This window comes from Lolium perenne, chromosome 1, assembly GCF_019359855.2.
Source record: "Lolium perenne isolate Kyuss_39 chromosome 1, Kyuss_2.0, whole genome shotgun sequence".
Lineage (NCBI taxonomy): Eukaryota > Viridiplantae > Streptophyta > Magnoliopsida > Poales > Poaceae > Lolium > Lolium perenne.
This window is the reverse complement of record NC_067244.2, coordinates 84,138,682-84,210,239: the sequence shown is the minus strand read 5'-3', so window position 1 is coordinate 84,210,239 and position 71,558 is coordinate 84,138,682. Positions and strand designations below refer to the sequence as shown.

The 71,558-nt window shown below is 44.7% G+C and overlaps 3 protein-coding genes and 2 long non-coding RNA genes across 19 annotated transcripts; 3 read left to right on the top strand and 2 right to left on the bottom strand.

The window, feature by feature from the left end:
• Positions 1-15,884: 15,884 nt before the first annotated feature.
• LOC127303824 (uncharacterized) lies at positions 15,885-19,467 on the top strand. 11 transcript variants are annotated; one of them, XR_011756002.1, is made up of 8 exons: positions 15,885-15,903; positions 17,110-17,247; positions 17,348-17,482; positions 17,651-17,805; positions 17,918-18,336; positions 18,421-18,511; positions 19,206-19,273; positions 19,385-19,467. It is a non-coding gene; the product is annotated as an uncharacterized lncRNA (long non-coding RNA). The 11 variants fall into 11 exon arrangements; XR_011755991.1 differs by lacking the exon at positions 15,885-15,903 and adding an exon at positions 18,607-18,745 and having other exon boundaries at positions 15,958-17,247; XR_011755999.1 differs by lacking the exon at positions 15,885-15,903 and adding an exon at positions 18,607-18,711 and having other exon boundaries at positions 15,959-17,247; positions 17,918-18,271.
• Positions 19,468-19,507: 40 nt separating this feature from the next.
• LOC139838584 (uncharacterized) lies at positions 19,508-21,799 on the top strand. The gene is made up of 2 exons (XR_011755984.1): positions 19,508-20,906; positions 21,382-21,799. It is a non-coding gene; the product is annotated as an uncharacterized lncRNA (long non-coding RNA).
• A 15,260-nt stretch (positions 21,800-37,059) lies between these two features.
• Positions 37,060-42,823, top strand: LOC127303806 (cullin-1). 5 transcript variants are annotated; one of them, XM_051334518.2, is made up of 18 exons: positions 37,060-37,378; positions 37,484-37,559; positions 38,450-38,635; positions 38,732-38,779; positions 38,876-39,079; positions 39,165-39,242; positions 39,358-39,447; positions 39,536-39,616; positions 39,696-39,758; positions 40,468-40,503; positions 40,587-40,673; positions 40,828-40,977; positions 41,053-41,108; positions 41,200-41,482; positions 41,665-41,808; positions 41,897-42,115; positions 42,196-42,363; positions 42,463-42,823. In XM_051334518.2, the coding sequence occupies exons 1-18, from the start codon at positions 37,248-37,250 to the stop codon at positions 42,562-42,564; spliced, it is 2,202 nt and encodes a 733-aa protein (XP_051190478.1). In that variant the 5' UTR covers positions 37,060-37,247; the 3' UTR covers positions 42,565-42,823. The 5 variants fall into 5 exon arrangements, with proteins under 5 accessions (XP_051190478.1, XP_051190473.1, XP_051190467.1 ...); XM_051334513.2 differs by having other exon boundaries at positions 37,061-37,378; positions 37,481-37,559; positions 42,463-42,822; XM_051334507.2 differs by having other exon boundaries at positions 37,062-37,378; positions 37,456-37,555; positions 42,463-42,822.
• Positions 42,824-48,809: 5,986 nt separating this feature from the next.
• On the bottom strand, positions 48,810-51,496 carry LOC127303800 (WAT1-related protein At1g44800). Its single transcript, XM_051334503.2, has 7 exons — positions 51,227-51,496; positions 50,352-50,414; positions 50,146-50,262; positions 49,808-50,051; positions 49,487-49,645; positions 49,237-49,388; positions 48,810-49,149 (listed from the first exon to the last, which is right to left on the bottom strand). Exons 1-7 carry the CDS (start codon positions 51,415-51,417, stop codon positions 48,978-48,980), a joined length of 1,098 nt encoding a protein of 365 aa, XP_051190463.1. The 5' UTR covers positions 51,418-51,496; the 3' UTR covers positions 48,810-48,977.
• Positions 51,497-69,034: 17,538 nt separating this feature from the next.
• On the bottom strand, positions 69,035-69,718 carry LOC127333661 (uncharacterized mitochondrial protein AtMg00810-like). The gene has a single exon (XM_051360053.1). It carries the CDS (start codon positions 69,716-69,718, stop codon positions 69,035-69,037), a length of 684 nt encoding a protein of 227 aa, XP_051216013.1.
• Positions 69,719-71,558: the final 1,840 nt, after the last annotated feature.

Below are 71,558 nucleotides of genomic sequence, written 5' to 3'. Positions count from 1 at the left end.
TATGCATACTTTATGTCATATTTATGCATTTTCCGGCACTAACCTATTAACGAGATGCCGAAGAGCCAGCTTGTCGTTTTCTGCTGTTTTTGGTTTCAGAAATCCTAGTAAGGAAATATTCTCGGAATTGGACGAAATCAACGCCCAGGGGCCTATTTTGCCACGAAGCTTCCAGAAGACCGAGGGAGAGACGAAGTGGGGCCACGGGGCGCCGCCACACTAGGGCGGCGCGGCCCTAGCGTGTGGGGCCCCCGTGATGCCTCCTGACCTGCACTTCCGCCTACAAATAGTCTTCGTCGCCAAACCCCCAGTACCGAGAGCCACGATACGGAAAACCTTCCAGAGACGCCGCCGCCGCCAATCCCTTCTCGGGGGATTCAGGAGATCGCCTCCGGCACCCTACCGGAGAGGGGAATCATCTCCCGGAGGACTCTTCACCGCCATGGTCGCCTCCGGAGTGATGAGTGAGTAGTTCACCCCTGGACTATGGGTCCATAGCAGTAGCTAGATGGTCGTCTTCTCCTAATTGTGCTTCATTGTCGGGTCTTGTGAGCTGCCTAACATGATCAAGATCATCTATCTGTAATGCTATATGTTGTGTTTATTGGGATCCGATGGATAGAGAATACTATGCTATGTTGATTATCAATCTATTATCTATGTGTTGTTTATGATCTTGCATGCTCTCCGTTATTAGTAGAGGCTCTGGCCAAGTTTTTACTCTTAAATCCAAGAGGGAGTATTTATGCTCGATAGTGGGTTCATGCCTCCATTAAATCTGGGACAGTGACAGAAAGTTCTAAGGTTGTGGATGTGTTGTTGCCACTAGGGATAAAACATTGATGCTATGTCCGAGGATGTAGTTATTGATTACATTACGCACCATACTTAATGCAATTGTCTGTTGTTTTCAACTTAATACTTGAAGGGGTTCGGATGATAACCTGAAGGTGGACTTTTTAGGCATAGATGCATGCTGGATAGAGGTCTATGTACTTTGTCGTAATGCCCAATTAAATCTCACGATATTCATCATATCATGTATGTGCATTGTCATGCCCTCTCTATTTGTCAATTGCCCAACTGTAATTTGTTCACCCAACATGCTATTTATCTTATGGGAGAGACACCTCTAGTGAACTGTGGACCCCGGTCCATTCTTTTACATCGAATACAATCTACTGCAATACTCGTTCTACTGTTTTCTGCAAACAATCATCATCCACACTATACATCTAATCCTTTGTTACAGCAAGCCGGTGAGATTGACAACCTCACTGTTTCGTTGGGGCAAAGTACTTTGGTTGTGTTGTGCAGGTTCCACGTTGGCGCCGGAATCCCTGGTGTTGCGCCGCACTACATATCGCCGCCATCAACCTTCAACGTGCTTCTTGACTCCTACTGGTTCGATAAACCTTGGTTTCTAGCTGAGGGAAACTTACTGCTGTACGCATCACACCTTCCACTTGGGGTTCCCAACGGTCGCGTGCTATACGCGTGTCACTGGTGCATTTGTTAGTCCAAATGGTACAACCAAGTATTCATGGTGTCCATACCTTGACACAAACGCTGTTTTTGGCACATCCTCCTTCTTGATCTTGATTTGATGGTATCCTGATCTTAAATCTATCTTCGATAAAACTCCAGCTCCTTGAACTTGATCAAAAAGGTCTTGTATCCTAGGTAAAGGGTACTTGTTCTTGATAGTTGCATTGTTCAGGTTCCTGTAATCTCCACACATTCTCTTTCCACCATCTCTTTTATCCACAAAAATGACTGGTGTACCCCATGGTGACACACTTTCTTGAATAAATCCCTTCTATTCCAATTCATTTATCTGAGCCTTCAGTTCCACTAACTCCTTTGGTCACATCTTATATGGTGGTTGAGCTATTGGTGCTGTGCCTGGAATCAGATCGATGGTGAACTCTATCTCTCTATCGGGTGGCATGCCCGGTAGTTCCTTAGGAAATACATCTGGAAACTCATTTACTACAGGGATATCTTCAATCCTCACCTCCTTCAAACTATTGAGTTCCAATCCTGTCTCCAACTCACTGTATTTGTCTCCTTGGAAAACTATTCGGCCTCCAATAGAGTTGTGAAGTGATACTGTTTTGTCTCCACAGTTGATCACCGCTCCATTCTCTGTCAAACAGTCCATTCCTAGGATGACGGATATATCCTTCATAGGAATAATGAATAGGTCCGCGAAATACACATATTCACATATGGTTATGACTTGTGCTTCTTTCACGTGGGTTACTAAGATCGTTCCCCCCCCCCCCCGCAGATAGAACAGTTATAGGGGTTTCTAACTTAGAACATCTAAGCCCGAATTTTTCCACAAATTCCAATGCAAGAAATGATGTGGTTGCTCCAGTATCAAATAAGACTTTGCCAGGATGAGTAAGAATGCTTAGCGTACCTAAGACTGTTTGATCCGACTCTTCCGCTTGCTGCAAAGATGTGCAATTCAGCTTTCCATAAGGCTTTCCCCTCTTGTTGTTGTTGTTGTTGTTGTTGTTGTTGTTGTTGTTGTTGTTGTTGTTGTTGTTGTTGTTGTTGTTGTGGTTGTTGTTGTTGTTGTTGTTGCGGTTGTTGTTGTTGTTGTTACTTCCACCTCGTCCTCCTGAGCTTTGTCCGCTCCAAGACGCCTTGTTTGGACACTCCGGCTTGATGTGTCCATCCTTCCCACAACCATAGCAGATGATTCTGGGTTTCTGACAATCCTTCTGCAAATGACCTCTCTGGCCACAATTGTTGCAAATGATCTGATTGATTGGGTTCTGACTCTGACCTCCCCGGTTGTATTGATTACCAGTAGTAGGTCAAAATCAGGGTTTGAAACTCCGATCAGGTGTTGGTTTGCTAATTGGGTACTTCCTTGGCTCGATACGAGCCCTCTTCCTCCTATCCTCCTGGACTTGCCTGTAGTCATCCTCGAAAGTGATTGCCGAGTCAATCAGTTCCTTCAGCAGTCCGTGCCAACCTCAGTTGCATCTTCATGTTTGGATTCATGCCTTTCATCAACCGCTTCTTTCTCTTTTCCTCCGTATCAACATCCTCAGGTGCATACCTTGACAACCTGTTGAAATCCCGAACATACTGCATAATGGGTGCAGTGTTCTGACGTAGTTCGTCAAACTCCCTCTTCTTCAGCTCCACCACGCTCTCCGGAACATGGGCATCCCGGAACTTCTTCTTGAACTCCTCCCAGGTGAACACCTTATCTGGAGGGTGTACTGCTACAAGATTCTCCCACCATGACGCTGCTGGTCCTGACAACAGATAAGTAGTATATCGAATCTTCTCCTCATCGTTGCATCCAACGGTCCTCAGCTTCCGTTCCGTATCCATGAGCCAATCTTCAGCGTCCATTGGTTCTGGAGCTGATGTAAAAGGTAGTGGTCTTGCATTTTGGAAGTCTGATAGGGTTACTCCCTTGCCTTCATTACCCTTATCATTAATGACGTGGGTAAAGAAGTCTTGCATGTTCTTGCTTTGACTTTCCTGGTACCTCCTCCTATCTTCCTCCATTGCTCTCATATACTGTTGGAAGTCTGGGTGCATCATTGGGTTCGGTGGTGGTGGTGCATTCTCCGCTCTAGCTACTGCATCTGCCTCCTCTTTTTCTCTCGCCTCCCGCTCTCTTCGAGCATCTTCGGGTTCTACTAATGCCATGTTCCCCCTAGTCCTGTAACAAAGAGCGATTACTCATAATTACACCATGCAAATGTTTTCTGAGCTCAACTCATTGCCCAGAACTAGTCACACAATGAAATCAAGAAGCAAATACAAAACAAACATTTATTATGCATATACTTTGTATATTACATAACACACACACTTATATTACATGTGGTGTATATAAACCACTTATTTGGCTTAAAGCCCAAGCCAACGGAATTTAAAAATACGTTCTATTACAATACCACCTAGATTACTTTATTCTTCCTTGGAGCTCTACTCCTCGTCATCATAACTCGCCTCCGCGTACATCCCTGGGGTCCATCCGGTACAGCGATTTGTCTTCCGAACACCGTCCGGAATGAAGGTCCTTCCAGTAGGTATGTAATCTGAATCGGACGAAGTGCCGAGACAGAGATCTGTCATGCCAAAGTAGCTGGATAAAGGCTCATATGTATCCCCAGTGGGATACAGCTCACCTTCTTCTGCCATCCATGGAGGATTCCTACTCACTTGACCTCTCATCTTCTTCTTCTTCTTCTTCTTCTTCTTCTTCTTCTTCTTCTTCTTCTTTTTCTTAGTTCCAGAACTCTCACCTACAACGTACTGGGATGTTTTGGGTAATCCTATCTCCAGATCTAAAGAAATGGAGTTGGTGTCTTTCTCTTCCTGCCCAAAGCTTTGGTTAACGTCTTGGCTAACCGCGCCTCCTTCATCCTCTGTATCACAAGTGATGGGTTCTCCTTCATCCCCAAATGGTTCCCCGAAACGCCAACCAGTCGAATTCTCGATTGGTGACTCCGAGCAGTTTAGGTTTCTGGAATCATCTCCCCCATATCCAGACTCATACGATGCTGACACATGCGGATAGTGTGGGACAAAGTTGGGTGTGAGTGGATCTTTCTGGGACAACTGGTCACTCAAATCTACATAGCTGTCTAGGCTAAAGGAAGGTGTAGTGTGTGGTGGTTGTGCCCTCATATCACGCATCCGAGTTTGGACTTTATCAGGGTCCGTGAACTCAGTTAGCATGTGCTCAATCTCACCCCTCATCTTCATGTGTAAAAGGTACATCGTGGTCAATAAAGACTTACAGCTATCCATGTGCTGTGCTGCAGCTTCAGGGCTTCTGTGTGCTAACACCAGATGATTCAGAGTGGGATCCTCATCTTCCTCGGCATGAGGTATATGAGAATACTCTGAACATAGCAGCTCTACTGACTTGTGCTGCCTTATCTCTAGGATTGCCTTGAATAGGGCCATGTGATAGGCTGTGGTGATGGTTTTGGCTTCTCCGTATGGCATTATATGACTCATCAGCAGTTTTGTCGGTAGTTGGACCGATACTCTGCACTTGGCTAGGATTTCCCCATCGTAATAGATATACTTGATAACAGGTATCCGTGGGTCACAATGGAGTTCCTTCAGCATCCCACGCAGGAGATCTGTGATTTGTCCATCATAATCACCAAGCCATCCCTCAACCTTCCTCAAAGTCCTCTTAGGAAAAGTGTTCGCCATTATGGCTATATACAAAAGGAGAATATTAGTAGTGATGATGCATCATAATAGCTATAATAAAGAATTATCGCACTAAAATATATGGTTTTACTATTCTCATGTGAATAATCACCATATTTCTAGAGAATCCTTTACTATTTCCACTTGACTCCTACAGGTTTCTTCCCTATACTAGGTTTTTCCAACCTAAGGTCGCAACATTTGCTCTGATACCAGCTGCGGTGACCCAGCATACCACTTCATGTTGTAGTATACAAGTCGTTGATATGATCTTTGTGAAGGGACTTCTTCACAATTGCCATATCCCTCAGAGTGGTACAACAGAAACATTGCAGGTCATAACACTCCATATATTATTACAAACATTGTCTTAACAAGTTGGTATTCTCACAGGTCCTATGAGAACACCCTAAGATACTACTTAAGTATGATTACAACTCATAACCATATATAAAAGAGAGCTCAACAACTTATTTAGGTAAGTTCTACGTTGCTCGGCTCTATGATGCTAGGGTATATTACTACTCCTCCACCTCCGTGTCATCGGATCCGTAGACTATCCCATAGTCTACTCCTTCAACTCCGCCGGTAAGATCAGGTTCCTCGTAGACCAGCTCGTAGCTTCCTTCTGGTGCTCCATCGTTGATGGCCTCCACTTCCGGATCACAGTCTAGCAAGGGTGTCGAAAGAAAGTGAGTACAGAGGTACTCAGCAAGTTCTAAAAGAGTAAAAGGTGTTTGATGCACTAGCTACGACCATTGATCAGGAAATCGCAGGTCAATGCATGTTTTGAAATCATTTCTTCAAAAGGTTGCTTTTATTATGAAAACTATGCCCGTCAGTCTTCACAGGTTGACCAGAACTTCGTGGAGTTCCTTTCCGGCCGCGTTTGCAGTTCCCTTCCCGGAACAAGGAGTGACAGCCACAATTTGATACACTCTGCAGAGGTGCGTTACTTTTCCCACAAGAGATCCCACCCTTTTTGCCATCCGCAGGGACTTGCCCCCGTTCACACTTCCTTTGGTGTGAGGCCAGGTATAAAGATCCAAGCCCACACCGCCTTCTCCGCGACCCTGCAAACCCACCCTTTTGTCCACCCGTACACCCCCAGTAGACTTCTCCCGATAATACGGCTTTACTCACGGTGTACTTTGGACAATCCATCATAGACCGTAGAGCTCAACATCACAAATGGATGGGGATTTAAAAGGCTATCCCAACCTACGACAGTGCCTCCAACACCCTGCAGCTCTACCAGTCCGTTGGCGTGCAGGAGGGAAAAGATACGGCTGGCTTCCCTAGAGCCATTATAGATCTCATGGTTAACGCGGTTTGTACGGCGCTAGAATCACTGGACGGCATTGGTAATTAATCCTAGGTTAATATAACCCATGCAATGGAACCTCCACCATATCAACACATACCATGGTTCCATTGCCAGCCACATAGTCATATTCATAGTTGGAAAGTAACATTTTATTTGCGATGCATGAATGATAAGTATATAGCTTTGCATTAAAGTAATAGAAAATACTCAAGTTGACATGAGCAAGGGTGAACTTGCCTGTGGACTGCGAGATAGTGCAGTTCAATGCAGTTGATGGAACCTGGACCTCGGGTTCTATAAGAAGCATCATTGTCCGGTAAGGACAATGTTATAAAATCCAAATAATGCAATCATGAATGTATTATTTTATGTGGAATCCCTTTACCCCAATGAGTTATTACAATTTAGGGTTGAGTTAAGATTTATGCCTTTGGCAGTAATTTGCAATGGCTTTAATGTGTAAACCACTTTGATTCTCATAAAGTAAAATGATTCAAAGTAAAACTACTTTACCTTGGTGATTCATTATTCATTCCAAAAATGAGTTGAAATAATAGAGTTGCCTTTATATTTTTGGAATAAAAATGAATAGAATATTTTCCTTTGGAAAATACCTTTCTCAAATAGAAATGACTTGGAATAATAGAATTTCATTTTGAAATGTTTGAAAGTAAGTATTTGAACTTATTTGTGATTTTTCCTTGATTTTTAAATACAAGGAAATAATAGTTTGAAATTCCAAGTTATTATTTTAAATTCATCAAATTCACAAATTTGAATTTGTTTCTTAAATTCTATTTTATATTTTATTCTTGTTAAGAATAATTTTTCATTCACAAATCCAATTTTTAATGGATTTTTAGAGTTGTATTTTATTTACTAAAAATTGGTGAAATTCGGGTCTTTTTCTTAATTGTGAAATGACCAGAATACCCCTTGGCCCCTATTGGGCCAGCCCACTAACTAAGGCCCATGGGACAGCCCACTAAGGCGTGTCCCATAACGGGTCGGTGGCGCCGAAACGGCCCACCTCACTCACTCACTCGTCTCTCGCACTCGTTCGCCCTAACCCTAACCTCTGGTGACACGCGAGGCGATGGCGTCGCCACCATGGACGCCGCCGTGCTCTGGCCATCTCCTTGCTTCCCTGACCTTCGCCACCTACCTAATCTGGACCGCCGCGAGACGATCTATCGATCTGTCCGCGTGGTTTTTCCGATTACTTCCTCTCCTGGCGAATCGCCTCCTCTCTGGATCTACTGGAGAATCGCCACGGGCGATTGGGTGATCTCCGACGAGCTCTCGTCCTCGCCGTCGACGTGTGCGCCCCTGAGACCGACCTGGCGCGGGTGCTGCTCGCAGTACCTATGCCGTCGTCTCCGTGCCGTGCTGCTGTGGTGGTGTTCGTGTTCGTCGGCGTAACGCCGGCGACTTCCCTGGGTTTTGCAGCTGCTATGGCCGCGCGAGCACTGCCTCGCCATGCCATAGCCTCTGCCACCAGGCGCGTGTAAGTTGTTCTGCTCCTTCTCCTTCTCCTCTCCATGCCTGTCCTCCTCCCAAGCTACTGTGCTTCTTCTTCCTCTTGTTCTACTGCTCTCTGATGATCCTGTGATCATACAGAGCCTTGCTATTGTGTAATGTCCCAGGTTTAGAGACGATCGAGGGGTAGATTTTAGAAAGGGATGTGCATTGCATAGTAAATTCTGGGGAAATTTCGCGCTTTTAAACAAAAACCGCCTCGAAGGGGGACAAGTTTCTCTCTCGACACCTTACAGGGTTAGGGTTTCGAGAGTGCGACAAACTTGTTTCTTACTTCACTAGTTTAGGGTTTTGAGATGAGAGAGGAGGGTTTACTTGATTGTATTCCAAATGATATGACATGGTTGAATTCAAACCAAGGTTGAATTTGAATTTCAAATTTAAACATCATATGAATATCTCATAATTCAAAATTGAGGTAATTCATTAAACAAATATTAATAATCAAGAAAATAAACATTACATTTATTTAGGAAAGCTCATTAAGGAAAATTTGAGCTTTATTGATCATCACACACATTACAATGTCATTACAATATTCATAAGTGAAATAAAAGAATAATACAACACATTACAAGAATTGAATAAATAGAAAATAGTAAATGAAAATTACAAAGATATTGTAAATGGCTAAACTAGATAAGAAAATCTTCATGATTTTCTTGGACATCACTTGATTGAACTTCTTGATCATTTCCTGAAACCTGCATAGGAAGACAACAAAGACAAAAAAATAAGGATTATGCCAAGTGGTAAAACCACTTGGCAGGTTAGCAAATATGATCAAATTGAGAGGATAACTCAAACACTGCCGGGGTGTCAAGCCAAAGGACCAAGTCCCAACCTATGAAGCACACAGGCAGCTCACAGGGATAGCTGCATGCCTCACAGCACACACAGACCAGGGGAGAGTCACCAAAGTGACCAGACACAAGCTGTCGACCAGGGAGAGTACAGCAGCACCATATATAACATTTTCAGTGCTCAAACCCTAGCCATTTGCTCATCCATCGACAGCAGCAGTGGTAAGAACACCAAGAACAGCCAAGAACACCAAGAACAGATGAACAGCTAGAGCTGTTTCATCTATTCCCAATCACCAGAAAATAAACCAAGCTTCACAAGCTCACCAGGAGGAGCAGGGCAAGCAACTCAACCATCAGATCAACACTGAAGAAAATCCTCTACACCAACACTCTATTTCTAGGAGCTGGAGTGAGGTATACCACTCAACATGAACAAACCAGATGGTTTGTTCATAAATAAGCATATGCATCAAACACACAGAAGCAAAAGGGTGTGAGTACCCTGTTTGTGTCATCATCTGGCTACTAAGCCATATGGTGCAAGCAAGAGTAGAGAGGCCACTGGTTAAGCATCTAAAGGGAACAACAGCCATGTAAATTAATGCATAACTGAATGAATCCAGCTGCAGTTGAAGACACAGATAGCCTGGCCACATACTCAACACCTATAGCTATTGATTCCATCAGACTGATAGACAATATATGTCTATTTAAGTTTGTCAACAGCAAAGAGCCACTGGAAGTCCAAATCTGGATCAACCAGTAAGCATCCAGTAATCACAGCAAGCCAACAAGATGTGGGAGCTTCCTGAACAGTCAAAAATGGCTGTTGAGGCAACCTCTACCACTTAAGCAATCAAACCATAAAACCAGCACATACATCATTACCCAGAAGGGTTCAAGTGAATCTAGGGTTCCCAATATATGATTGGCATCCCTCTAGCTTAGTTAGATTCATTCATATGATCATCACTGCAGAGCAGTTCACATCATTTATCTACTTAATGAATCAAAGCTACACAGATAAATGAAACAGAGAAGTAAGCTATGCATCAGGCCATGCAGATGATCCAATGGATCATTGCAGATAGTAGCAGGGGCTTGAGCAAATACCAAGGAGTACAAACACAAGCCACTGTGTTACACTGACATCAGGAGAGCATCAGCTAGACCCCAGAATGAAACAGCAGCCATTCACTGTGCAACCGATGATCATAAGATCATCAGGACTTGATCAAGCATGCTAGAACCAAGCCTAGCATCAACACTTTAACCATATAAATTAAATGGCTACAGAATAGGAACAATGGCATAGCAGACAATAAAAAATATGACAAATAATTGTATGCAGTAGCTTATCATCAAGAGAGGGTATTGTCTAGACCAAAAGCATGCTCAATGGAGCATGTCTATGAATTATAGCACATCAAGAGCACCCGGGTGCACTTTGGTTCTTGCAAATTTGCAAGAGTTGCACACCGTAATCAAGCGAGTAGTATATATGAACACATTTGATGTCGTGCAAGCATAGAACCAAGAGCAAAGGCACAGGAAGAACTCTAGCAAGTAAAGCAAGCTTTCACGGGCATACAGCTTAGCAATCTTGCGCAGAGCACACACATAGCGCAGCGGCATCGCATAACGAGAGCAGGCAAACATGGCGCTGCGGATGAACACAGCGGGGCTTGCGTAGGCAAGCACACTACAGCAGCAGTTCTAGAGGTGGAAGAAGGTCGAGGCACGGGAGGAGCAGGAAAGGAGGCGCACTTACCCGGAGACGAGGAGAACAGCGCAGCCATGGCGGCCACGGCGGCACACGCCGGAGCGCGGCGGCGCCAGGCCAAGCCAGGCCATGGCAGCACCATAGCACCACGGCCTGGCACAGCAACACCGCAGCATCAGGGGCGCCGGCAGGCGGCACATCGCCATGAATCCATGCGGCCAGGGTTGCAGGCGAGTTGGGGCCGCATGGTAGCGTGGATGAAATCCAGATCGACGCGGACCACCGTGTCCGCCGTCGAAAGGCGGATCAGATCCACCTGATCTCGCCGGTGGCGGCGGCCTGAGTTGGCCGGAGAAATTCCGAGAAGGGGGCGGCGACGAGGAAATCGCCAGAGAGGCGAAGGGGATTAGGGTTAGGTCGAGCGGCGCGGGGAGAGGAAGTGAGCGACCGACCGCTCGGGTCGGTTGGACCCGAGCTGGTCTAGCCCAAACCTCTGGGCTCCACTGACAGGTGGGCCCAGGGGCAATATAGACATTTCACAATTTCATTTAAAACAAGAAAACTTGGAAATTTAATAGAAAATTGATAAGAGCTCTAAAAAAATAATTAAAAATATGAAAATTAATCAGCATAAAATTCTCTATAATAATAAAATACAAAAGAGAGTTTTTGAAGACAATTAAAAATAAGTCTTTACTTGAGGATTTAAATAATCATTTAAATCACCCATAAAATTTTTCAATAATAAAATAAGTCCATTAATGAAATGGGACTTCAAAAACACCTTGACAAAATTTCAAGGTTGTATTTTACTTTAATTCATGTACCCCCAAATTGTTCTTAGTATTAACCTCTTACATGAAATATTAACGACATCGGAAGGGGGGAACAAACCCTAAAAATGGAATCATGCATAATTGCTTCTTTAACCATTGCCCTTATCGGACAATGATGCTATTTTTCAGAACAAGAGGACAAGGGTCAGTCCATACCTACCAACTGCAGAACTTTGCAGTGTTCAGGCAAGTTTATCACTTGCTCATGTCATTTGAGTATTTCTATCAAATTACTTGCAAAGTATTATGGTTATCACTATTGCATAAAAAAATCAAAACCACTACTTTCATAACTATGAATATGACTATGTGGTGGGCAATGGAACCATGGATTGTGTTGATATGGTGGAGGTTCCATTGCAAGGGTTTATATCCATCTAGGATTAAACAACAAATGTCGCCAGTGATTCTTGTGCCGTAATACCCGTGTTAACCATAAGATCTGGAGTGGGACGGAGTAGTCAAAAGTGTTTCCACCTCTCGTACATCAACGGATGCACTTACCGTAGACACTTGACCCAGGTTGGGCAAGCGGTGGGGTGGGGATCCCATTCTAATTCCCCACGGTAAGTGGTCTATGATGGGTTGCAGCTACCGGCGAAGGAGTTTGGTTAACGAGTCCCAAACTGTTGTCGTGGTCGGGGTCCACCCTGAAATTACGGGAATAATGGGACCGACGTGGACCCAGGGTCGGCGCATGCAACAAAGGGTGGGTGTTCGAGGTAGCGGAGGAACATGATTGGCTAGACCTTATACCGGGCCTCACACCTAAGGAAGTGTGGACGGGAAAGCTGCCCGGTTGGCACCAAGGTTAAGATCTCTTATGGGTAAAGCAACACACCTCTGCAGAGCGTAAGAACTGTGACCTGTCACTCCCTGTTCCGGGATTGAGAAACTGCGAACGCGGCCGGAAAGGAGCTCCATGAAGTTCTAGTAAACCGGTGAAGGCTGACGGACATAGCTCTTTGAAATAAAAGCAATCTATTGAAGAAATGTTTATCAAAACTTGCATTGGTATTAGACTTTCTGGTCTAATATCGTAGCTAGTGCATTAAACACCTCTTATCTATAATGAACTTGTTGAGTACGCTCGTACTCATACCACTCTTAAACCCCATGCTTAGATTGTCTGAACCGTCTGGAGGAGGAGGACTACGACAGCAATGATGGAGCCGAGATCATCAGCTACGAGGAACCAGACCTCTCAGGAGGTGTTGAAGGCGTAGACTACATCATAGTCTATGGATCCGGGGAGGCTTCCGGAGGAGAACAAGCCTAAGGATATCAGGAGGAGTAGTAGTAGCCGAGCAGCACAAACTCTTACTACAGAGCTCTCGATTAAATAAATGCTTAGTTTAATGAGACAATGGTATTGTAAGTTAAGTGGGGTTCACCTCGAACCCAGGAGTTATCCTCTTAGGACCCAAGAGGAGCTCCGAGACGACTTGTGTATGATGATTGTAATAATATGTGAATGAGTTATGGACCTTGCTATGTTCTGTTGTACTACTCTGAGGGATGTAATATTTGCGGAATGGTACTTCGCGAATGTTATATCAACGACTGGCATACTACAACATGCAGTGGTATGCAGGGTCACCACATATTGCTGCCTAAGCTACCTGTGCTTCCATTATCTGCAAGCTTTGGCCAATTTACCAATTTCTGGTACTGGCCAGTGTTGCCTTGCTTGCTGTACATGCCATGTGTTGCTTTCCTATTGCTCCTATCATGCTCTGATCTTGCTATGCTATGCTATACTTGCTTATAAGCTTGCTATGCCATGCTGTTCATGCTTATGGGCTTGCTTGTGCTTACTGGCAATTTACACTTGCTTGTCTAGGTGTACTGCTATGCATCTGTGACACTTGTGAATGCCAGTGATGCCTGTGAGGTGCTTCTGTGTCTCCTGTGTAATCCAATGATCCATTGGATCAACCATTTCTTGTTGGCTAGCTTATCTGTGTGGCTTGACTTGATTCAATTGATCCATTTGATCAATTAAAGGTCAGTGGCTTGGTTGCTGATTAATTTCTGTGGCTAAGTGAATCATTTCCTTGTTGATGCTGATGCTCAAGCATGACTATGCTACTGTATGTATGTGTTGTTGCTTTCCCTAGCTCACTGGACTTGATCCAGTGGCTATGATACAGTGACTTGTGCTGTGTTGCCTCACAGTGTGCTACTGTCAATAAATAGCATGGATTTGTGATGTATTCATGCTTGAATAAATTAGTTCATGATGAACTGCTTATGCAGTGATGATTAAGTTACTTGCTTGTGTATGAATTTGCTGTTCATGATTATTTGACAAGCAAATGAATCTGAATCCATCTCTGGATAATGATGCTTTGTATTTGGCTTTACTTTGAATGGTGCTAAGTGTGATGTGACCTCAGTATCCTTGATACTGATTGGTTGCTCACATGGTTGGCTGGATTTTGTTGGCTACTCATCTTTGCTTGCATATTTGGGGATCATACTAAATATGAATGCCAATATGCTTGCCTGTGAAGAAATCTAGGGTTTACTGATGGTTATATGCTTAGGATTTTATGTATAGTCTTTATTAGCTGCTAATCATTGCAATACATCTACTGGTGCTATCTGTGCATAAGATCTTGCTAGTGTGTGCATCTGTGCATGATTGCTAGCTTCTGTGCACAAGATCTGTATCTGGATGATTTCTATTTTAGTGGCTTCTAGACTGGCAGTAATCCTTGGTGAAAACCAAGTGATGATTTTCCCCTTTGAGCATCTGCTCAATCCCATGACTGTGTCATGCATGATTTATGGATTAGATCCATGGGATCTTCTCCAGGAACTAGGTATACCTTGTTCCAGCTCCTAGAGTGAAATATTTTGTTGTTGCAGACTTGTGGTTTGTGTCACAGCCCTTCACCTCCAGGTCTTGGTTGATCTTCTTAGGTCACCATGATTTCTGGTGGCTGAGTGGTTGTGTGTGTTGGTTCTGTTCTTGAGCAAGAACTGGATGAACTATGCTGCTCTAGCTTCACCCTTACCTGGTGAATCCTTATTTGGTCGACTGGTTACTGTTTCTAGGGTTTGTGCTCCATTTATATGAGCCCTACTTCTGTTCTTGCCATGACACACAAGCCTGGCTTGCTTTGGTGACTAAGCTCATGCATTGCCTTGCTGTGGCTTGCCCAGCACACATGAGCTGTGTGCTCTCATATGCTGAAACTTGAGCCCTCTGGTGGTGCTCAGGTTTGGTCTCCTTGCTCTTATCTTGTGCTGTCCAGGCTTTGGACAAGCACAAGTGTGCAGTGACAGTGTGCCTCTGTCCAAACTGAATTCTGTCATACCTTCACTCTGTCCAAACTGAATTTCTGCCTAACACTTAACATTCTGGCTAGCACTTGTTATTTTGTTTTGCAGGTTTTGAAGTTGAATATGACCATGAAGATATTCAAGTCATTTAGTCTAGGTTTTAGTTTAGGACAATATTGTAATCTTCCTTTTTCATTTCTGTTTATTATTCATCAATTCTTGTATCAAGAATATTGTAAAGACAATGTAATCTGTGTTGATTATCAATAAAGCTAAAGTTTTTCTTATGAGCTTTTGATTTATGTAATGTTTATATTCTTGATTACATATTGTATTTAATATTCAATTTGAAATTCAAAGTCATTTGAATTCATAAGTTGTATTTGGATTGTGAATTCAATTTCCATAGTGCTTATTGCTTATTGTTCAATGTATTATAACTTGTCAAATGAAATCATTCCCCAAATCAACAAGATACAAAAGAGATCATGTCGAAATTTCCCAAGCTCACATTGCCTAACCCTAAGTGCAAAATGAGAGAGAACCTCGATCCCTCTTAGGTTTAGTTGCAATAAGCACGAAAATTTCCCCCGTTTTGCGATGAAATGCATATCCCATTTCTAAATCTACCCTTCGTTGTTCCTATGTTCTGGGTTATTACACTCAGCTCCTCCCCGGGTGCAAGCTCGGGCTACCAAGGAGAGCATCTCCGATGTGGCATGTGAGGATGTGTCGACAACGGATGTCTAAGACATTCTGGAGAGTGACCCCGCCGTGGAGAGGTGCTTCGTGGTAGTTTTCCCTCCGAGATGGTTCCGACCATCGGCTCGCCGGCGACACCTTCGATTCTCACCCTGTCGCTGACTCCTGGCTCTCACATAGGAGGACGAGACCCGTCACCTCTCGCCCATGCTCGTGTTCTTGGGCCAGTCGTTGCGGAGCTGAATTGTTATGGTTTCAATGCCTTTTGCTGCATTTGCTTGTTTACACATGCAAGTTACCTTTGGTCCAAAGCAAGAGTGTGGAGATTGATTGGTCAATTTCTTCTATAAATGTCCCTAGACTACCCGGCCATGCAAGGGCTCTGAAAGGGGCAAATCCATCGTGTCCCTCCATTTCACTAGCACAGTAACTTTTCAATCCCGCTTTTCACCTCAACCGTCGGATATGGTAAGTTTTTTATCACCTTTTGCTTGTTCTGTCGAGTCCATGACAGACGGGACCTTATACGTGCGGGGGCCGCCGGTCATAGGCAGCCACACAGGCTCGTTCATGTAACCCTTCTCGTCTGGAGCAGTGAAAACCTAGACGGAGCCAGTCTCTCCTCCCGACCTCCTCCAATCCCCACCTCCTCTTCCGTCCTCCAATCATCCCTCTCCATCCTCCTCCCCCAACCCGTGCCGCCGCCTCTACTCCGACCTCGACGAGCGGCGAGCAGGCGGAGCCGTAGGGGACGACCACGGTGGCGTGCGAGAGGAGGCGCCGCAGCAACGCATCCTGGAGGGGGCCCGGCCGTGTGGAGGTTGCCCAGCGGTGCAGGGCTCGAGATCTCCTTCTCCGGAGGCGGCGAATCGTCCACTGCTGCCCGGGGCTCGAGATCTCCGTCGGCGGCGGGGATGGTGACCGGATGCGAGAAGAGCCCCTTCTGGTGCTACCGGACCTGCAACGGTGGTGGCAGAGTAGGGAAACAAATTATTCCCGCATGTCCCGGGCCGTGAAGAGGAGACGGGAGGAGGCGCGTGGGAGGATACACTGCAGGACCGCGTCTCGGAGGAGGGCGATGGGGCTAGACAGGACGGCCGCGATGGACGGCGAGAGGAGGAAGTTGGCGGCGCGCCGGTGGAGTCGGCAACGCGGAGGGCGGCGGCGCGTCGCCACAGCCGGCTGCTGCGTTTCGGCGGCGGATGCAACCAGGCGTGCCCAGGATCGTCTAGGATTCGCCCCACCCGCGCGAGACATCCATTCCTCCCCTTGCTGCGCGGCTCAGGAATTCGCCTCCGCCCAGTCGCTCGCCTCCAATGGTGCGCTCGTGGTGGTCCGTCTCCACCGGTTCTTGGAGGAGATGATCGTTCTTTCCTCCTCACCCTTCTCCTTGTGGGTAAGCCCCAATCCCTCCCCTCTCTCTGAGATTCACGAATCTGGAGGAGGTCACCAGGATGTGCTTCTCGGCGAGGAGACCTCCGGGAGTGGCCAGGAGGGTCTAGCGGCGTCCGGCATACGTGCCTCGTCGGCGCCAACGCGGCCACTGCAGCTCACGTGGAGCAGCGGGAGGGTCTTGCTGCCAGGAGCTCAATCTCGCCCTCCTCTATTTGAACAACGCCTACTCCACATCCAGGCCTCTCTTTCAGGTTCACTCTTTATCTCCCTCTTCTGCAGCTCTGTACAGAGGAACGTAGTTGTGGAAAAAGCACTACCACTTGGTGTCACAACCGTCAGCAAAATTTGGATTCATGAAAATGACTCTTGGAGAAGGGTTTGTGCTAGATTTTTATCCATTGATGTAGTCTCAGCATTGTAAGTGCAGAAATAAATCCTGGTGAACACAAATCTGATTTGAGTTCATTGCAAGGTTTTCAGTTTTTAGATAATTGTTGTTTTGCTTACATGTCTGCAGGGAAGATGCAGAGGAAATCCTGAGGGCAGTAGAATACATCTCCAAACATGATAAAATGATCTTGATTCGGCTGATGTGGTGCGGTGGTGGCGTGGGACACATGTTGTGAATGCTTTCCTAATCTTGATTTCAAAGGTAGAACATGCACCAGCTTATTCCTTGGTTTCTGCTTCATTTGCTTTTTGTTTCTTAGTGGTACTGAATGTAACTCATTTGTGCATCGTCTCATCTCAAGTTATAGTCACAGACATCAAGCATTTGGGACTGACTGAAATAACACTGGAGCATCTTGTGCTTTCCCAGGCTCCCAGCAGGCCCTTTCCATTGAGAATGACCACATTCACGACATGTTCAGTCACAGGATGGCAGCTTGCAGGAGGAACTCTCAAATGTCCGGGGCTCCACAATATTCTCCCCGCAGCAGCACTCATGCGGTGGCTCAAGTGATGCCCATACCGGTCAGTGGCATATTCACCTCCATCTTTCGCTTTATGTCTTGCTTGATTTGGTTGCATTGCAAGATTACTGTGTGGAGGTAGCAGCAATAGGTATTGTTGTTTGGGCTTTCAGGTTGATCGTTGGAGGTCATTGAAAGATTTATTATGTGGAGGCTTCTCAATTGCTTGGCTACAAGAGCATAATTATAACATCGTTTGACTTGCCATATTTTAATATATGCATCGCTTTATCTCTCTTTTTGGTGGTTGTAATCTATCTGTTCTCTGTCCAGGGTATTTTCTCTGTAGAGATCTCTTTAATCTGGAGTGCTAGAAAGTAGCCTGCCGCAACTAAATATGGTTCCAGGTTAAACTTGGTTCCAGGTTGCTCCTTCGCCCCTCTCATCTATAACTTCATTTTGAGCAATTTCTGACCCCATTTAACTGGTCAGGACCACTTGATCAGGACTGGTCTGGGAATCAATGCGTGGGTACCAATTAATACATCCTCGTGATGAAATATTTATTAGCCTATAAGAACACCACCTCATAGTTAATTCTCTCTGTTACTTTTGTATTAGTTTGTTTTCCTGAAGTTGAATTTTGACCAACTCTATCTTGTCTATGATGATCCAGTTGCCTGAGTTCAGGCTAAATCTCCCGATTCTTTGGTGAAGTCAACATCAATGTATCATTCTCTACGAAATTCGATTATAGTAGCTCAATGGTTGGTATAATTCTTTAATCTTGCATTTACTTGAGCTTCATGAGACAAGCTGAATCATATACATGGGTTCATTTTTCAAACTATTGGTCTGACAGAAAATGGAAAGGGAAAGGAAAAAATACCATTGGCTTATCGAATGAAGTAGCGCTGACTTTGTGTGATAGGACTCTACAAACTTTGACTTTGCTTGATAAATGATGGCAAGTTCTTAATCATCTGGCTACTAGCACTGAAGTATGTTATCTGTGTGCACTGTGTACTGTGAAACATATACTGCATTTTGACCAGATTTACCATATTCACATAAAACAACTACAATATTCGATTTTAGATCCTCTGATTGGGCACCTTGTACCAATCTGCCACTTGAAATGAATATTAGCATGCATTTTACTATATGATTATGTTTGTTAGAAGGTGTGATATGTTGTTTTTTCCTTTCCAGCTTTCTGCCCTTGAATGTGTAAGCATTCATTTCCTACAAAAAAAGCTGCTGCTCCTCAATCATCTAAATCATGATTATGCGGCTACTTCTGTGTGGTTTATAATTGCTCATGTCTATTTTACCTTCTCCAGTTCACTATCCTCATGTATAAGTAATACTCCTAAGTAAATTTGATTTGACTTGGGTAATGTTTGATCTCTTCTCAGTAGTATCCGACTCATTAGGTCTTGTTTCGTCACCATCTTCCAGGAATTTATGGGAACAATGGTTATCTGATGGAATCGTGCAATTATGGCCTTAGGCCAATGCGAGCTGCTGTAAGATATTAAAATCTTTGTTCATAATTTTTTAAAGCAGTGTGCTTGGCAACCCTGCCGTCCAAAGATTCGACTTTTAATTCCGAATTGATGTTTCTTTTATGCGTGAAGGTTGGAGGAAAGAAGAGAAGAAATAATTATCAAGAAGATCAAGGTAACTTTTCGCGGAGGGGTGCCATTCCGAATATTGGTGTCTTTGCACTCGGTGAGTTTCTTCCCCTTCCTCCTCTTCTCTTCTCTCTGTTTACAGATTGCTAGAATGTTTCATCTTGACGTGACGTGACGTGTTAGATACTTATTTTGTTCTTTGCTTAATTGTCACTGCTTGATGGTCAAGGACATCGAAAGTAGAAAAGTGACACAAGTGAAATGGAAAGCACATGCTAGATAATTATAGGTAGAAACACCGTGCCTGCCAACTCTTTTTTAGCTTAACTGATATGCTATTATGGGACGTTAGGTCAGTTTAGTCAAATCTGCTCCCATATGCTAACCTCAATCAAATGCTCCTCCCTGCACTTGTGCTGCAGTCGCGCACTCTGCATCTCTTCCTCATCAACCTATTTACCTCTTTCAGCTTTTAGCTCTGCAAAGTAGACGTGCACTTAAAAATTGGCAGTACTACCCACCGTCTCCTCTCTTTATTCCTTAAATACTTTTTTGGGTTTAAAACTTCTTCTATCCAATGATGGTAAAACTTTGAAAACCCATAGATTAAAGTGATAAGTGAATTAACTTGTGATGATAAAAATAAAGATATTACTAGCCATATGTATGTTAATTATTGTTTCAAACATATGAAAGTCTATTTAAAATTCCAAGCAGGTAGTTCTAGATACTTTCTTAAGAAAACTATGATCGTTTGATTCATGGATAGCTTAGTTAGCAGTATGATGTAAGCAGTGTGCTTCTTTGCTTCAGCTTTAGAAATTAGCTCTGAATAATTGCGTATATGTGTGATTTTAATGTATTGCTATTCTTTTTCCTGGTACCTGCCTGTAGTTTCGGTTATTTGATTTACTATCATTGTTTGGACAACTTGTCATTTCCCCATGCTTTGCTCCTCAACCTTCCATTTTTTTATGTTCAGAGCAAATAAATGATTATTACCTTCAAAATGATGTTTGCCCCACTCAGACCACATTATTTATAAGAATTCAAAATATTTACAAGAATAATTTACCCGTCCTCTGTTTCCTAATATAAGACGTTTTGGCAGGCTTATTTAGCATTCCAAAACATCTTATATTAAGGAACGGAGGTTGGGGTTGCATTTATGATGTATACATATTCTCTGATCACAGTGATTGTTGTTAGCCATACATATATATCCTCATTAAGACATGTGAAACAGGACAGATAAGAAAATAAAGTCCACCTTTACGTGAAAAATATCAAAGCTGGATCCACTGGATTCATCTATCTCAGATTTGACTTTCTGTGGAAAATTATAGAGGACACTATCCATGATATTCTACCTATACAACCGTAAAATCAATGGATTGCCATCCTTTCAATAAAAAGTCTGAAGATATTGTATTATGTTTCAGGTAACAAGAGCAAAGGCTGCTGCTCATTGTTGGGTTCCAGGACTAGGAAGGAGCACTGAAGCTTATACGTTTTAAAGGATCAGGTTTGTGTTTCCATGACCCCCGACTGCCGAAACTCATTTGAGATTAGAAGTTACCATTGTGTTCGAACCACTCTATATTATGTTGAAAACTTGATATAGCAGGCCCACAAAAGTTTACTAGGTGGAAGTTGTAGATTGACACATCAGAAAGCACCATGCAGAGTGTGCAAGGTCCTCCATTCTAATGGGAAATTTGACATTGCTAGAACCAACGATATTCTGAATTTGAGTGTTCTAGAAAACTTCAATAGTAAGTCTCAAAAGAATAAAATTGGTTAAATTAAAGGTACAGTTGAAAATTAGGTAAACCTGACAAAACAAAATATAAATGTGGGTCTATCTGGAATTATACTATCATATAGGAAATAATATTACTGTGTTAGCCTTCGGCTAAGATGAAAAAAAATGGTGCTACCTTCTCGATACAAATATGTTGACAACCAATAATGTGTAGTTCTACCTTTTCTTTTTGCAGTTTTGGTGTTCCATCTTCTCTATCAAAGCCATAGGGCTTGAACCCGCTGCTCTGCTCTAATATGGCAGCAGCTGGGAGTTGGTGACAGAGCAGGTTTGGACGGGGCTACCTTATCGGAGACCTGGGTGGTTTGGATTTCGAATGCCAAAATCCTGTTTTTTTGGTTTAACCCATTTGCCTTATTTATATGTACTTTAGCTCCCCAGTTATATTAGCTATTTAGCTTAGACACCATTAGAGTATTTGTTAAATATGGTCGAAGTGTTATTTGTTAAATGCTTCTACTGCCAGTTGTCTTCCTCAAACAATGCAGCATACATGTAATATTCAGAAAAAGAGTAGAATGAAACATATTATTGTAATATGAGCTATTTACTATGGTGCTACCTTTTAATTCTATCCTTTGTGTTGTATGCCAGTGTATTGCAATTCATTACTTTCTAATCAACCTGGTGTGCAATCAATGTATTAGTTATCTATTTACCCGTTGCCTTTGTGTTTTATTTCTTACTCAAAGGACACATGGCTTTAATTCTGGCTGTCTTTGTGCTGGGGCGCAACGGTGTGCTTTGCATCTATGCTTTGCAATTATACACTTCGTTTAATGCGGTGCTTTTGATTTGAGTTTGCTTTAGGATGTTTAGATGGCAATTAATTTGATGCTGAAGAAATTAGAAATAGTAGCCATCAATATTTTTATCATTGATTCTAGGATTAATAATTATTATTACTTTGATTCTCTGCATTATACAATAAATTTTTATATATAACAGTTCTATTCCTTTCAAAAAAATATTCTATTTCTTCAAGACCTTAGAAGATAATGTGTTGATTATGCTACTAAATTCTACCGGATGGCCAATTATCTTAAACATTTTTATTACCCAAGCATGGCATCGGTCAACCTATCAAAAAGAGCAAAAACATGAATACATTTAAGCTTTGTATGAGTACTAAATTGAGGATAAAACTTATTTGGTTGAAATTCCAACCTGGTTTTGCCACATGCCTCCTGCCTCGTGTGACCATTTGATAGTAACTTGCGATGTAAATAGGAGTTTTCATGCAATAAATTCAACTTTGGATCACATACTTGCGCCCCTTGAGTTTGTACATAATGTTGTACTACGATGTTATTGGACCTTAGCTAAAATCTGCAAAATGTTCATACAAATTTCACCACTTAGATTCTGGAATATATTTATAATGGTCACAATATATTTATAATAGTTACCATCAATTGATAGAGGTCTTAAATTGTTGTATAATAACCAAAATTTGACTGAGAATGGTTGCAGCGTTACTGATGAGTGTGTCCAAGGGGTTGGAGGAGGAAGAGGAGGATGTAGGTGGGGCGGAAGGAGCTGTTGCATCGGAGCAAAAGGGAGTAGCCAAAGGAGGATGGAAGGGCCATCGAGGACATTTCTCAAGCGCACACCGTCGGATGCTATTATAACTCATCCTGGATGGCCACCCAACCAAATGCCCTCCCTTTACCACTACGGTGGCAGCGATGGCGGGAAGAGCATAGCTTTAAAATAAGCCAAAACTTATGGTTTAAATTCTGATTTAATTCCATCGTTTGCGCGATAGCGCAACAGGTCATCTAGTAAGGGTAAAGAGTTCTTCGTAAACTCCAACTCCCCTAGTCGGTTTGGGGGGGGGAGTCCGTTGGACTCCAACTCCCCTAGGTCGGTTTTCCACATGGGAGGAGTCCATCTGGGACTTTAACTCCATCCTTATAGTCGATTTGGAGGAGGAGGCAAGGGTCACCCGACCTCCTATTTAAAGGGGAGGAGAGGGGCTGGCCAATGCAGACCAAGTCGCCCCTCTCCCCAAACCCTAGACTAGGAATCAATGCCCGCCAAGCGGAGGACACGCGCGCGAGGCAGACTACGTGGAGCCCTGGCGCGGAAGGTTCCCTTCCAAGGGAAGCAATACCATCCTTATTGATTATTACCTCTCAATTCTCCACACATATATATTGGGGTTATATCTATTGCTAAAGGGGATGCATGGCACCTTCGACAAGCAGTTGTGGCGCTTCTTCTAGTAGGCACACAATAAAAATACCATACGGCAAAGTAGGCTGATTCGTGCGCCCCAAGAATCTGGGGGGGGGGGGGGGGGCACAGGTATCTTGGCATCTCCCCATATGAACATGCCATTGATGATGCATTGGGTCTGACGAATCCATAAAGATGACGGTGCCTCTGGTTAGAACTAGTTAGAGCCAATTATTTACTGGATCATCCACTCTTGGCGTGCGATCGAAGGAAGGGTCCATCGTTTTGGAGATCCCTCTAGGTCATCAAGCAAAATATTAGACTAGGGATTACCAGCTCCATAGGTGTTGGAGCGGGTACCCTGTTCTAGCTCGACCTATGGCTTGATAGCCTCCCCTTGCGGTTCTGATGGCTGATGTCTACGCACGCTTCTATTCCTGTAGACAGTGTTGGGCCTCCAAGAGCAGAGGTTTGTAGAACAGCAGCAAGTTTCCCTTAAGTGGATCACCCAAGGTTTATCGAACTCAGGGAGGTGGTGGTCAAAGAGATCCCTGATGACCCACAAGTATAGGGGATCGCAACAGTCTTCGAGGGAAGTAAAACCCAAATTTATTGATTCGACACAAGGGGAGGTAAAGAATACTTATAAGCCTTAACAACTGAGTTGTCAATTCAGCTGCACCTGGAAAGCACTAGTAACAGGGGTGATGTGAAAGCAGTAGTAATATTAGAGCAATAGTAACAGTAACAAAGCAGAAGTAACAGTAACACAGAGGCAATGGCACCAGAAAATAGTTGATACTACTTCCAATGTCATATAGGAACGAGTATATGATGATGAGAGATGGACCGGGGTTCCCAGCTATCTACACTAGTGGTAACTCTCCAATAACAAGTAACAAGTGTTGGGTGAACAAATTACAGTTGGGCAATTGATAGGATTGAAATAGCATTAAGACAGAACATCAAGATTATTAATCATGTAGGCATGTTTTCCATATATAGTCGTACGTGCTCGCAATGAGAAACTTGCACAACATCTTTTGTCCTACCAACCGGTGGCAGCCGGGCCTCAAGGGAATCTACTGGCGATTAAGGTACTCCTTTTAATAGAGCACCGGAGCAAAGCATTAACACTTGGTGAAAACATGTGATCCTCATATCACAGCTTTCCCCTCCGGTTGTCCCAATTTCTGTCACTTTGGGGCCTCGGGTTCCGGACAGCAATATGTGCAAACAACTTGTAGATACAATCTAAGCAATAATTATAGAGCTTAAATCTAAGATCATGCCACTCGTGCACTAGTGACAAGCATTAAACACAACAAGATTGCAGCAACAATAACTTCACAAACTTTATAGATAGACTAATCATAATGTAACAATCCATCGGATCCCAACAAACACAACACCGATTACATCAGATGGATCTCAATCATGTAAGGCAGCTCATGAGATCATTGTATTGAAGTACATGGGAGAGAGAGTACCAACTAGCTACTGCTAGAACCCGTAGTCCATGGGGGAACTACTCACGGAGCATGATGGAGGCGGTGGCATCGATGGAGATGGCTTCCGGGGGCACTTCCTCGTCCCGGCGGCGTGCCGGAACAGAGATTCTGTCCCCCGAATTGGAGTTTCACGATGGCGGCGGCGCCCCTGGAGTCTTTCTGGAGTTTCGTCCATTTGTCTCGCGTTTTTAGGTCGAAAGGGCTTATATAGGCGAAGAGGCGGCGCAAGGAGGCGCCTTGGGCCCCCTCACCATAGGCTGGCGCGGCCAGGCCTGGGCCCACGCCGCCTTATGGTGTGGTGGCCCCCTGGCCCGCCTCCGACTCCCCTTTGTTGTTCTGGAGGCTTCCGGGAAAAATAAGATATTTGGTCTTCGTTTCGTCGAATTCTGAGAATATTGCCCGAACAGCCTTTCTGGAACCAAAAACAACAGAAAACGGGAACTGGCACTTCGGCATCTTGTTAATAGGTTAGTTCCGGAAAATGCATAAAAACATTATAAAGTGCGAGCAAAACATGTAGGTATTGTCATAAAACAAGCATGGAACATCAGAAATTATAGATACGTTGGAGACGTATCAATCCCTCTCAAGCAACCCTGCAATTACAATACAAGAAGTCTCTTGTGTCCCCAACACACCTAATACACTTGTCAGATGTATAGGTGCACTAGTTCGGCGAAGAGATAGTAAGATGCAAGTGATATGGATGAATATGAGTGGTAATAACAATCTGAAATAAACATGGCAGCAAGTAAACATGCAGTAGAACAGTAAATAAACGGTGATTCGATATTTGGAAACAAGGCCTAGGGATCATACTTTCACTAGTGGACACTCTCAACAATGATCACATAAATAAATAATTTCTCTTCATTTGTGCTACTTCTCACACTCTCTTGTTGGATAACAAACACCATTCATTGTGTAGGGCTACAAAAACACACCACAAGCAGGAGCAAACAAGCTCCACAACATCTAGAGTTCATATTAAAGTAACCTCTAGAGTGCATAATAGACCGTTGCAATTTAGACCGAGTACTAACATAGCATACACACTGTCACCAATGGCCATGAAAGGGGGAATAGATCACATCAATACTATCATAGTAATAGTTAACTTCATAATCTACAAGAGATTACAATCATAAACTACGCCAAGTACTACATGATGCACACACTGTCAACTTTACATCATGGAGGAGGAATAGACTACTTTAATAACATCACTAGAGTAGCACATAGATTAATAGTGATACAAAGCTCATGATCACATAAAGATCACACCATGGGAGAGAGATATGAACCACATAGCTACCGGTAGAGCCCTCAGCCCCGGGGGAGAACTACTCACTCCTCATCATGGGAGACAGCAATGGCGATGAAGATGGCGGTGGTGTCGATGGAGATGACTCCGGGGGCACTTCCCTATCCCGGCGGCGTGCCAGAACAGAGACTCCTGTCCCCCGAAACGGACTTTCGCGATGGCGGCGGCGTCCCTGGAGTCTTTATGGAGTTTCGTCAATTGGTGTAGGGTTTTTACGTCACGAGGGGTTATATAGGCGAAGAGGCGGAGTCGGAGGCGCAGCAGGGCTCCCGCACCACATGGCGGCGCGGCCAAGGTGGGACCCACGCCCCCCTATGGTGTGGGTCCCCCTTGGCCCCCCTCCGGCTCTCCTTCGGTGTTCTGGAACATTCCGGGGAAAATAAGGCCTTGGGTTTTTGTTTCGTCGAATTCCGAGAATATTGCCCGAACAGCCTTTCTGGAACCAAAAACAACAGAAAACAGGAACTGGCACTGTGGCATCTTGTTAATAGGTTAGTTCCGGAAAATGCATAAAATCATTACAAAGTGTGAGAAAAACATGTAGGTATTGTCATAAAACTAGCATGGAACATCAGAAATTATAGATATGTTGGAGACGTATCAAGCATCCCCAAGCTTAGTTCCTACTCGCCCTCGAGTAGGTAAACGATAACAAGAATAATTTCTGAAGTGACATGCTACTATCATAATCTTGATCAATACTATTGTAAAGCATATGAGATGAATGAAGTGATTCAAAGCAATGGTAAAGATAATGACTAAACAACTAAATCATATAGCAAAGACTTTTCATGAATAGTACTTTCAAGACAAGCATCAATAAGTCTTGCATAAGAGTTAACTCATAAAGCAATAGATTCTTAATAGAAGGTTTTGAAGCAATATAAAGGAAGATATAAGTTTCAGCAGTTGCTTTCAACTTCAACATGTATATCTCATGGATAATTGTCAACACAAAGTAATATGATGAGTGCAAATAAGCAAGTATGTAGGAATCAATGCACACAGTTGACACAAGTGTTTGCTTCTAAGATAGAAAGAAGTAGGTAAACTGACTCAACACAAAGTAAAAGAATGGCCCTTCGCAGAGGGAAGCATGGATTACTATTTTTGTGCTAGAGCTTTTATTTTGAAAACATAGAAACAATTTTGTCAACGGTAGTAATAATTCATATGTGTTATGCATAAGACATCCTATAAGTTGCAAGCCTCATGCATATAATACCAATAGTGCTCGTACCTTGTCCTAATTAGCTTGGATTTCCATGGATTATCATTGCATTACATATGTTTGAACCAAGTGTCACAAAGGGGTACCTCTATGCCGCCTTAACAAAGGTCCAAGGAGATAGATCGCATTTGATTTCTCGTTTTTGATAGATCTCAACTTAAGGACATCCATACCGGGACAACATAGAAAAAAGATAATGGACTCCTCTTTAATGCATAAAAATTCAACAACATATAATATTCTCATAAGAGATTGAGGATTAATGTCCAAACTGAAACTTCCACCATGATACATGGCTTTAGTTGGCGGCCCAAAGTTCTTCTCTAACAATATGCATACTCAAACCATTTGATCATGATAAATCACCCTTACTTTAGACAAGACGAACATGCATAGCAACTCACATGATATTCAACAAAGGTGTAATAGTTGATGGCGTCCCCAGAAACATGGTTACCGCTCAACAAGCAACTTATAAGAAATAAGATACATAAGCTACATATTCTTTACCACAATAGTTTTTAATGCTATTTTCCCATGAGCTATATATTGCAAAGACAAGGAATGAAATTTTAAAGGTAGCACTCAAGCAATTTACTTTGGAATGGCAGAGAAATACCACATAGTAGGTAGGTATGGTGGACACAAATGGCATGGGTTTTGGCTCAAGGTTTTGGATGCACGAGAAGCATTCCCTCTCAGTACAAGGCTTTGGCTAGCAAGGTTGTTTGAAGCAAACACAAGTATGAACCGGTACAACAAAACTTACATAAGAACATATTGCAAGCATTATAAGACTCTACACTGTCTTCCTTGTTGTTCAAACACTTCACCAGAAAATATCTAGACTTGGAGAGACCAATCAAGCAAACCAAATTTCAACAAGCTCTACAGTAATTCTCCACTAATAGGTTCAAAGTACATGATGCAAGAGCTTAAACATGATCTATTTGAGAAATCAAAACAATTGCCAAGTATCAAATTATTCAAGACATTATACCAATTACCACATGAAGCATTTTTTGTTTCCAACCAAATAGCAATGAACGAAGCGGTTTTCAACCTTCGCCATTGATACGTCTCCAACGTATCTATAATTTCTGATGTTCCATGTTTGTTCAATGACAATACCTACATGTTTTGTTCACACTTTATGATGATTTTATGTGTTTTCCGGAACTAACCTATTGACGAGATGCCGAAGTGCCAGTTCCTGTTTTCTGCTGTTTTTGGTTTCAGAAATCTTACACAGGAAATATTCTCGGAATTGGACGAAATCAAGGCCCACGATCTTATAATTCCACGAAGCTTCCAGAACACCGAAGAGGGACCAGAGGGGAGGCCCAGGGCCCCCACACATGGTGGCGGCGCGGCCAAGGGGGGCGCCCCCCTGGTGTGTGGAGCCCCTAGACCCCTTCCGACTCCGACTCTTCGCCTATATAAGTCTTCCTGACCTAAATCTTCGGGACGAATAAGCCACGGTACGAGGAAAGTTCCAGAGCCGCCGCCATCGCGAAGCCAAGATTCGGGGGACAGAAGTCTCTGTTCCGGCACGCCGCCGGGATGGGGAATTGCCCCCGGAAGGCATCTCCATCGACACCACCGCCATCTTCATCGCCTCTGCTGTCTCCTATATGAGGAGGGAGTAGTTCTCCCCCGAGGCTGAGGGCCCTACCGTAGCTATGTGGTTCATCTCTCTCTTTGTGATCTAGTTGAATATCATCTATGTGCTACTCTAGTGATGTTATTAAAGTAGTCTATTCCTCCTCCATGATGTAATGTTGACGGTGTGTGCATCATGTAGTACTTGGTATAAGCTATGATTGTGATCTCTTGTAGATTATGAAGTTAACTATTACTATGATAGTATTGATGCGATCTATTCCCCCTTTCATAGCTATTGTTGACAGTGTGTATGCTATGTTAGTACTCGGTATAATTGCAATGGTCTATCATGCACTCTAAGGTTACTTAAATATGAACATCAGATGTTGTGGAGCTTGTTAACTCCGGCATTGAGGTGCTCTTGTAGCCCTACACAATGAATGGTGTTTGTTATCCAACAAGAGAGTGTAGAGTAGTTTCAGTTATGTGATCAATGTTGAGAGTGTCCACTAGTGAAAGTAGGATCCCTAGGCCTTGTTTCCAAACATCGAATCTCCATTTATTTACTGTTCTGTTGCATGTTTACTCGCTGCCATATTTTATTCAGATTGCTATTACCACTCATATTCATTCATACCACTTGTATTTCACCATCTCTTCGCCGACTAGTGCACCTATACATCTGACAAGTGTATTAGGTGTGTTGGGGACACAAGAGACTTCTTGTATCGTAATTGCAGGGTTGCTTGAGAGGGATATCTTTGACCTCTTCCTCCCTGAGTTCGATAAACCTTGGGTGATTCACTTAAGGGAAACTTGCTGCTGTTCTACAAACCTCTGCTCTTGGAGGCCCAACACTGTCTACAGGAAAAGAAGTGTGAGTAGACATCAGCCATGAACATTAAAAGTAAAGCTAAGAACACCAGTGTTCATATGAACAAGCGGAGCGTGTCTCTTTCCCACACATGGATTGCTAGGATCCAAATTTATTCAGAGAATGAAAATAACAAAACAAAAATAAAACACACAGACGCTTCAAGTAAAGCACATAAGATGTGACAGAATAAAAATATAGTTTCACTAGAGGTGACCTGATAAGTTGTCGATGAAGAAGGGGATGCCTTGGGCATCCCCATGCTTAGATGCTTGAGTCTTCTTGAAATATGCAGGGATGAACCACGGGGGCATCCCCAAGCTTATAATTTTCACTCTTCTTGATCACATTATATCATCCTCCTCTCTTGACCCTTGAAAACTTCTGCCACACCAAACTTCTCATAAACTTCATTAGAGGGCTTAGTACTCAAAAAAAAAACTTTAATCCACTTTAGTCCTGTAGTGACACATTGGAAGAACTCAATAAAACATTAGCTACAGCTCTCCACGTCTAGAAAGCCTTACTTAAAGTTCACAAGAGACAATGCAAAAAACAAAGACAGAATCTGCCAAAACAGAACAGCCAGTAAACATGATTTTTTTCGAGGTACTTCCGTTGCTCAAATCAGAAAACTCAAAACTAATGAAAGTTGCGTACATATCTGAGGATCACTCATGAGTTTTCGCAGATTTTTCTGAGTTTCCTACAGAGAGACCTACTCAAATTCGTGACAGCTAGAAATCTGTTTCTGCGCAGAAATCCAAATCTAGTATCAACCTTCTATCAAAGACTTTACTTGGCACAACAATGCAATAAAATAAAGATAAAGAGAGTTTGCTACAGTAGTAACAACTTCCAAGGCACAACAAAACAGTAGCAAAATAAAAACATGGGTTATCTCCCAAGAAGTGCTTTCTTTATAGCCATTAAGATGGGCTCAGTAATTTTAATGATGCTCTCACAAGAAATAAGAGTTGAAGAAAAATAGAGCATCAAAAGCAAATAAGAAATACTTTTAAGTCTAACCCACTTCCTATGAAAAGGAATCTTGTAAATAAACAAGTCATATAAGCATAATGCAATAAGCATAGAAGGGCAACACAAGCGCAACTTCAAGATTCTCAACATAAAGGGGGGAAACTTAATATTATTAAGATGCATATAACCATGTTTCCCTCTCTCATAATAACTTTCAGTAGCATCATGAACAAACTCAACAATATAACTATCACATGAAGCATTCTTATCATGAGTCTCATGCATAAAATAATTACTACTCCCAACATAAGCATAGTCATTCTTATTAATTGTAGTGGGAGCAAATTCAACAAAGTAGCTATCATGATTATTTTCATCACCATAATCATCATATATAGGAGGCATATTGTAATCATAATTAATTTCTCCTCAATAGTAGGTGGACTGAAAATATGATAGTCATCATTGTAATCATCATATATATGAGGTAAAGTATCATTAAAGTAAATTTTCTCCTCCATGCTCGGGGGACTAAAAATATCATGCTCATCAAAACCAGCTTCCCCGAGCTTAGAATTTTCCATAGCATTAGCAACAATGGTGTTCAAAGCATTCATACTAATAACATTGCCATTAGCATGCATATAAAGTTTCATAGGTTTTTTAATTTTCTCTTCAAACACCTCATGTCCTAACTCAAGATAAATTTCATAAAGATCTCTAATTTTTTTGTTGTTTTCCATTAAGCCTAACTAGTGAAATAAAAACAAGAAACAAAAAGATACAATTGCAGGATCTAAAGGAAATAGCTTCGAGCACTCACACACCGGCAACAGTGCTAGGAAATAGCTTAGTAGTCGGAGGATGTGAATACCTTTTACCTTACCTCCCCGGCAACGGCGCCAGAAAATAGCTTGATGTCTACGCACGCTTCTATTCCTGTAGACAGTGTTGGGCCTCCAAGAGCAGAGGTTTGTAGAACAACAACAAGTTTCCCTTAAGTGGATCACCCAAGGTTTATCGAACTCAGGGAGGTAGAGGTCAAAGAGATCCCTCTCAAGCAACCCTGCAATTACGATACAAGAAGTCTCTTGTGTCCCCAACACACCTAATACACTTGTCAGATGTATAGGTGCACTAGTTCGGCGAAGATATAGTAAGATGCAAGTGATATGGATGAATATGAGTGGTAATAACAATCTGAAATAAATATGGCAACAAGTAAACATGCAGTAGAACAGTAAATAAACGATGATTCGATATTTGGAAACAAGGCCTACGGATCATACTTTCACTAGTGGACACTCTCAACAATGATCACATAAATAAATAACTTTTCTTCACTTGTGATACTTCTCACACTCTCTTGTTGGATAACAAACACCATTCATTGTGTAGGGCTACAAAAGCACACCTCAAGCCGGAGTAAACAAACTCCACAACATCCGGAGTTCATATTAAAGTAACCTCTAGAGTGCATAATAGACCGTTGCAATTTAGACCGAGTACTAACATAGCATACACACTGTCACCAATAGCTATAAAAGGGGGAATAGATCACATCAATACTATCATAGTAATAGTTAACTTCATAATCTACAAGAGATTACAATCATAAACTACGCCACGTACTACATGATGCACACACTGTCAACTTTACATCATGGAGGAGGAATAGACTACTTTAATAAAATCACTAGAGTAGCACATAGATTAATAGTGATACAAAGCTCATGATCATATAAAGATCACACCATGGGAGAGAGAGATGAACCACATAGCTACCGGTAGAGCCCTCAGCCTCAGTGGAGAACTACTCCCTCCTCATCATGGGAGACAGCAATGTCGATGAAGATGGCGGTGGTGTCGATGGAGATGACTCCGGGGGCACTTCCTCGTCCCGGCGGTGTGCCGGAATAGAGACTTCTGTCCCTCGAAACGGAGCTTCGCGATGGCGGCGTCGTCCCTGGAGTCTTTCTGGATTTTCGTCAATTGGTTTTGGGTTTTTACGTCACGAGGGGTTATATAGGCGAAGAGGCGGAGTCGGAGGGGCAGCAGGGCTCCCTCACCACATGGCGGCGCGGCCAGGGTGGGACCCGCGCCCCCTATGGTGTGGGTCCCCCTTGGCCCCCCTCCGGCTCTCCTTCGGTGTTCTGGAACATTCCGGGGAAAATAAGGCCTTGGGCTTTTGTTTCGTCGAATTCCGAGAATATTGCCCGAACAGCCTTTCTGGAACCAAAAATAACAGAAAACAGGAACTGACACTGTGGCATCTTGTTAATAGGTTAGTTCCGGAAAATGCATAAAATCATTATAAAGTGTGAGCAAAACATGTAGGTATTGTCATAAAACTAGCATGGAACATCAGAAATTATAGATACGTTGGAGACGTATCAATGGCCCAAATGAAAATTGGAACATTCCGTTCTGACGGACCTTTGACCCAAGGAAACCGTTGCATCAAATGAGCTATGAGCCAGCCTCCAACAATTGCTTCCAGAGTCACTGGATAGCTTTTTGTCTTCGAGGACGAGGCGGCAGTGGACGGTCGAAGGGAAAGTCCCTGTCGCCCATGAAGTCTGCCCTCCTCCTTCGATTCCTCTCGGACATGAGTTACGTGCGCCAGCTTTTGGAGTCGATGACGTACGCCGGATCGGTGCGGAGGCACGATGGCAGGTACCGCCTCCTTCGCTGGATCTCGACGGTTCTATCTGGCTCGCGCGCAGGCACGGGAGGGACGGGCACCCGGCGGTAGCTGAGCCGCCAGCCGCCAGGCAATTGCACGCTCGACCAGGCGTCGCACGACATCTAGTTCCCGTGCATCAGCCTCCCCACGTTGACGGGCAGCGGCAGCGTTTGCGTCCGCTCCCCCTTCTTGGTGCCGCTGCCGGACGCCTCGAAGTCCTTTTTCTTCCCCATGGTGCTGCGGCGACGCGCGACGGTGGAGGTGGGAGTGGAGGTGTAGACGAGGGCAGGAACTGTGTCGGTCGACTTTTAAGACCGGCCGCGCGCGGGAAATGATGCTATTTGAAGGCGGCGCAGAAGTCTAGCCGCCGCCCGCCAGTGCGCACGCAGAACAGGTAGCCGCAACATTGAAGGGGAAGGTTGCAGCGCAGACGCGAAAGCGCTGGCCGCGGAAGCACTGGCCGCGGAAGCGATGCCCTTGATACAGTGCGCCGCGTTTGCGTCGCTGCGGACGCCCCGGACACGATGCATCGCCCCGCTGGAGCAGGGTGCAAACGCATTTCTGATCCACACGAACGCAAACGGTCGCACAGCATCCGCCTCCTAGTTGGAGATGCCCTTAGACTGCGGCTACAAGAATGTAGAAGTGGAAACTGACGCACATGAGGTCATCAAGCTTATTAAAGACCCAAGCAGAAGAAGGCTTCTACTCGTCTTAGCGGAATGTTTTTAGTTTCAAACTTATCTTCGTAGGTCAGCTAGCTAATGAAGCTCCTTAGAGCATCTCCAGTCGCGTCCCCTAAAGCGTCCCTCAAAGGGATTTGGGGCGCGCCGGACAGAAAATGCGTTCCAGCCGCGTCCCCCAAAGACCATTTTTGTCCGGCGCGCCCCGATACGGTGTCCGGCGCCCCAAGCCTGTCCCCGTCCCACAGGGGACACACCGGGGACGCCGGACACAACGAAAAGCGAGACGGGGAGTGGCGGGGCCGACCCGTCAGCGGCACAGGGAAAATTCGTCTCACACTCCCGCCAAATCCCGTCGCTCCCGCCAAATCGCGCCTATACCGCCGCGCATTTCCTGCCGCCGATTCATTTCTCCTATCCCGCCGATTTGTTTCTCCCTCCCGCCGTCCACCCGCCGGCGCTACCCTCTCCACATGGCGCCGCCGACAGCCCCCAAAAAGATGGCGAAGAAAGCGGCCAAGAAGCCGCCGGGCAATGGGACGAAAGGGGCGATAGCACCGTTCGCGAGGCCGCGGAAGGCGCCGGCTTTGAAGAAAAAGCCTGAAGGATGGACCGACGATCAATGACAGCAAGATTGCTTGCGCCGGAAGCTATCGACGGTGGAGCGGAAAGGATGCAGGGCGGCGGAGCTGGAGAAGAAGGCTCTAGCGGCGCGCCAGCACCAGCACATACTGGCCGGGTGTATCGCCGCCACCAACGCGAGCCCATATAGTACGAACGTGCCGGTGTACGTTCCGGGAGTCTTCTCTCCGTCGTCATCCGCCTTCTACAACGACGGCCCCTCCGGCACTCCCGGGTGCGTGACGCCTAACTTGTCGCCGCACTACCAGGATGCGCTGCCGCACGGCGGCTTCAATCCCAACAACCTCTACTCCCCGGCGTACGAGCAGCGCGAGCCAGGACCCGGTCCGGACGGCGGCCCTTTCACCGGCCGCAGGGGTCCGCTCGAATACGACGGCGCCGGTGCTGAGGAGGACGGCGGGTTTGAGGAGGAGGACGACGAGGAAGAGGACGGGGTGGAGGACGACGAGGAGGACGACGATGAGGACGAAGAGGGCGGCGAGGAAGAGGACGACGAGGGTGCCGGTGACGATGATCTCGTGGAGGTAGACGCGGACGGCGTGAGGACGAAGAAGAAGAAGAAGAAGGCGTCGGGCACACGAGGCCCGAAGTGGACGCCTCTGGAAGATCTTTGTCTGTGCGAGTCGTGGGCGACGGTGAGCCATGACTCCATCATCGGCGCCAACCAAAAAAGCGGGAAGTATTGGGCGAGGATCAAGGCCAAGTTCGATGAGCGCAAGCTCATCAACAGCGAGTACAAGAAAGTGCCAATGAAGAGGAGCCAGAAGGCAATGTCAATGCGATGGGACATCATCCAGGCGTCGGTGAACTCCTTCCATGGGTACCATCAGGACTTAGAGACCAGAGGCGACAGCGGCGCCGACGTCGCCCAACTGGTACGACTCTTTCTTCCATAATCCGTAGCGCCTACATTGTGTTCGATGAAATGACTCTGCTTCCTTTGGTTAGTTTGATAGGGCCATGGAGGTTTACGCGAGGAACTCAGATGGGCATAAGCCGTTCGCGCTGATGCATTGCTATAGCAAGCTCAAAGGGAATGAGAAATGGTGGTTGACGCGCCTGTCGCTGTCCAAGGTTTAGGACGCCATTGATCTGGACGCGCCGCTGGCAACTTCGACAGGGCGTCCTACTGGCAACAAGGCTGCCAAGGCCGCCTTGGCCGATGCTGCGTCGTCTGAGAAGACGCAGGCGTCGATCACGAAATGCCTCGCCGACGTCTCCTCGACCTTTCTCTCCCGCGCCAAAAAGAACGACGAAAGGTGGGCGGAGCTGCTCAAGAGGCAAGAGGAGAAGCTGGAGCTCAAGAAACGCAGGGACGACATGTCCCTGCTGAGAACGTCGACAGAGGGAATGTCTCCCCGGACGCGAGCGGCGCACAACTTCTTCAAAGGCCAGATCCTCGACGGCATCGAAGCCAAAATGGCGGCGGCGGACGCGGCGGCCCGGGCAGCGGCATCGGCGGCAGCGGCAGCGCAGCAAGAGCAGGCTGACGCGTCTTCTACTGCTACACCTACGTCGGCCTCTGCGTCGGCGACGGAGCAGACGCACCATGCACAGCAACAGGAAGATCGCGACGAGGTCATCGTGCTCGACGGGCCTGCGTCGACTCAGGATACGACGCCGTCGCCCAACCCCTTCCCCTTCTTCTAATTTGCATGCACCACCGGTCTGTAATATGATCGCGCGCCCAGTACTTTGATCGATCGCCGCTACTCTGATCGCGACGAATCGGCGGGAACGATCTCTTTTGAATGCATCTATTTGAATTTCTGATTGGGGGCGGCGTTTGGGGGACGCGGCTGGGGAGCGACGTCCCCCAAAGGCGGCACGAACAAAACACGTCCCCCAAATGCTCGATCCGGCGCGGTTTGGGGACGCTTTGGGGGACGCGACTGGAGATGCTCTTATGGATTAACTGTATCCCAGCCTTCTTAGTTATCGATCCCCCAGTTTAATTAATGAAAGCTTCATGATTCGCTAAAAAAAAGAGAAGAATGTCTTGCCATCTATGGCCCCTACACGAAGGCCCATAACTACCAGGACACTAGGGATTCATCCAAAGTCACGAAGGAGGAAGAAAAACAACAAGAAGGCCTCACGCCGCCAGATAATCTATTTCCAAATCCACCATCCTCACAGGAGACGAAACCGACCTTGGGAGCCCTGCCCCAACCCGCCTCGTCTCTACGGTTGATCTCGCCCCTATTTATTCCGCCTTCCCGCAAGGGTTAGGAGAACACGAAGCGAGCCCAAACCCCAAAACCCTCTCCCATCTCCCCTCTCCCCTCTCCTCTCCCATCCTCGGATCCCCCTACCCGGCGGCATGGAGCCGACGCCGGTGGAGCTCGAGACCGGGTGGCGGGACATGGACGCCGGCGTCGCCAGGCTCAAGCGCATCCTCCACGGCGTCGACGGCGTCAGCTTCAGCTCCCAGGAGTACATCCATCTCTACACGTACGTTCCCATCCATCTCTCTCCCCTGCGATTTGGCTCGGTACCCAGCCCGATCTGACCTAATCGCGCTGCCGCAGGACGATATTCAACATGTGCACGCAGAAGCCGCCGCACGACTACTCGAAGCAGCTCTACGAGCGCTACAAGAAGACCCTCGAAGATTACATCAAATCTACCGTACGTGCGCGCGCGCGCCTCTTAATTTCGCTTTGCTTGCTTGCTATATACGTTTTGCGATCGACCGCCGCATCTATGTTTCTGCCATGTGCGATGAATCTCGTGGCTCAGTTCTCCCCCTATTAATTTGAGCGATTCGTCAAGTTTCTGTCGCACCCATACGGTGATCTTAATCCTGTAGCGGTACTTCATTAATCCTTTTCATGTGGCTGATGGGATTCGTATGCAGCACTGCCCGTTTGACATGATTGTTCTATGTTTGTTTGTTCCGTCATAGGCTCGATCTCGGTCCTCATTGATGGATTTGCCCTGCCTTATTAACGAAAATCGCTTCCATAACATTGCGCTGTACTGGAAAGTTGTATTTACTTCTTAACTGCACTTGCCTATTTAGATTGGTCTCCACTGGATAGCTGCATCAGTTCTTTTGGTATCCGAAAATAGGGTCGGTCAATTTCCCCCTGTTTGAGCGGTTGCCCAAGTTTCTGTTGCAGGATACGGTTCTTATGCTCATCCTGTGGTGCTACTTCATTAATTCCTTAAATGTGTGTGGTTAGTTCTCAGGGATTCCTATGCGGCACTGCCTGTTTGACATGACTCTTCTTTCATGGGGCAAAGTAGACCGATTCTATATTTGTTTGCTGCGTGACAGGCTATTGGTCCCCATTGATGAATTTACCCTCCCCTATTAACAAAAATCACTTTTATTATATTGCACTGTGCTGCTGGAAAGTTGTACTATTAAGTTAACTACACTTGCATGCTTAGATTGGTCTGCACTGGATACTTGGTTTAGCTCTTAATTTGGTATCCGTTGTTGCACGTGACATGCATCTCAACATGATTTGGGTTGTGATCATGAGGCGATGCTTACTTTCTTTCGTCATCATGTAGGTCTTACCCTCAATGAAGGAGAAGCACGGCCAGTTTCTGCTCAGGGAATTGGTGCAGAGGTGGAAGAACCACAAGGTGATGGTCAGGTGGTTGAGCAGGTTCTTCCACTACCTCGACCGCTACTATGTTTCGCGCAAGTTACTTCTGCCGCTCAGAGAACTCGGCACGACTTGCTTTCATGATCTGGTAAGTCTCTGTGTTCCTTGAATAATATTTTTTTGTCCCAAGTCTCTGTGCTTCCTGATTTGAACATTTATTTATTGGTTGTGTTGCCCTTGATAGGTTTTCAGTGAACTAAAAACAACACTGGCAACTATTATTATTGACATGGTAGGCCTTGCCCTCTACTATTTCGTTTCCTTCTTCTGCCCCACTCTATGTACAGGGCATTACAATAATTTCTGGCCCTGCAATTGCCTTCAACAGGTTGATCATGAGAGGGATGGCCAGCTTATTGACCGTGCCCTTGTCAAGGATGTCCTTGATATCTATCTTGAGATTGGACGCGGTAGTATGGCTGTTTACGAGCAGGATTTTGAAGAAGCTTTTTGCAAGGGGACTGCAGATTACTATTCTAAGAAGGCACAAACCTGGATGTTGGAAGACTCTTGTGCTGAATACATGTTCAAGGTTTCCACCTGACTTAATATTATAATGATATAGATAGATGCAATCAAGTGTAAGGATAGCTTCTGATTGCTTCTTTGTTGCATAGGCTGAGGAATGCTTACAAAAAGAGAAAGAGCGAGTGGCGCATTACTTGCATTCTACAACTGAACCAAAGTTGCTACTGGTTTGTATCAGTTATCATATTATTATTGTGTTGTTGCTAATTGTATGTTTGTTAAGTCATTATGGAGAATTTTTTTTGCAACTGAAGTTTCTCCTTTTAACCCCATTGGTTACAGGAAACTTTGTCAGAGCTCATAAGTAAGCGCGCCGAACAAATTCTGAACAAGGAGAACTCTGGATGCAGGGTGCTGCTTTTAGACGGAAAGGTTTGATTGGAAACTTATTTATGCCTTCCATTCTTCAAACGTGTAAATGGATTTATTAAAATTTGCTGCCCATCTTATTTTGCTGTAGACTGAGGATCTGTCAAGGATGTATAGACTCTTTTCTAAGATGGACGGCGGTCTGTCTCAAGTAGCACAAATATTTAAGGAGGTATTGAATAAATGCCTCACCATATGCTTAAATGCTTTGAACCCATAAAATATCTGATCAATATGCTACTTCTATGTAGCATATCAATGAAGAGGGCATGTCCTTGATAAAACATGTAACTGATGCTGCCAACAGCAGAAAGGTGAATCATCTATGTATCCCTCCTCTGTTCTGTATCATATTTGTGTTAGACCTTGATTTCGTCTGCATATTCATGTTCTTGTGTAGAAATGTGCAATAACCGTGCTGTAAATATTCAAGACTTAGTTGTGTTTGTTTCAAGGATGCGTGTGAGGACTCTTAATACATCACTTGAATAGTGTATAAAGGAATTTCAATGTTCCGAATCTCATTTAGATTATTATAAACGACATTATTAGATTATTAAATATCATTCCATAATACTCTTGGTCTGAACTGTTATTAAATATTAGTGGATTATCAAATATCATTCCATAATTAATCTTCATAATGTGGTGAGTATTTGTTTCAAGATTCAGTATATTTAGCTTGGACATGTTTGACAGCTTTACTGTTAAATTGCCATCTCATATGCCAATTAAACGAAATATCATTCCATAATTAATCTTCATTGTGTGGTGAGTATTTGTTTCAAGATTCATTATATTTAGCTTGGACATGTTTAACAGCTTTACTGTTAAATTGCCATCTCATATGCCAATTAAACGATCTAGCTGATTAGCAGTTTAGCATGCACGTACGTGGAAATTTTCGTTGTTCATGGTGCACAAGGTTTTCCTTTCTATATAGAACTACTTTTAGTGAGAAGTCATATGATGCACAACATTTATCTAACCAATTTAGACAATTTTTGCACTGCGTATGTACAGACTGAGAGGAAGGAATTAGCAGGTTCGCAGGAGCAGGTCAGTGTTTGATATAGCTTCGCTGTTCACTAGCTTCTGGTGTTTTTTTGCTGTTATTCCTAATGGTTTATTGCTGATTTTAGGATTTTGTCCGGAAAGCCATCGAGCTCCACCAGAAACATCTAACATATATCACCAACTGTTTCCAAAACCAGACAGCATTTCACAAGGTTCGGTAGTTCAATATTTCTAATACTCCATCCGATCCATAATAAGTGCCACACTTATTATAGATCGGCAGGGAGTATCATACTCTTCTCATTTCAACTTAATTTCCTGCCTAAACCAGAGCTAATGTGTTTGCCACACTATATCTGTGCTCAGGCTCTTAAGGAGGCGTTTGAACTTTTCTGCAACAAAGATGTTGCTGGTTGCAGTAGTGCTGAATCGCTTGCAGCATTCTGTGATAACATCTTACGGAAAGGTGGAAGTGAAAAGCTAAGCGATGAAGCTGTAGAAGAGACCCTTGATAAGGTACTGTCGCTGCGATTCTGTTCCTCCCAAATTTCCAATTTGTTCTGCTTAATTCTGAAACTCTACTCTCCCCAGGTTGTGAACATTCTCACATACATCAGCGATAAGGATCTCTTTGTTGAGTTTCACAGGTTCGTAATTTTCTATTGGTTGGAGTGTTGCATTAACTATGTAATATGATTCTGAAGATTGAAATCTACCCGCAAAAAAAATGTGTTGCAGGAAAAAGCTTGGAAAGAGATTACTCTTTGATAGGAGTGCCAATAACGAACAAGAGCTAAGCCTTCTTTCGAAGCTAAAGCAGTACTTTGGTGGACAGTTTACTTCAAAAATGGAGGGAATGCTCACTGATATTGCAACTGCAAGAGAGCGTCAGACAAAGTTTGAAGCATACATGGACCCTTGGCCAGAATCATGTCCTAGGGTGGACTTGAGTGTTACCGTTCTGACAACAGGATTTTGGCCAAGTTACAAAACCTTTAATATAAACCTTCCTACAGAAATGGTATGTGCACTGATTTAATATATAATTATATATTTTCTATACCAGCTAGAGTATGAACTCCCTACTGATAATGGTCTTAACTGTCCAAACTATGTAAATGACCTGATTTACATTGTGATGTCATACTTTTTCCTAGCTATCCCATGTACTGGATCCTTCTAACTTTATTTCCACGGTTTCAGATCAAATGTGTGGAGCTTTACAAGAACTTCTATAATGAGAACCAGAAACACAGAAAGCTTAATTGGATCTATTCCATGGGAAGTTGCAACATCGTTGCAAGGTTTGAGGCAAGACCTGTCGAGCTGATTGTCACTACATATCAGGTAGGATCTATATTCTTGAAGTAGAACCTCTCGTAGCTTCTTTTAGAGCATATTATTACTTTTCCTAACCTTTCCTTGTTTTGGCCAGGCTGCACTTCTGCTGCTGTTCAACGAAGCTGATCGACTAAGTTACTCTGACATTGTGACGCAACTAAACCTTCCTGATGACGACGCTGTGCGCCTGCTCCATTCACTCTCGTGTGCCAAGTACAAGATTCTTGACAAAGAGCCAAGTAGCCGAACAATTTCTCCAAGTGACATGTTCCAGTTCAACAACAAATTCACTGACAAGATGCGGAGGATAAAGGTGCATTTCCTAATTTCAGTTTCCTGGGTTTGTTTCTTGCTGTTGCTCTGGTCCTGTGACATCAATGTGGTTGTGTGCAGGTACCCCTTCCTCCAACTGACGAGAAGAAAAAGGTTATCGAGGATGTGAACAAGGACAGGAGGTTCTCAATCGATGCAAGCATTGTGCGCATTATGAAGAGCCGCAAGGTCATGACCCATCAGCAGCTCGTAACAGAATGCGTCGAGCAGCTCAGCCGCATGTTCAAGGTTCTTTGATGAAATTAACTCTCCCTCTAGTGAATTCAGCTTTGTGCAGTTGTCTGTTGTGCTTTGATACTAATAAATGTTTAATTTTCTGTGCTGCAGCCTGATATCAAGATCATAAAGAGGAGGATTGAGGATCTTATCAGCAGGGAATACTTGGAACGTGACCTGGAGACGGCCAACACCTACAGATACCTGGCTTGATTGCGGCTGGAGGGCGGGATGCTTTTCAAGGATTTCGACAATCGTCTCTTCTGTTGGCATCTTATTGCCCTGCCGAGTCAGGCCTGTCTTGTACATTCTTGGGGACAAGAGAACAACCATAGGAACAATAGCAAATCTGGGTAGCTGGAAGCTTTACCTCCAACTAGTTAAAAAAGTGCGTTGCCACGTAATTGTCCAGCTTCTTTTCTCGTTGGATATTGTGTAAATGATTGGTTCACTTTTGGTACTTTTGATACCTTGTTCTGAGACATGTGAAAAATTCGTGCACATCGATCAAGCAGTGTTCATATTTTCACTGATTTCCAGCCACAGGCAACTCAGCCCGTACATGATGAACTAATCAAGTCTCAATTTGAAATTTTTGCATACAAATGGTGTGACAAATATATCAATAATTTTTTTGCAAAGTTGTCTCTGCATCTGCGGCGACAGCATCATCGCACGTCTTTGGTTCCTCGTCGAAGTTGTCGGACCCGCCACCGAGGTTTCCCTTGCAGCCAGCAAAGGTCGCTGGCAAAGGCCTGAACCCCTTCCTCGCGCCTGGGCAACCCGAGCTCCAGGAGTGCGGCGTGCCCGACACACACAGCACCACAGCAGGTCAGCAGCGTCCTGGTTCCTCTGCTAAGCACCACCACGTGCTCCCTCGTCGTCCGCCTCCACTGCCGACCCAACTCTAGCCGGGGCTGCCCCCTCTGCCCAGGCGCGCCGCCGTCTTGACGCAGTTCAATACGGTGTCTGATTTCCTAAGGCACCTCTCAGTCTCTCACCGCCTTGACCCGCCTCTCTTGCGTGACGCGCTGCCCTCCTGCCGCCGTCCATTTCGCCGGCCGTTTCGACCTAGCAGTTCGACTGTGCGTGCTTCTACAATGCATCTCGACTGTTTATCGACTCACTCCCCAACGCGGCGGCTACTCCGCCGCCCACTGCGCACTCAAGATGTTTGACTGTTTGTTTGGTAGGCGCCACTGCTCGTGGTTACGCCTCTCTTGCCGTCGCTGGTTTCATTTTGCCTCTTAGCCATGCACAACGACGACAAGATGCTTGCTGATCCATCAACCTCCGGAGGAGAATGACGCCTTCAGCGCCGATGTTCGGGAGCACTTGTTGATCCTCGCCTGCCTTCAAAAAATGCATGCCGCAGACCATAAGAAGGGGCCACGACGTGGAAGTTTCAAGCTTGAAAGAAAGAAATCGAAGCCCCAACAGAGGATGGGGTCATACAATGCTCTGCACCGACTGCCTTATCGACGTGGCAACATACGGTGGCAATTTTGGGAGGCGCCAAGCTGAAGCACAACGCAGTTGGCACGCCTGGTTTTTAGTCAATCCATAAGTGCATCGCTGCCATGAGGTTCCTTGTATACGAAGCTCCTGCCGATACACATGACGACTACCTTCACATGAGTGAGTCAACTGCCATAAAATGCGTGTATAGATTCTGCGCGGTGTTGGTGGGAACGTTTGGGGCCGCCTATTTGAGAGGGCCAGTTGAAGCAGAGATTGCTATGATCGTGGCGCAAAACACATCGATAGAATTTTCTGGGATGCTTGAAAGCATCGATTGCATGCGCTCATCCTGAAAGAACTGTATGTTTTCTCAGCAAGGTTTGTACAGATGGCATCACATATAATGCAGTGTGGTAGTTGATCCTATGGCAGATTAAGACATGCGGGCTTGTCATTCATTATTTGGCATAGCGGGATGGCACAATGACATCAACATCCCGCAGCGATCCTAGGTATTATCCAAATTTGTGGAAGCTCATGCTGTAGCATGAAACTATAAGATCAATGGCCACTCACTTGTCAAAGGGTGTTATCTAGCCGACGACATCTATCTAAATGGGCTACATTTATCAAAACAATCTCCGAGCCTCTTGGTCAGAAGAAGTTAGACTTTGCAGACCGTTGGGAGAGGTGCAAGAAGGATGCCGAGCATGTAGTTGGTGTGCTCCAATCTTGATTTGCTATTGTTCGGTACCCTGCTCTTACCTGGTGTCAAGATCAAATGTGGGAGGTGATGTATGATTGTGTGATCATGCACAACATAGTCATCAAGAGTGACCGCAAGACTCAAGCAAATGGCTATGTTGGTCTCTATGAGTGTCAGAGCCTTCTTACGGATATCGATCACCAGGTGCCCGTGGATTTCGTTGATTTCATGGGTATGCATGTAGAAATTCGTGACTCGAATACTCATCAGCAATTGCAAGATGATCTCATAGAGTATCTGTGGAGGCTCAGTCATCAAATATGTTAGCGGCTTGATCAAGTTGAACTCCAAATTATTTGATTCATTGTATGTTTTATTTTCAGTTACAAACAAAATTATCAAACATATTTTTTTGTGTGTTTAGTTGGTTGTGTGTTCAAATGCTTAAAGAATTGCAAACACATACAAAAAAACTGTTTGGGCCGCGTTTGGGTGGCGCGAGTGGGAACATATGCGCCCTATAGACGGCACCACGTGACAACATCCCCCAAACGATCGATTTGGCACTTCCGCAGGACATCGCTGGGGGACGCGACTAGAGATGCTCTAACAATTTTAGGCCCGTTATACACTTATACTGGTGGCCGCTTTGGACTTTATTAATTTAGTTTTGCTAGAAATCAGGCTTCTGATTTTTGTTATGTCTAAGTCTATTCCTTAGCCATTGGATTTGTCTTGTGATTTGTGCTGGAATGATAGATGCAAGTGGGTTGTAACTGAGATTTCCCTAGCCGTAAGTGGGTTGCAACTGAGATTTCCTTAGTTGTATGTGGGTTGCAACTGAGATTTCCCTAGTTGCAAGTGGGTTGCAATTGAGATTTCCCTAATTGCAAGTAAGCTGCAATTGAGATTTCTCTAGTTACAAGTGGGTTGTGACTAAAGAAAATCTATACCGTTGAATTTACTTTAACATTCGTGCTAGTCTAAGAGCAAGTACAATAAGATACAATCAGCTGGCTATAAGAGATAAAATATTATAAATTTGCTTAGTTGGAGGAGAGAGATTAGGAGAGAGAAGAGAAGTGGGCTACTATCTAATAGCCAGCTCTAGCACATGCTCCTATGCACTATGTGAGACTAAAAGGTAGGCCATGTATTGTAAAAGTACTACACTTTTGTAGCTTACTATTGTACATGCTAGCTATAAGTTAACTATAGGTGATGTGGCAAATTGTTATAGCCGACTGGCGGCTACACTATTGTTCTTGCTCTAAGAGTTTCAACTAGGTTGTAATTGAGAATTGATGACATCACGTACCTGAAATTTAGTTAAGTCTAAGTCATCTGAAATCTGAACATGCTCTTATTAATTTATTAAATCTGAGATCTTTGAATCTTCCATTTAAGAAGGCAAGTCTCCGCGATGTTGAGAAACTTACTTGGTGTTCCGGAATTCGCATCAGTGATATGAAATTGGGGGCGTCAACACATGTGAAGTTCAGAGTCCTACCTTTCAGGGTGAAAACCTAAGGTCTGGTCTTAATTGGTTATGCCTGGCAATGACCTTGTTGGAGGCTTTTGAGATCGGGGACTATCTTCAGGGTGAAAACCTAAGATCTTTGATCGGGCGACGACGGTGCTGGTGCACTGTTCTCTTCTTGGAGGTGTCGCTTTTAGAGAGTCTGTATTTCAGGTGTTGTCTAGGGGGTGGATGTATTACTGTTGCTAGGTCTGTGATACTATACCATGACTTTTCTTTCTTAGTTTTCTTTTATCTTTTTTGGCTGTGTGCATCCGTACTGCCATTAGTATGTTGCGTTGTTTCAGAGGCTATGTATAATTAATATCTTTTAATATTAATATATTTTCTTTATCGAAAAATTTAAGAAAGCAAGTGAGGGACTGAGGGGCTAAACTGCAGAAGAAGGAACCGGCTGAACCACCTATATAGGAGGGACTGTGGATTAATTCCCCAATAAAAAATGGCCTACGTCCGATTTTGATTTAACAGTAAAGAAACTTACACTTAGAAGAGGAGCCTAATTGTTCCAAATCTTTGGTTTCATAGGGGTGGCGATGTTACCCTCAAATTGAATCTTTCAGGCCGAGGACGGATATTCATGACCGGTCGTGAGATTCCAAGGGATCGTCTCCGGAGTTTTCATCTAGCTGCACTTGCTGAAGCTCGGTTCAAAGGGACTAGAATGTGTTGGACGGAGAGACCCTGCATGATATTGATCTTGTGTACCCTATAATTTTCTTGCATGGCTACTTTTTTTGGATTTTGACAGGATGGGGATATGTCCTTTGGCTTTAGCCCTTGCAACTAAGGAGAGTGCCTGAATTCCGCTCTCGGGTCATTTGCCACTTCTGCCGCATACAATAGAGATCCATATAAATTTCCCAGGCTTATTTCTTTTCTCTGGCAGCAAAAAAAAGTGTTGAATAGCAAGTTGTCAGAGTGGAAGATTGAGTGGTGGCAAGTGATTGATATCTACACGTGGTGGCAAGTGATCTGTATCTTTTTTTCTTATAAAAAATACTTTATTATACTCAACCTCAAGATATGCCGACTCGGTTCCTTGGAGGTGCTTATAGGGATAGGGTATACGTGTGTGCGTTCATATGGGTGAGTGTACATACGTGTTTGAGTGTATGCACTGTAGTGTGTTCTCAAGAAAAAAAGAGTATCACGAGGGCACGATACAAAGAAGTTTACACCTAACCTCTGCTGCAAGTGACTGATATCTATACGTGGTAGCTCGAAGAAGGAGTACACTCAGAATCTACAAGTGAAAAATATCAATTTATTATTATTATTATTGTGGTAACCCTAACCCTCCTCCCCTCGCCGCCGTCAGGTTTCAACGCCGGGCAAAGCCTGCACGTTTGACGGCGGTGGCGGGGCCTCCTTCTCCGGGCGGCGACCAGTCGATCTCGCGGCAGCGGTGACGATACCGAGCATTGGCGGGACGAGGTGCCGCGGCTTTCCAACGGCGATCCCGCTTCAACGGATGGGTCGTTGGTCGTGCCTGGTGGCCACGCCCCCATGGCTGCGTTCGACGAACCTGGATCCGTCATGTGCAGAGTTCAGGCTTATCGTCGAGGTTGTGGGCAGTGTGGCGGCGCTTGGCTGCGCTGACGGATGGGTACCGAGGTGACGTCACCGTCGATGAGCTAGGCGGGTGCGGGATCTCGGGCAGCGGCCCTGGTGGATCTTGGTGGTGGCGGTCACCGTTGCTGTGTTGGACGGCGCGGTGGCTGGGGTTTGGAGGCGATGCGCCCGGCTAGAGAGTCTGCGGGGGGAAACTCGTGGTATTGGCGGTTGCTTACGGGCGACGCCGACCGTGGCTCCCCGCTGGCGTGCCGGTGGTGTATTACCTCCAAACTTGGAGTGCGAGTGGCCGGAAGGTAGTGTGGGGGCTGCATGTCCTAGTTTCGAATAAAGGTGGCTATGCTAGGGTTCCAACTCGCTCCAAGATAAAGAGCCGCCAGATGCGTGTTACCATTGATCTGGCTGAAGTATTATGTTCCGGAAGGCTCCGCTGGCGAACTCCAATTAGCGATTCATGCCTGGAGATGACTGGATCGGGTGGGATTCGGTCGTGCGCACCCATATTTTTCCTCTGACCATTTGGTTTCAGAGGGAGCGCTTCGAAACTCTGTTTGTTGTTAATATTATGGGGCATGTTCTCGTTCCATGGTGCTGGCGGAGAATGTCATGGAAGCCGAGATCTGATGACTAGCGATGGTGGTTTGAGTCTGGTGGGAGATGATGAATTGGCTTGGTGATTCGTAACTTGAAGCATTAGCATGCCAGTGAGGGCGGCAGCACGGGCAAAGTTCAAGTCTTACCTTTCAGGGTGAAAATCCAAGGTCTGGTCTTAATTGGTTGTGGTTGGCAATATCCTTGTTGGAGGCATTGTTTTGAGAGCGAGGACTTTCTCAGGGTGAAAACCTAAGATCTATGATCGGACGACGATGACACTTGTGAACTATTTCCTTCTTGGAGACGTCGCTTTTGAAAAAGCTGGACTACGGGTGCTGCCTGGAGGTGATAGTGCCGCTTCTTCAAGGAATTGATCACATGACTTTTTTTAAATTCTTCTTTGTTTTTTGGTTGTCTGCATCCGTAATGCCTCTAGGGCAGCGCGTTGCTGCAGAGGCTAGATGTAATTGGTATCTCCGTGATATTAATATATGTTTTTTATCGAAAAATAACAGTAGGTACAATGTGTCGAAACTTAGGTGCATTGCAGGTCAAGTGGTAAGCAATAGCTAGTGTGATGTGTGAACAAAACACGCACAGATTTTATTTACTGCTCCGTGGATATGTATAATGAGTGACAAGCTAAAGTTACATCAACCCAAATAAGTCAAGAGTACACAGCTAGAGTACATGTGCTAGGAAAGGAGCCGTCCTGAAACTCTGCATAGTGGCATGCAGCTTTAGTGTCTGTCAAATGCGATCGAGGTTGCTTTCCTTGGTAATGCTTGTCGCAGTAAACGGTAGCTCAAAAGCTTTGTGCTTCTCAAAATCGTCGTCTCGCTCGACTTGGTTCACGTGATCGTTGCTCTTGCCCCAGATGAGAGCGTAGACACCGACAACAATAACCATAGCGCCAATAATCCTACATCAGTGAATGGATCAGTAGCCATCATATAGAAAACAGAGTATGGGATTTATTTGGCAGTATGAAACATGAAGTTGTAGATACCTTCCCAGTGTGATCACCTCGGAGAGAATGAAAGAGCCTAGCACGGTGACTATGATCATGCAGAGAGGGCTGAAAGCAGTGACGAACACCGGCCCCCTCTCCTGGATCACTATCCCTTGCACATAGTAAGCAACCCCAGAACACATGATCCCCTGCAGTTTGTTAATTATATAAGCGCACAGCAACCATTATTCACCATAGCCAGCCACAGGAGTAAGTAATTCGTCGTTTCAACTTGGTTCCAACTTACAGAGTAGACGGCGGTGAAGAGCCTCATGTCGAAGCCGATGGCCCAAGCCTTCATGTCATGCTCCATCACCAGCGCCACCGCGCCGCTCTGCATCACCCCCATGCCGCATATCAACGTCGTCAGGGACAGCTCCGACGGGTAACTCCTCAACGTGTGCGACTGAAAATCACAAACCAAATCGATTTAGTAATTTCTCACCACCAAGATATATATCTGCAGTTGACAAGAGAAAGTGTGACTTCACAATATATATCTCCGCAGTTGCAAACTTGCAATAGATATACAACTGAAACAGAAGGCAAGAAAAGAGCGTGACTTGACCTGGAGTATGAAGAAGGCGGACCAGCAGAAGCAGCTCAGCAGGATCATGAAGATGCCCATGAGCCAGCGGCCGCTGCTGTGGCTGGCGCTGTCCGCGATGGCGTGGCCGGCGGAGTGCTTCGTCCATGGGAAGCTGACCACGGGGCCGCTGAAGAGTATCATGAGCAACGCTCCCCCGACAGTGATCAGAGTGCCGGCGATCTTCGCCTGGCTCCGCCGCTCCCTGATGTTTATTCTCTCCATCCTATGTTGTATAACATGTTATTGGCAGTCAATTTCATCACAAACTTAAGCACAAGATTCTTAAAACGGAGAAACCGACTTGTTTGGAGTTTCACCTGAGTAGTATGGCGTTTACAAATGTTACGGCAGGCAATATGTTGGTGAGCGCCGACGAGAAGCTCGCCGACGTGCTATTGGCTCCCATGTAGAAGAAGTTCTGGTCAAGCACAGGCCTTGAACAATTGGAGAAAACAACTGTGAGGATGGATCAAGGAAAGGCACCGTGAATTAAATGCATTATTACATGGAAATCGATCATTACTCAAGTAGCGCCAGCGCGAGGACCTTGAAGAACAGTGAGAGGGTCATTTTGGCCCTTGTTTTCCTGTCACGCCAAAAGAAGAGTAGACATGGTGTTATGGGACAACAAGGCACTTTGTCTGCTACTGTTCAACGAAAAGTTGACAACGAGGGACAAAGGGAACTGCTACTGTTCTTATAGTTGCTTCTGAATATGCATGGTCACAAGTGCTTCACATTCAAGCTAATTCACCAAGCTCAATTATGAGTACTTAATTGTTGTGAAGATTGACAAGTATAATTATCTATTGTATATTACCAGACACACTATACACAGAAAGGTAATGCAAGAATTAGCATAAACCCTTTTTAAACCTGTTACACATTTGCGTTATTTCAACGCCACATCCATTTAGACGTACATGTCAACATTTTTAAAATTAATTGATGAGCATTAACTTTGTATCATATATTTTTAGAAGACGGCAAATTATCTATGGTATGCAAATATCTACTAGGAACCTTAGTGTTGTTCCCATCAGCACTTAAGCCTAGCTTGTACTATTTTTGGACATCTTTGTTTGCCTACAAAATCAAAATGATATTTCCGGCAAACTGAACATAACAGAGCACAACTTTCGAATCGATCACAAAACAGAACTCCTCCAAAGCACATCGTACTACTCGAGTAACCAATTTGACTAACTTAACCATAGTTAAGCACCACCATGGAATTGATGCACACCAATAACTGAAATACATGCTATCCACATGAAAATAAAGCTAAAGCTAGCACAGAGACGATCAAATAGACGAGTTTAACGATTTTAAAAAATGCATGGTGATCAGTGAGAAGCTAGCTATAGGGACGATGCACGAATCAGAGCTCATAACAACCTTTCAAACCATAGCGCGAAGGGCGCCATGACGACGGCGGCGACGGCATTCCGGTAGACGACGAGGACGTAGTGGCTCATGCCCTGCCGCAGCGAGGCGACGGAGATGAGGAAGAGGCCGGCGAAGCCGAACTGGAGGAAGACCATGGCCAGGTAAGGCATCACTTTCCTCCATTTCCCGGCGAGTTCCATGTGACCCTCTCAACTAACTGCCTCGACTGGATGGATGGCTATATGTATCGAGCACCGATGGCCTGGTACGCCTGCCTGCCTGCTTGGTGAGTTATCATGCAAGATCGCCAAGCGCACTCTTATATACACACTCACCCGGGACTGCCAACCTGGACGGCTGGATTGCCCCATACGCTACTGTATGTTTGTGGTCTCAAACTTGAGAAAGCCGACGTAGTGACGCTTGCTAGGAGCGTACGTGTTTTGGGCCGTTCGATCAAATCAGGACATCGCAATCAGGTCAATAACGACCGTCCATCTGATAACTCTTAAAATGATCAAATCTCCGGTATATTTCCACCCGATAAAGAGCAATACATTAATGCCAGGATTATCCAAGAATGCCAAGAGTTAGCCCCAACATGGAGGTGCCCCATCGGGGATGGCTTAACCCATAGAGGAATGTGATGAGGTGCTCAGGAGAGGTGATAGCCCTTTGTTTTGTTGTCGGGGTAACCAAGAGCGTTGGGTGATACGTGAAGCTGTGAGTGCAGGTAAGTGTCGAGGAGTCATGGACGCTATTGTGCGTGGATGATAAAGACAAGGACTTGACCAGGGCAGCCGTTGAATAGGGTGTCGATGCCGAAGATGATATTGTCAAATTCGTCGCACACAAGGAGCCACCGAGTTTGCCAACTCTAGGGATACGTCGGGCCGAAGGCATACGGTGGTGTAGGTAAGACCCAACGTGACCATTGCGAACTTTTTGCCAAGTCAGAGAGACTAGCAGAGGAGGACCCGAGACTTCATAGTGGGGAAGGACATTGCCGGTGCATGCCCGGATAGTCGAAGATGTGAAGGTGTAGTCAGGGTTGAGACGATGACAGTGGCTACAAAGTTGTAGTGGATGTAGACGAAGGTTTAGTCAACACAAATTTTTATTTCCTAAAGTGGCCATGTATAATGTGTGTAGGGACGCAGATGCGACACTTAAATAGGGCTGGAAGAACCCGACGTCGTGATGAAGTCCATATACAGATGCTGATCACCCACGCCTACGGAGGAAGTGTGGTGGTGGCCAAGGACATTTGTGCTCGGGGAAAACGAAGATGAACACATGAAGTGAGCTATGACCCAAGCGGGGCAACGTTGCAGCAACTTGACAGTCGATGCAACAACATGAGACCACCTATGATGTACACGCCTGGAAAGGTGCCTTCTGCATGCAACCGGTAGCAAGAACCAAGGGCGGTGAGTTGCTTTCCGGAGTGGTAACACATCCGCAGCCCAATGCTCAAGTGGTGGTGATTCCCGCGTTCCCATGAACGAAGCAAAAAATGGACCGATGGTGGATCACGCATGGAATGGGGACCCAATAGTGATGCGCGGAGGCATCCCTTGTGTGGCGCTCCCGAATTCTCCGCACGGCTCGTGAAGAACATCCAAACGATGAAGAGTCCACAACAATTTTAGAGCATATGCGCAGAACATCCAAAACTCTATCTACTGGTTGGCAGCCCCGGGCAGAGATCATGGATATGGTTCTCCTAGAGACGAGGCGGCAGAAATGTGTTTAGAGGCTAAGTTGAAGCGTAATGTCTTCAATGTTATATTGAGCATCTAAGACCGAAAACCAAGTAAGATAAACTTGAACAGCTTGCCGCCCTCCAACGGGTTCGGTGGACATAGGTGTGTGTACCCTTAATGGATATAAAATCGCAAAAATCCTAAATAAAATAAAATAAATGTCATAGATCGTGCATGTAGAGAATATATGCATCTATGCGCATGTCAATTTAATTTAAACTAAAATACAATAGTATATAACTTGTTTGGAAATATCAAAATATCCTAGTAACAATAGAAGGACTGGAATTTTGCTGTTTAAAGAACTACATAATTCCATTTTCTCAATTTTTTTAATGTAGGTCATAAAATTGTATTTTTTCTTTTGAAAACTTGCGAGTAGATAATATGTACATGTGTTATTTGGTTTACCTTTTTATGAAACTTCTAAATACCATTTCTAAGATTATTTAGGAATCAGGTCCAACCCATGTTCTCGGCTACTATCGCCCTCCCTCCCTGCTTAATGTTGGTTCTGACTAAGGAATTTTAATTACGTTGATGCCGTCTTAAAATTGACTTGCATGTTTTTTCCAGCGACATATTTTGAGAACAACCAGAAATGTCCTGAGAGCAATAATGTCCTGAGAACTATCATATTGTTTTGTTCAAGTTAACATCAAATTCTTGCTCAAGTTAGCATCATGTATTCTTGTTCAACTGCACGCTTGCACAGTTTATGTTGGTTCAGCGCTGCCAGCCGTGTGCTAACATGGTTGGGTTAGTGCACTTCAACGGTCCCTATCTGATTTTCCACACGGATGTTTGAGAGTGTAAAGTAAGACATTTTAGATTTTACCCGTAGTGTAGTAGTCGGGTTATACGGTGGTATACTGCTATAGAAAAAATTCCGCTTGGATGTTTGTAGTAGATGAAAGTTTATTATTTTCTATAAGTGTTCCACTACATGTATACAAAAATATTGTACTTCGATTTAACTGATGGCAAGCTTGGTTGGATTCCAATTCCATGTCCACGTTCAGTCTACTGCATCTGCAAAGTTCATAATAGAATTTATTACAAAGTACTCCATGATAGAGTGGAAAATGGTACAATATTGCTTCGAAGCCAGATGTGACATTAGAGTGTTTATTAGTAGTGAAATGGGCGTTTAATAAATGTGTTTAGTGATGGACATAATGAACGTAAAATGATAGAATAATAACTCATGTGGTAAGGAGCGTGATCACCATTCTCAACACTTACTACCAGCTTAGATTTCAAGAGAAAATATACCCGAGAGCGGGTGATTATGGGCGCAAAAATATAGTAATGGTTGACTAAACGCGTAAATAGTGAATCTTTGTGGCCAATATTATTTCTATATATTATTTAATCTATTAGATGGTAGTAACTTGAAAGTCATGGGCTATGGAAACGATTATGGCGATTTGCGCGAGTTGGAGAAAACACTAGCCCATAGCATCGATAGACATGTTGTTGCATAAAGGGAACTCAAAAAACAATGGTGACATTGTTGGAGTCAGGTGAGTACGAAGCCCAATGATAGCAAAAAAAAAATTAAGAGCCATGGCAATGCATATACATTCAACTAGGGAGAAATGTGGATGCCCATAAGTATGCCCATATACTATGAGAAATATCTGGATCCATGCAGAAATAATGTGCTCATCAACATGGATGGGTCTTGCTCATTGTGTCTAGGGAAGAGTACAGAGTTTGGGTTTTGTTAATAAAATTGAGTGACATTTTCATAATCAACATTTACTTCTTCTTTATATCGTAGCAACAAAGGGATGTGGAGGCATCAACACAAGTTTTATTTTTGAAGATGTGTGGAGACAATTATGGACACAATCATATGAAGTTTGTTATGGTAACATGCGGATGACAATGAGGAGTGAGGGAAATGATCGAGATGAAGTGTAACATGCCGACTCTCAAGCTTCTATACATGTGGCTCTTTTCGTAAATTATGTTTACATGTGTCAATTGGACCGGGACCAACGCACGGGCATTCAACTAGTAGTGCTAGTATCATGCATATTTGTCCCACAAAAATGATGATGTGGCAGCTAATTAAGGAGGAGAGAGGACATTAGAGTAACATAGGTGGATATTGTATCATAGCGTATATCACGAGAAAATTTAATGCCAAACAAATCTCGTACACAAATTTGCATTGAGATTCTAAAAAACAATAAATATAGCATGGCTATGATACTACTCTATAATACTACCCACTCTAGAGATAGTATCATACACAAATATCATATGCATGATACTACTACATGATACTTACCACTATGACCAGGTAAAACATATTCAAGAAGGGGGTGACAAGGGATTCACTTGTCAATGCCTACGGATTGTAGACTAGGGTTTAGTTGGAAGTAGAGGGCAAGTAGATCTCGAGGGTTTCAGCCGGAAAAGTATTCGACTGCTAGAAAACTAGGGTTGTGTTGACAATGAAATCGATCCTCTCTTCGTCTCTCGACTCCCCCTTATATAGGAGGCGGAGCCGAGGGTTTCGTATTACACAAGTTTACAGATTTCGGGAGAATCTTTGAGTTCAACCCGTAGAGTTACAAATCTCTCTCTTCCTAATACAATTCCATCTTTCCTTATCAATAACTAATTGGGCTTCCGAGCTCCATATTCGTCGACTCGTGGGCCTTCAGTAAACCCTAGGTACCTTCGTCGGCAGGCCCATTGGGGATGCCTGCTCCCGGAGGATCAGCGGGAGTGCATGGTTTCTGGATGCAACTGTAGGATAACGTTGCATAGAAAACAAAAATTTTCCTACCGCGAACACGCAATCCAAGCCAAGATGCAATCTAGAAGACGGTAGCAACGAGGGGGTATCGAGTCTCACCCTTGAAGAGATTCCAAAGCCTACAAGATGAGGCTCTTGTTGCTGCGGTAGATGATCACTTGCCGCTTGCAAAAGCGCGTAGAAGATCTTGATCACGATCGGTTCCGGCGCCACGAACGGGCAGCACCTCCGTACTCGGTCACACGTTCGGTTGTTGATGAAGATGACGTCCACCTCCCGTTCCAGCGGGCAGCGGAAGTAGTAGCTCCTCTTGAATCCGACAGCACGATGGCGTGGTGTCGGTGGCGGTGAAGAAGTCCGGCGGAGCTTCGCTAAGCTACGCGGGAGAAATGGAGGAGAGGGGGGCGGCTAGGGTTTGGGAGGGGTGGCCGGCCACTTCAAGGGGGGCGCCAGCTTGTGGTCTTGGGGTGGCCGGCCCCCTCCCTTGGCCCCTCATTATATAGGTGGATCCCCAAGTGTTGGTGTCCAAGTCTTCGAATAAGACCCGAACCAAAAACCTTCCATAAGAGGGGGAAACCTAGCCCAACTAGGACTCCCACCAAAGGTGGGGTTTCCACCTCCCATGTGGGGGGGTGGCCGGCCCCCTAAGGGGGAGTCCACTTGGGACTCCTCCCCCACTAGGGTTGGCCGGCCATGGAGGTGGAGTCCCATGTGGACTCCACCTTCCTTGGTGGTTTCTTCCGGACTTTTCTAGAACCTTCTAGAACCTTCCATAGAACCTTCCGCGACATTTTAATTCACATAAAATGACATCCTATATATGAATCTTATTCTCCGGACCATTCCGGAACTCCTCGTGATGTCCGGGATCTCATCCGGGACTCCGAACAAATATTCGAACTCCATTCCATATTCAAGTACTACCATTTCAACATCCAAATTTAAGTGTGTCACCCTACGGTTCGTGAACTATGCGGACATGGTTGAGTACTCACTCCAACCAATAACCAATAGCGGGATCTGGAGATCCATAATGGCTCCCACATATTCAACGATGACTTTAGTGATCGAATGAACCATTCACATATAATACCAATTCCCTTTGTCTCGCGATATTTTACTTGTCCGAGGTTTGATCTTCGGTATCACTCTATACCTTGTTCAACCTCGTCTCCTGACAAGTACTCTTTACTCGTACCGTGGTATGTGGTCTCTTATGAACTCATTCATATGCTTGCAAGACATTAGACGACATTCCACCGAGAGGGCCCAGAGTATATCTATCCGTCATCGGGATGGACAAATCCCACTGTTGATCCATATGCCTCAACTCATACTTTCCGGATACTTAATCCCACCTTTATAGCCATCCATTTACGCAGTGGTGTTTGGTGTAATCAAAGTACCTTTCCGGTATAAGTGATTTACATGATCTCATGGTCATAAGGACTAGGTAACAATGTATCGAAAGCTTATAGCAAATAACTTAATGACGAGATCTTATGCTACGCTTAATTGGGTGTGTCCATTACATCATTCATATAATGATATAACCTTGTTATCAAAATAACATCCAATGTTCATGATTATGAAACTAATCATCCATTAATCAACAAGCTAGTTTAAGAGGCATACTAGGGACTTCTTGTTTGTCTACATATCACACATGTACTAATGTTTCGGTTAATACAATTCTAGCATGATATATAAACATTTATCATAAACATAAAGATATAAATAATAACCACTTTATTATTGCCTCTAGGGCATATCTCCTTCAGTCTCCCACTTGCACTAGAGTCAATAATCTAGATTACATTGTAATATACCTAACACCCATGGCATTCTGGTGTTGGTCATGCTTTGCCCTAGGGAGATCTTTAGTCAACGGATCTGCTACATTCAGATCAGTGTGTACTTTGCAAATCTTTACTTCTCCATCTTCGATGTACTCGCGAATCGAGTGGTAACGCAGCTTGATATGTTTCAGCCTCTTGTGTGACCTTGGCTCTTGTGCATTGGCGATGGCACCCATGTTATCACAGTAAATGATTAATGGGTCCAATGCACTAGGAACCACACCGAGCTCTACAATGAACCTCTTCATCCATACCGCTTCTGATGAAGCCTCTGAAGCCGCTTATGTACTGATTCTGTTGAAGACTTCGCCACCGTGCACGCTTCGAGCTTGCCCACTTCTGCAGCACCATTCAATATAAACACGTACCCAGATTGTGACTTAGAGTCATCAGGATCAGTGTTCCAACTTGCATCGGTGTAACCATTTACAACGAGCTCTTGGTCACCTCCATAACAAAGAAACATATCCTTAGTTCTTTTCAAGTACTTCAGGATATTCTTGACCGCTGTCCAGTGTTCCATTCCTGGATCACTTTGATATCTGCTAGCCAAACTAACAGCATGTGCTATATCCGGTCTAGTACATAGCATGGCATACATGATAGATCCTACTGCCGAGGCATAGGGGATATTACTCATCCTTTCTCTTTCTTCTGCCGTAGCCGGTCCTTGAGTCTTACTCAATACCTTGCCTGGTAACATAGGTAAGAACCCTTTCTTACTTTCGTCCATTCTAAACTTCTTTAGAATCTTGTCCAGATATGTACTCTGTGATAGCCCTATTAGGCGTCTTGATCTATCTCTATAAATCTTGATGCCTAATATATATGATGCTTCACCAAGGTCTTTCATTGAAAAACTATTATTCAAATAACCTTTAACACTGCTTAATAGTTCTATATCATTCCCGATCAATAATATGTCATCTACATATAATATCAGGAATGCTACAGAGCTCCCACTCAATTTCTTGTAAATACAGGCCTCTCCATGACCTTTGTATAAACCCGAAGTCTTTGATCACCTTATCAAAACGTCGGTTCCAACTTCTTGATGCTTGCTTCAGTCCATAGATTGAACGCTGAAGTTTGCATACTTTGTCAGCATTTTTAGGATCGACAAAACCTTTGGGTTGTACCATATACAACTCTTCCTCAATGTCTCCATTAAGGAACGCCGTTTTGACATCCATCTGCCAAATCTCATAATCGAAAAATGCAACTATTGCTAACAAAATCCTCACAGATTTTAGCTTCGCTACAGGTGAGAAAGTCTCATCGTAGTCAACTCCTTGAATTTTTCGGAAACCCTTTGCGACAAGTCGAGCTTTATAGACAGTAATATTACCATCAGCATCTGTTTTTCTCTTGAAGATCCATTTATTCTCGACAGCCTTTCGGCTATCAGGTAAGTCTACCAAAGTCCATACTTTGTTATCATACATGGATCCCATTTCGGATTTCATTGCTTCTTGCCATTTGTTAGAATCTGGGCTCATCATCGCTTCTTCATACGTCGCAGGGTCCTCATCATTGTTATCCACAATCATGACATTTAGACAAGGATCATACCAATCAGGAGTGGCACGTTCCCTTGTCGATCTGCGAGGTTCGATGAGTTTCCTCGTTCGAAGTTTCATGATCATTATCATTAGCTTCCTCTGTTGCCGGTGTAGGCGGTACAGGTACAACTTCCGGTATTGCGCTACTCTGATCAACGAGTATAGATTCATCAATCTCATCGAGTTCTACTTTTCTTCCAATCACTTATTTAGTGAGAAATTCTTTCTCAAGAAAGGTTCCGTTCTTAGCAACAAAGATTTTGCCTTCGGATCTGTGATAGAAAGTGTACCCTATAGTTTCCTTAGGGTATCCTATGAAGATGCATTTCTCCGCTTTGGGTTCTAGCTTGTCCGGTTGTAACTTCTTTACATAGGCTTCGCAACCCCAAACTTTCAGGAACGACAGCTTAGGTTTCTTATTAAACCATAATTCATACGGTGTCGTTTCTACGGATTTTGATGGTGCTCTATTTAAAGTGAATGCGGCTGTCTCTAATGCATAACTCCAAAATGATAACGGCAAATCAGTAAGAGACATCATACTATGAACCATCTAAGAGAGTTCGATTACGACGTTCGGACACACCGTTTCGTTGAGGTGTTCCCGGCGGTGTCAATTGTGAAAGTATTCCGCATTTCTTTAAATGCATGCCAAACTCATAACTCAGATATTCACCTCCACGATCAGATCATAGAAATTTGATCTTCTTGTTACGTTGATTTTCTACTTCACTTTGAAATTCCTTAAACTTCTCAAAAGCTTCGGATTTATGTTTCATGAAATAGATATACCCATATCTACTCAGATCATCTGTGAAGGTTAGAACATAACGATAACCACCGCGCGATGCTACGCTCATTGGTCCACATACATCGGTATGTATGATTTCCAATAAGTCAGTAGCTCGCTCCATCATACCAGAAAATGGAGTCTTTGTCATTTTTCCCATTAGACATGCTTCGCATCTATCAAGTGACTCAAAGTCAAGTGATTCAAGTAATCCATCAGTATGGAGTTTCTTCATGCGTTTCACTCCAATATGACCAAGACGACAGTGCCACATATAAGTAGAATTATCATTCAATTTAATTCGCTTAGCATCAATGTTATGTATATGCGTATCACTACTATCGAGATCTAACAGAAATAAGCCATTCTTTTGTGGTGCTCGACCATAAAAGATATTATTCATAAAAATAGAACAACCATTATTGTCAGACTTGAATGAATAACCGTCTTGCATTAAACAAGATCCAGATATAATGTTCATGCTCAACGCGGGTACAAAATAACAATTATTTAGGCTTAAAACTAATCCCGAAGGTAGATGTAGAGGAAGTGTGCCGACAGCGATCACATCGAGTTTGGATCCATTTCCAACGCACATCGTCACTTCATCTTTCAGTAGTCTTCGTTTATTCTTTAGTTCCTGTTTCGAGTTACAGATATGAGCAACCGAACCAGTATCAAATACCCAGGTACTAGAACGAGAACCAGTGAGATAAACATCTATAACATGTATATCAGATATACCTTCTTTCTTCTTCTTGACAAGGCCGCTCTTCAGATCAGCCAGATACTTGGAGCAATTACGCTTCCAGTGTCCCTTTTCCTTGCAGTAATAGCACTCAGCATCAGGCTTAGGGCCGTTCTTAGGTTTCATAGGAGGCGTGGCAGCTTTCTTGCCACCCTTCTTGAATTTTCCCTTAGACTTGCCCTGTTTCTTGAAACTGGTGGTCTTGTTGACCATCAACACTTGGTGCTCTTTCTTGATCTCAATCTCAGCAGCTTTTAGCATGCCAAAGAGTTCAGGTAACTCCTTGTTCATGTTCTGCATATTGTAGTTCATCACAAAGTTCTTGTAACTTGGTGGCAGTGATTGAAGGACACGATTAATCCCCAGTCTATTAGGAATCACTATTCCCAAGTCACTAAGTTTCTTCGCATGCCCGGTCATGGCGAGCATGTGCTCACTAACGGAGCTGCCTTCTTCCATCATACAGCTGAAGAAATGTTTCGATGCTTCATAGCATTCCACGGCCGCATGAGTCTCGAATATAGCTTTCAGCTCATTCATCAACTCATGAGGATCATGGTGCTCAAAACGTTTTTGAAGATCGGATTCCAGACTGCATAGGATGGCACACTGAACTTGAGAGTACCGAGTTTTCCGAGTCGCGTAAACAGCTTTTACTTCATCGGATTCATCTTCTGCAGGAGGGTCACCTAGCGGTGCATCAAGCACAAATTGCAGATTTCCGCCATAGAGGAAGATCCTCACATGACGGAACCAGTCGGTGAAGTTGCTACCGTTGCTCTTAAGTTTCTCTTTCTCTAGGAACTGATTAAAATTGATTGGGGACGCCATCTCTACAACATATATTTGCAATAGTTTAGACTAAGTTTATGACAAATTGAGTTCAAATTTTAATTCAACATAATTAAAAATCTAGGTGAACTCCCACTCAAAACAATATCCCTCGCATTGTCTTAGTGATCACACGAACCAAATCCACCGCACCTAAACCCGATCATCACGAGAAAAGGTGTGACTTCAATGGCGAACACTCAAAGTGTTCATCATATCAACCATATGATTCATGCTCTACCTTTCGGTATCACGTGTTCCGAGACCATGTCTGTACATGCTAGGCTCGTCAAGGCCACCTTAGTATCCGCATGTGCAAAACTGTCTTGCACCCGTTGTATGCACTTGTTGATTCTATCACACCCGATCATCACGAGATGCTTCTAGAACGACAAGTCTTGGCAACGGTGCTACTAAGGATGAACACTTTATTATCTTGAGATTTTAGTGAGGGATCATCTTATAATGCTACCGTCGCGATCTAAGCAAAATAAGATGCATAAAAGGATTAACATCACATGCAGTTCATATGTGATATGATATGGCCCTTTTGTCTTTGCGCCTTTGATCTTCATCTCCAAAGCACGGACATGATCTCCATCATCTTCGGGCATGATCTCCATCATCGTCGGCGTAGCGTCAAGGTGAATGACGCCGTCTTCATGATTGTCCTCCATGTAGCAACTATTACAACTACTTTGAAATACTACTCAACATGAAATTTAAAGACAACCATAAGGCTCCTGCCGGTTGCCACAATACAATAATGATCATCTCATACATATTCATCATCACATTATGGCCATATCACATCACCAAACCCTGCAAAAACAAGTTAGACGTCTCTAATTTGGTTTGCATATTTTACGTGGTTTAGGGTTTTCGAGAGAGATCTAATCTACCTACGAACATGAACCACAACGTTGATACTAATGTTTTCAATAGAAGAGTAAATTGAATCTTCACTATAGTAGGAGAGACAGACACCCGCAAAGCCTCTTATGCAATACAAGTTGCATGTCAAACGAGGAACAAGTCTCATGAACGCGGTCATGTAAAGTTAGTCCGAGCCGCTACATCCCACTATGCCACAAAGATGCAAAGTACTCAAACTAAAGATAACAAGAGCATCAACGCCCACAAACCATTGTGTTCTACTCGTGCAACCATCTATGCATAGACACGGCTCTGATACCACTGTAGGATAACGTTGCATAGAAAACAAAAATTTTCCTACCGCGAACACGCAATCCAAGCCAAGATGCAATCTAGAAGACGGTAGCAACGAGGGGGTATCGAGTCTCACCCTTGAAGAGATTCCAAAGCCTACAAGATGAGGCTCTTGTTGCTGCGGTAGACGATCACTTGCCGCTTGCAAAAGCGCGTAGAAGATCTTGATCACGATCGGTTCCGGCGCCACGAACGGGCAGCACCTCCGTACTCGGTCACACGTTCGGTTGTTGATGAAGACGACGTCCACCTCCCGTTCCAGTGGGCAGCGGAAGTAGTAGCTCCTCTTGAATCCGACAGCACGACGGCGTGGTGTCGGTGGCGGTGAAGAAGTCCGGCGGAGCTTCGCTAAGCTACGCGGGAGATATGGAGGAGAGGGGGCGGCTAGGGTTTGGGAGGGGTGGCCGGCCACTTCAAGGGGGGCGGCCAGCTTGTGGTCTTGGGGTGGTCGGCCCCCTCCCTTGGCCCCTCATTATATAGGTGGATCCCCAAGTGTTGGTGTCCAAGTCTTCGAATAAGACCCGAACCAAAAACCTTCCATAAGAGGGGGAAACCTAGCCCAACTAGGACTCCCACCAAAGGTGGGGTTTCCACCTCCCATGTGGGGGGGTGGCCGGCCCCCTAAAGGGGAGTCCACTTGGGACTCCTCCCCCACTAGGGTTGGCCGGCCATGGAGGTGGAGTCCCATGTGGACTCCACCTTCCTTGGTGGTTTCTTCCGGACTTTTCTAGAACCTTCTAGAACCTTCCATAGAACCTTCCGCGACATTTTAATTCACATAAAATGACATCCTATATATGAATCTTATTCTCCGGACCATTCCGGAACTCCTCGTGATGTCCGGGATCTCATCCGGGACTCCGAACAAATATTCGAACTCCATTCCATATTCAAGTACTACCATTTCAACATCCAACTTTAAGTGTCTCACCCTACGGTTCGTGAACTATGCGGACATGGTTGAGTACTCACTCCAACCAATAACCAATAGCGGGATCTGGAGATCCATAATGGCTCCCACATATTCAACGATGACTTTAGTGATCGAATGAACCATTCACATATAATACCAATTCCCTTTGTCTCGCGATATTTTACTTGTCCGAGGTTTGATCTTCGGTATCACTCTATACCTTGTTCAACCTCGTCTCCTGACAAGTACTCTTTACTCGTACCGTGGTATGTGGTCTCTTATGAACTCATTCATATGCTTGCAAGACATTAGACGACATTCCACCGAGAGGGCCCAAAGTATATCTATCCGTCATCGGGATGGACAAATCCCACTGTTGATCCATATGCCTCAACTCATACTTTCCGGATACTTAATCCCACCTTTATAGCCATCCATTTACGCAGTGGTGTTTGGTGTAATCAAAGTACCTTTCCGGTATAAGTGATTTACATGATCTCATGGTCATAAGGACTAGGTAACTATGTATCGAAAGCTTATAGCAAATAACTTAATGACAAGATCTTATGCTACGCTTAATTGGGTGTGTCCATTACATCATTCATATAATGATATAACCTTGTTATTAATAACATCCAATGTTCATGATTATGAAACTAATCATCCATTAATCAACAAGCTAGTTTAAGAGGCATACTAGGGACTTCTTGTTTGTCTACATATCACACATGTACTAATGTTTCGGTTAATACAATTCTAGCATGATATATAAACATTTATCATAAACATAAAGATATAAATAATAACCACTTTATTATTGCCTCTAGGGCATATCTCCTTCAGCAACCGCCTTCGAATGGTTGCCCAGGATATTTTCTACCAGGCTACTTGGAGGCATGTTAAGAGATTACAAGATGCTTAAAGTACTTTGTAGTCTTTTATTGTTTCGATGGTTGATTTTTGTATCGACCCTCGTTGATCCTTGAGTTGTAAGCTTTGAATATTTTATTTCTTAATAAAAGGTTGTGTGCATCAGCCGATGCAGAGGCCGGGGCTCACCCCATTTCAAAAAAAAACCCACTATGACCAGCCTAAGAGATTCTTATTATTAACGCTCGCAGACTCACACTAGGAGGCAGATCAGGGGAGCCACCAAGTTCCCAGTAGCAAAGGGGCGCCCCTAAGGGAAACTCTGAAATGAACTGGGTGGCATTTCACCTACCTGAACTCGTTCTCCCATTGGCTGAGTGAGAGGTGGGCCTGCAACCGCGGTGGCAATTTTTTTGAGGGCAATCAACAATAGATCGAAGAATACACATGTGTAGGACCCATCGGGGGAGAGAAAAAGGCAAGGAAGTTAAAGCACGGGCGAAGTGTCAGATGGCTCCCCCAAATGATGGTCCTCTCTCCCTGCCGGCGCTGATGGATGAGCAGGGAGGTGCAGGGATCTGCGGTGAGGTGCAACGACGACCGATAGACAGGGCGCCAGTGGCGGCGTCCTCCTTGATGTTTTGTAGCGCCGCCCCTCAAGCCATGTTGACAAGGAGCGGGGATGGCCCTGGTGAAGAAGGTGGGAAGGGCGCATGACGGTGGATATCGCCATGGCAGGTCCTTGGTGCCCCGCAACGAGCACCTATCTAGGCCGGCCACCGTCGCTCGGACGTGTAGGAGGAGAGGTGGCACGGCCACTCGGGGCCGCGGGGGCGTGCAACAACATGCATGTGCGCGAGTAGAGCGGCGGTGATAGGCGGCGTGGTGCATGGTGAAGGTGGACGGTGAGCGGGATGCATCCGGCCTTGGCCTGGTAGTCGCGGACCTCGCGGAGATGAAGCTGCACGACGCTCGCACTCCCGTCATCGCTGCTAACCCACTGCCGGGCGGAGGGCCGCCGCCGATCCTCCCACATAGGCGCGAGGCCGAGGGCCGCCGCTGCGCATCCCCCTGTCCGGCGGAGGCCGCCGTAGCTCCTCCCACACGGGCGCGAGCCCGAGCGCCACCGCTGCTTATCTCCCGCTGGGCGGACGCCTCCGCTGCTGATCCTCCCGCACAGGCGCGAGGCCCACCGATGCTCCTCCCGCACAGGCGCGAAGCCCTCCGCTGCTCATCCCCCGCCGAGCGAACGCAACCGCCATTGCTCCTCCCTCATTCACTACTAGGAAGACCAATATAGGTAGGAATGTATTCTGTGGCGCACATAATAGTGCGTGCTCCACAAAAATATTTATGTGGCGCATATAAAAATTTGGTCCATAGAAATTTTGACTTTATGTGGCGCATGTAATACTGGTGCGCCACCGAATTGTGGCTTTCTGTGGCGCATGTGGACGGATGCGCCACAGAATCTCTATGGGGCCCACGCGGGGTCCAGTACTGCACATATTCGAAGGGAATTCCGTGGCGCATATACCTACATGCGCCACAGAAAGTCAAAATTATGTGGCGCATGTTGGTATACGCCACAAAAGTATAGGTTTTTTGCTCTCCATGCAACTCCACCCCCCCCATCGCCTTTTTTAGCACTGTAAAATACAAAAGAAATAGATAAAAATTTCAAAACATAAAATCCTTCGAGGTGCCCATGTATTATGTCATCTAGTACCAATGAGAAATAACAAACATGAATTTCGACTTTTTTTGCAAAATTGCGTTGCAAAATCATCAAACTGAATTTATGGTTGCATACGAACTCCAAAAAAACGCATAATATATCAAAATGACCGGGAGAAAATTCTACCTCCGAATTCACCAAATTTTTAGAATCGCCAAATTCTAAAAAAGTAAAAAAGATACGGCAAAGTTAGGATTTTTTCCTGCAAAAATAAAAAAAAATTTGAAAACAATTCTGTGGCGCACCATATGCACATGCGGTCATGCGTCACAGAATTGTTAGCCCGAAATTTGAATTTTAGTGGCGCCCTTCTCCTCCTCATCTCCTCTACTTCTCCTCCACTTCTCCTCCCTTCTTCTCCCTCCTCCTCCTCCTCCTCGTCCACCAGCCGGCTTCCTCCTCCGGAGACCACCACCACCTCCTTCTCCGGCGACCACCACCACCACCACCTCCTCCTCCTCCACCGCCACCTCCTGCGGCGACCACCACCACCACCTCTTCCTCCTCCTCCTCCTCCTCCTCCACCACCACCACCACCTCCTCCTCCGGTCGGCCTCCTCCTCCTCCATCCACCCCACCCACCCACCCAACCACTCACCTTCGGCGACCTCCGGTGACCTCCAGAAAATTTCAAAAAAAAACGGTGAAATTCCGGCGGCCCCAGATCTAGATCTGGCCGCCATTTTTTCAAAATTCAAAAAAAATGTGCTGGGTGCGCCACAAAAGTTTTAAAAAATCGGTGGCGCATGTAGATATGTGCCACACAATTCAAATATCTATCCCGTGATAACTGTGGCGCAAGGCATATGCGCCACAAATGTCCAAAAAGGTGTGCCACAAAAAAGGTTTTTCCTAGTAGTGATTGGGCACGAATCCGAGCGTCGCCGCTCCTCCCCAGGCAATCTAATGCCCGGACTAGATGAGAGAGAGCTCCATGGGCGGGCGGTGAGATAGAGGTAGGTGGGAGAGGATGAGGGTCACGGGCTCAGGGCAGAAATTAATTCCCCATGGGGTCCATGTATTATACCTAGCAATTACTACTCAAATTAACAGGAAAAATGCCCAAAGTACCTTGCCACCAAACTGGGCCTACTCCTAACGTGGACCAATAAATTTTGAAGTTCACATGGGAGCAAATGCCGTCGGGTTCCATCTATTCGTTCTCCACCCCTAACCCCTATCGCGACCTTGGGGTGTGTGGCCCCACAATGGGGTGTTTTGGGGAATTAAGTAAAAAAACAAATAAAAAAGTGTAAAGTTGAGTAATCTAGATTTCTTATAAAGAAAATTGGACTAGTTTTTCTTATAAAGAAAATTGGACTAGGGTCCTTAGGTTGTCTTGATCTATCTCGCTAAACATGGTGGCAAATAAAACAAAGCACACATGTAAGTATGATATATTCAAACATGCAAAGTAAAACTCTCGAAGAGTTTACTATGGTAATTTTTCGTATATATATGTTCATACATTATTTGGTGTGTTTTCTGAATCCTTAGTTTTTCAAAATATTTGTGTGCCTACTTTTTTATTTTAGGGACAAATTTAGATAGTATTTATTTTACAAATATGTACCTTATTTGCGCCTTGATGTGAAGCTCTAACCAATTCACACTTTTATTAAAAAAAGGAATACTAAAAGTAGTTTTTCCTGCTACACCCACCAACACAAGACTTTGAATAATCTTATCCAAAGTGGGGAAAAAAACATGGGCGTTTTTTCATTTGCGGAGAAAATACTTAATTTCCGTGTACATACGTACGCGCCCACGCACACAATCAGATAAATGTTTGCTAAACTGTTAAGAGGAAAGGTTATGAGCTTGACGCCTACATGTCCTGTCGAGCTCACCTTCTCCATGATATCGGCATGATCCATCGATCCTATACAAGAAGCACTACATGCGTACACATCGCACAGCAGGCAGGCGAACCCAGCACGACACACTCTTCAATTCCTTTCGCAACGTAGACGAACCACGGCCCGGGTCTGCATCCATGCACTCAAGCGACCGGCCGGCCGTCAGTCACCACTTTTCTAGCTCTCGCTCTCTCTGTCTCTAAGAAAATTTCTATGTTGCCAGCCAATTGTATCTCCATATTGTACAAGTGGCCGCCTAAGTGCTGATTCCTTTACCACTTATGCCGTGTGTTGCATGAACATTTTTTAACAGGCCCAAAATGTTATGTGCAATTCTCCATAAAGTTCGGAGCGCTGTCGGTCTATTTTTTTTAAACAGTGGGTCTAAGCCTCTGCGTTAAATTAATAACGCCCAACAGGACGGACACCACAACAATGCTTACAAGTGTAAAACAAAGGGTTTGGGAACTGCTCGATACCCCAATACGGGTGTGGCTATCTCATATATATATGGGTACCAAGAGGTACAATACAACACATATACAACGCTACGTATATACAGTCTAACACCCTCCCTCAATCTTAACTATGGCCTAAAGTACAAATCAAGTTAAGATTACGCCTACAACCTACAAACTGTGGCTGAGGAAGAGGCTTCGTGAAGATGTCAGCAAGTTGATCCTTGGACGAGATTAACTTGATACGGAGTAGCTTCTTTGCAACACGTTCCTGACAAAGTGATAGTCCACTTCAATGTATTTTGTTCGGGCATGAAATACCGGATTAGAAGAGAGGTATGTAGCACCGATGTTATCACACCAAAGGACTGGAGACTGGCGTTGAGAGACTCTCAACTCTCTCAACAAAGACTGTACTCATATGAGCTCAGCTGTAGCATTAGCAACCGCCTTGTATTCAGCTTCAGTACTACTGCGAGATACTGTAGCCTGCTTGCGAGCATTCCAGGTGATCAAGTTAGGACCAAAGAATACTGCATAGCCCCCCGTGGATCGCCTGTCATCTGGATTACCAGCCCAATCTGCATCCGAGAAAGCTGAAAGCGCACAAGACGGGGCCGGCTGAAGAAGCAAGCCATACGAGGCAGTGAGACAGATATAGCGCAAAATACGCTTCACAGCTGACCAATGAGACGTCCGAGGTGCATGAAGGTACTGATACACACGGTTGACTGCATAAGAGACATCTGGTCTGGTGATAGTGAGGTATTGCAGCCCTCCAACAAGGCTGCGGTACTCAGTAGGGTCATCAGGCGAAAGAATGTCTCCATCAAGAGCAGACATGCGATCAGAAGCAGACATAGGAGTGGTAGCATGTTTACACTTCAACATACTAGCACGGCGCAGCAAGTCCAGAGAATACTTCTGTTGTGTAAGAGTCAGCCCAGCAGAAGACCGTGAGACCTCCAGACCAAGGAAATAGTGCAGAGCACCCAAATCCTTAACAGCGAAATCACCACTGAGTGCAGACACAAGGCGGTCAGCAACAGCATCAGAGGAGCTGATGAGGATGATATCATCAACATACACCAGCAGGTACATAGTAACCTCAGGACGCTGAAGAAGAAACAGTGATGTATCAGCAGTGGACGGAAAAAAACCATGAGCTCGAAGAACGGAGCCAAGTCGTGCATGCCATGCACGAGTGATGACCCACAAGTATAAGGGATCGCATCAGTCTTCACGGGTAGTAAAACCCAATTTATTGATTCGACACAAGGGGAGACAAAGAATACTTGAAAGCCTTAACAGCGGAGTTGTCAATTCAGCTGCACCTGGAAACAAACTTGCTCACAAGAGTTTATCAGTAGTAACAGTTTTATAGCAGTAGCAGTAGTGAAATAACAGCAGCAGAGTAACAAAGACAGCAGTAGTGATTTTAGTAAACAGCAGGATTAAAATACTGTAGGCACAGGGACGGATAACGGGCGTTGCATGGATGAGAGAAACTCATGTAACAATCATAGCAGTGCATTTGCAGATAATAATAAAACGGTGTCCAAGTACAAAGCAATCGATAGGCATGTGTTCCATATATAGTCGTACGTGCTCGCAATGAGAAACTTGCACAACATCTTTTGTCCTACCAGCCGGTGGCAGCCGGGCCTCTAGGGAATCTACTGGATATTAAGGTACTCCTTTTAATAGAGTACCGGAGCAAAGCATTAACACTCCGTGAACACATGTGATCCTCACATCACTACCATCCCCTCCGGTTGTCCCGATTTCTGTCACTTCGGGGCCTTCGGTTCCGGACAGCGACATGTGTATACAACTTGCAGGTAAGATCATAAAACAATGCATATCATGATGAAACAATAACATGTTCAGATCTGAGATCATGGCACTCGGGCCCTAGTGACAAGCATTAAGCATAACAATTTGCAACAATATCATAAAAGTACCAATTACGGACACTAGGCACTATGCCCTAACAATCTTATGATATTACATGACCAATCTCATCCAATCCTACCATCCCCTTCAGCCTACAGCGGGGGAATTACTCACACATGGATGGGGGAAACATTGCTGGTCGATGGAGAGGCGTCGGTGGTGATGATGGCGATGATCTCCTCCAATTCCCCGTCCCGGCGGAGTGCCAGAACAGAGACTTCTGGCCCCCGAGACGGAGTTTCGCGATGTGGCGGCGTTCTGGAGGGTTTCTGGCGACTTCGACTTCTTGGTCGCGATTTTTAGATCGAACCCCTTAAGTAGTCCAGAGGAGGGCGTCGGAGGCCAGCCGAGGGGGCCACACACTAGGGCGGCGCCCCCCCTGGGCCGCGCCGGCCTGGTGTGTGGGACCCTCGGGCCTCCACCTGGCTTGCCCTTCTGGCTCCCTGAGTATTCTTGTAAAATAGGCCCATTGATATAAATTCCGAGGATTTTCCCGAAAGTTGAATTTCTGCACAAAAACAAGACACCAGAGCAATTCTACTGAAAACAGCGTTAGTCCGCGTTAGTACTATCCAAAACACACAAATTAGAGGCAAAACAATAGCAAAAGTGTTTGGGAAAGTAGATACGTTTTGGACGTATCAACTCCCCCCAAGCTTAGCTTATTGCTTGTCCTCAAGCAATTCAGTTAACAACTGAGTGCGATAAAAGAACTTTCACGAACGCATTTGCTCATATGATGTAAATATTCTCATGATATGGCTAACACTTAGGCAATTCATAATAAGGTACATGCAAATAAGATCATCTAATAGCTATGTCAATCATGGAAAGGTACCAACAATTAATAATAAGCATCATGAATCATGTCTATAAGCAGGATTGCAATGTTCATAAAAGAGTATGATAAAGTGGTATCTCGCTTGCCCATATTTGATCAGCAAAACATACATGCTCAGGCACCTCTGAAGTTCATAGAAAGACT

What these genes read in the sequence shown, in the direction of transcription:
- LOC127333661 (XM_051360053.1), bottom strand. Translation starts at nt 69,718, where the DNA reads ATGTACCTGCTGGTGTATGTTGATGATATCATCCTCATCAGCTCCTCT.
- LOC127303800 (XM_051334503.2), bottom strand. Translation starts at nt 51,417, where the DNA reads ATGGAACTCGCCGGGAAATGGAGGAAAGTGATGCCTTACCTGGCCATG. An exon ending in CCGCCTTCTTCATACTCCAG is followed by an intron (nt 49,646 to 49,807) that starts GTCAAGTCACGC and finishes TGTGATTTTCAG; the next exon opens with TCGCACACGTTGAGGAGTTA. An exon ending in GAGGTGATCACACTGGGAAG is followed by an intron (nt 49,150 to 49,236) that starts GTATCTACAACT and finishes TCACTGATGTAG; the next exon opens with GATTATTGGCGCTATGGTTA.
- LOC127303806 (XM_051334507.2), top strand. Translation starts at nt 37,248, where the DNA reads ATGGAGCCGACGCCGGTGGAGCTCGAGACCGGGTGGCGGGACATGGAC. An exon ending in CGACTTGCTTTCATGATCTG is followed by an intron (nt 38,636 to 38,731) that starts GTAAGTCTCTGT and finishes TGCCCTTGATAG; the next exon opens with GTTTTCAGTGAACTAAAAAC. An exon ending in TAGCACAAATATTTAAGGAG is followed by an intron (nt 39,617 to 39,695) that starts GTATTGAATAAA and finishes ACTTCTATGTAG; the next exon opens with CATATCAATGAAGAGGGCAT.